At 34.8% G+C, this 72,089-nt stretch overlaps 2 protein-coding genes across 2 annotated transcripts; one reads left to right on the forward strand and one right to left on the reverse strand.

The window, feature by feature from the left end:
• Positions 1-27,167: 27,167 nt before the first annotated feature.
• Positions 27,168-38,510, forward strand: LOC144432678 (24-hydroxycholesterol 7-alpha-hydroxylase-like). The gene is made up of 10 exons (XM_078120943.1): positions 27,168-27,398; positions 29,742-29,877; positions 32,009-32,333; positions 32,890-32,983; positions 34,917-35,012; positions 35,951-36,172; positions 36,788-36,883; positions 37,189-37,277; positions 37,685-37,772; positions 38,439-38,510. Exons 1-10 carry the CDS (start codon positions 27,168-27,170, stop codon positions 38,508-38,510), a joined length of 1,449 nt encoding a protein of 482 aa, XP_077977069.1.
• A 4,529-nt stretch (positions 38,511-43,039) lies between these two features.
• Positions 43,040-52,389, reverse strand: LOC144454002 (uncharacterized). Its single transcript, XM_078145395.1, has 3 exons — positions 52,300-52,389; positions 48,849-49,721; positions 43,040-46,407 (listed from the first exon to the last, which is right to left on the reverse strand). The coding sequence occupies exons 1-3, from the start codon at positions 52,365-52,367 to the stop codon at positions 46,257-46,259; spliced, it is 1,092 nt and encodes a 363-aa protein (XP_078001521.1). The 5' UTR covers positions 52,368-52,389; the 3' UTR covers positions 43,040-46,256.
• Between the last annotated feature and the right edge of the window lie 19,700 nt (positions 52,390-72,089).

Genomic DNA, 72,089 nt, shown 5'->3' on the forward strand with positions numbered 1-72,089 from the left:
TTTGTCATCAAAAACATCAGGATACTTGTTGACAATATGACGTTTGTCATCAGTGTAAACTGAGTTGACTGCCTTGAAGTTTTCTGTGTTAATAGTGAGTAGCTTCATCTGCTGACTAGCTTGCATACCTAAGAGTGGAGTTAAGTTTTCATTCGCTATAATGAATTCGACTGAGTATTTCTTTCTTCTTCTTGGGTTGCGTATCATGATCAAACGGCATACTCCAGCTGGTTGTACCTTTGTGCCATTCCACATTACTAAACTGTTGTTACACGGTTTAATGTCTCTGTTGCCAATGTACTTAATGGGTAAAATATTGGCTGTTGCTCCGCAGTCTAACTGGAAACGGATCGGTTTGTTGTCGATAAGCATTTCTGAGTGAACTTCTTTGTCACTCACAGTGTGGACTTTCACAAGATTTATCCATTCTGGATCAGAGTCACTGGACTTGCTGTCTTGGTCATCTTGTACTGTATGTACGTTGCGAGTCTTCGTACATTTCTTAGCAAAGTGGTTTCTACCTTTGCATAATGTACATGATTTTCCCCATGCAGGACATTTCAGTTTGCCTGGTACATGGTTGTATCCACAGAACTTGCAATCTATACCCTTCTGTTTGGTACTTGGAACTTCTGGTTTGTGATTCTTGATATCACACTGCTTCTTTCTCCGGAAGTTGGATTTTGTCTTTACTCTATGCACTTCTTCTGTACCTCCCATTGTTCTCAATCGTGAGGTAGTAGCTTCAGCACCTCGGCACGTATCTATACAGTGGTTGAGAGTTAACTTGCGTTCTTGTAGTAGACGTTTTCTGACTGTGTTGTCTCTAACACCAACAACTATCTGGTCTCGGCATGAGAAAAATAGAAGATAGAGGCTGGCTACTCTGGTTTGGCCCAGACATTGCCAGCAGTCAACGTCTTTATAGCACTTGTGTGCTTATTATGGTTGATGTATTTACCAAAATGTTGTGTAATTTGAAGTTTGCATTCTATAGATATGGCTTAATATCTGAAAATCTTTATTTGTGCAAATTACTCATTAAAACTGCGCAAACAGGCTTATAGGACATATTTTCATTGTTTCTCATGAGAAATAGATGCAGAGGTTTGAGAGATATGGTGTCAACAGACTGACGGACACACTCATAGAGCCAGAGAGAGAAGCTGAATGCCTCTTGTAATACATTTTTTTCTTACACACGTTGTTGGAATGCAAAATTCTGAGCTATGGCTATCAAATATGATGCATCCATAAATTGGAGAATTAATTGAATAAAACTATATGAAATTTCAAGCTTGGATATTGAAGATACTGCCTAATTATAGAAATAATTGTTACTTATGCAAATGAACCATTCTGATTTTAGCCACATCAACAAGGTTTAAATGACACATGCACTTCTATGCAATCAATGCATCTACTAAATTATCTGGAATTTAAAGCTTGTATTCAAAAGATTTTGCCTGGTTATTTATTCAAATTACACATCACAATAACAAATTATATTAATGACTACATCAATCATGTGCGCTTTGTTATGGTTGATGTATATACCGAATTATATGAAATTTGAAGTTTGCATTGTAGACTCATTACCAAAAATCATTAATTACGCAAATATTTCATTAAAACTGCACTAGCTGCAACTGGAATTATTTTTTAAAACGTTTTATTAGGTACAATAACTTACTCGTAATATTGTACACTCTGCAGTATTGTAATACCTGTCGGTAAACGTATGTTCTCTTGCTGTATTCCGATAATTCACATCAAATTGAATAACATCGACCACTGATAAACATGTACAAATGTACAATGCCTAATTATTGGTATTTAAACAATTTTCAGAGAATATATTGTGGTTGCCTGATCATGAAACTGGTACACTTGCAACATTCACAACCGAGCTTTTGTTTAAGATTTAAACTTGCCACTACACTACCTACACATAATTAACCACAAACTCATGGATACAGTGTCTTTTTTTAATTTATGCAAATGATTCATTTAAAGGCCAAGGTTCAACCAGGCTATGTGCCCACGCTACGGAAGTAGGTTTGCGCATGTGCAACGGAATACGTTTGTTTAATATCTAGGAGGAGCATTTGGTAAATCCGACCCAGGTAGTTTATCAACATATTAGTGTCTGTTCACACATATTGGTTACATGTAGTTCTTGCCTAATCCGAAGAGTCCCTTGTTATATTTTTTTTCAAGTCTAGTGGCAGTGTTTCACAAACATGTGCTTCTCCGAGTTATCCCGATGTGTACGAGTACCACCTCAGCTATTTCAAAACTAACGCATAAATGCATACGTCGTGATGGGGTGAGTACGGACTCTTGTTTGGTCTCCGCTCTGTCTCGATGTCAGTCGATGTCATTTACATGACGAGGATTATTGCCAAAACATATGGAAACGATTTTTGAGAAATCTGGAAAGAATTTAATACGATTTCTCAACTTTCAAATTTGAATGAAACAAACATTTATGATGCCTCCATGATTGTACCTGTAGTCTTGTCAGTTCGCGTTACGTTCATCTCCACAACATGCACAGAGCTAGAGATCGTAGAGAACAGTCGACAGGTATGGAACTAGATTAGGCAGTGATGTGTGATCTATGTGTACAACATAGACAGTTGTCCTTGAAATTTGATGATCATTACAGAAATAAAAGAGTTGCCAACGTTAGATTTGTTTATGAATTATATCACTCGTTTATCAGTATCAAATGTCGCACTAAATGTTTCAAACACGTCTTGCTTCGTGTACCTCGCCTCCTGTACACGTACCGTACGTCTATCTTGTCTGTCAGTGCTACATTTTGCGGCTTCCTCTCTTCATTTTTCTCAGATGTTTTAAGAATTTGAAAATAGTCAGTGTCCGATCGACAAAAATTCTTTCCGCTGAAGTTTAGAAAACATTTAGTTCTACTCTACTCTACGTCGTGTTGTTGCATCATACATCATGAGACGTCACATTGACCTCACACTTCGCTTCGCGCTTCCTTCAACGCCCGGTCCCTATGAAACTAGTTCGAAGGCTTTCGCTAGCGATAGCGTGGCCAGTCTTGTTTTACCGCGTAATTCTCAAATGTTTTCCAAATAATTATGAATTTATTTCTTTTCTTTTTTTACACTTTGGGTATTTTACTTGCTATTAGTACTTCTGGGAAACTCATATTTAATTTTCCGACCTTAGAATTTTTTTCAATGGTCGTCAGGTTTTAGTACTTTCCTTAGCCGGTCCCACAACTAAACTGTTGTGGTTATACTTATAAGTTATAGCTGCTGGGCGTTGTGACCGGTAGGTAACCGGCTATTATCTACATCACTGCCTACTAGGTATAGGTACGTCAACGACGACACAACTACTTGACAGAAAACACTTGTCGCGCGCATAAAAAGTTGTATGAAATTGTGATTTTACTAAGGAGTATAGCAACCCAGAACGTACATCGATCAAACTGAGAAACATTTTGGTTTCATTTTATGTCATTATATTTCAGTAACAATGTATCATTTTCACGTACCGTTCGCACATGTGACTCGGCTTGATTTTAGGCAAAATATCGGGCTAACAGAGTGCACACAGACTCTTTTGTTCGCTTGTATTGTTTGCATTCGGTATTTGGCATTTCGCACGTTGTTTATTTGCACCATTCACAGTGTCTTATCATGCTTTGTGTAACTTGTAAGCCTAATTGACAACTGGCCAACGGTTTTTACTAGACAAATTTGAAACAAATTTTGCGTCAGTTTGACGGTAAACCTGCTATATTGGCTACCAAACTTAGTTAACGTCAGTTATTTCTACTCATGTTGCATTACTATATATTTACAAAGAGTATATATGAAATATGAGAACCATGTGAAACTTTTTCATTGCAAAATGGGATGAAGACATGAGGGTAAAGTCAGTGCTCCTTACAGCAGTTTGAATTTCCCGCATATGCATACATTACCCATAATCCTCTTTATATAGTTGACCTTGGCCTTTTAAAGTAAAAGCTATGTCAACAAACTCCATACGACATGTACCCATTGTTATGCTTGATATATGTACCAAATTGTATGAAATTAAAAGCTTGCATTCTACAGTGGCATGACCTTGTCTGAAGTGTGGTTTTTACCTCTCGTAACAATAATGAGAGATAATGTAATGGGGTTACAGAAATTTTGTGTGTGTATGTGTGTGTGTATGTATACAAAAAATCTTAATAACTACTCAAGTGATCGTGATGAAACTTAGCACATTTATTTATTATATTTATGACGAGAAGTGAATAGATTTTGGAGAAATCCATGGGCTGGTTATTAGCGAGAGTGAATTTTCCTATGCTGATTCATGATGAGTCAGCATTTTCACACTCAATACCTGGCTAGTGATGGTCCTTTGTTCTCGACCCTTTGTTGAACCTTACCTTACTTAACCTTACATCTTTTTCTGACCACAGGCTCTACAGCCTCTATGGTCAGCTCATCACTGTCATTATTGTTCTGTAATACTGTTCTCTGTAGTCCAGTAGAAATTGTTGTTTTGTAATTATACACTAGTTCTTGTGTTTTCCAAAGTTTATCAGGTTATTCCAAGTGTTGATGTCACGTAGCGAAAAAGAGTGCTTCCTTAGATTAAGTCTTGCATGTTGTTGAAACAGCTGTTTACCATGGCCTCTTAGTTCTTGACATAGCCTAGCCTGACTTCAATTTTAGAAATGATGAGATTTCTGGATCACACTTCCCATTAACAATTTTGTATACTTCTATCTACAGTCCCTCTATCATAGAGGGACTGTGTTCTATCATATCTCCTCGTATTCTCCTAAATGCAAGCATCGGTAATTTTAATTGCTTCAATCTCTGGATAAGACAACTCTTTAAAACCTGGTAATTTCTTTGTTGCCCTGCACTGCACATTCCATATACTTTCAATATGTTTCTGTTTATAAGGCCTAGGAGTCCAAACGGAACAAGCATAGTCTAAATGACTTCTGACTAGTGACTTGAACAGTGGCAATGTTCACCTTTTATGCTTGTCAAATTCCAGTTGTGGGTCAATGGTTACCTCTATGTGCACTTCTATGGTATATGCAAACCTATCTTTCTAATGATTTCCCAGAGTCATATATTTACATTTGTGTGTATGTATGTATGTATGTATGTATGTATGTATGTATGTATGTATGTATGTATGTATGTATGTATGTATGCCTGCCTGCCTGCCTGCCTGCCTTCCTGCATGCATATGCATGTATGCATGCATGTATGTATGTATGTATGTATGTATGTATGTATGTATGTATGTATGTACATGTATAATGTTGTGTATAACCCTAACTTATGTGGGCATTTTGTTTATACATTAATACATGATTACATTTAGCTAGATAATAGAGCTACTCATAAAACAAGAAATTTAGCAAAAATTACATGGAATACATACAGGCTAGTTTATTTACCCGTTTGGTTTGTTGTATCGCAACACAATGTTGTCTGAAATCCTTGCCATCAGAAAGTTTTGTCTCTAATTTTGACAAAGAAGTAAAACACATGTTGACCAGATAATGTATGTCAGACGAAATTGTCACTTTGCTTGCATCTTAAGGAATATGGTGTAATTGCAGGCACGGCGACTTGATTGGAAACTTTACTGCAGATACAATAACATGATTGCAGACAGATTCACATAGTTCGAATTGAGTAGCACTCAAAAAATCATCATTGACAGCAATGAAATTCACTAACTTCAGCCAATGAACAAGGTTCTGTTATTTTTGTTAAGTACTGTTCCAATGCTGAGAGAAGACGTTACACCATAGCCCCTCCACCATATACAGTCTTTTAGGAAGCAGTGCCACTGCATGCCAACGAGGTGGTGCACATCATACATGCGAACATCTGATGACGTGGAAGCTGGTGATTTGGTATTGACACTTGGATAGGTTGCCATAGATTTGACAGTTTTTTTTAATTCAGAAATAAATTGATGTTTTTTGAAATCATAAAAAAAACTGATAAGGGTGAATTGACGATTTTTCCGTACCGTTGTCTATTTATTCTGACATTGTACATATAATTTAAGCATTTACAGTATATCAACAATGGAGGCTAAAGATCATTTATTAACTGATAAGTGAAAATTCATTAAGTTTACAAGAGGCATTCAGTTTGCACCTGGTTGTTCTTGTCCATGTTTCTTTCCTGTTCTTTAATAATAATTCACCAGGAGTGACGCTCAAACATAACTACTAAATACACATATACATGTATAACCTACCGCACTAGTTACAGATCATGACATGTAAATACTCAGCTGTTTCACAAACAATGGCCAGTGTTTCACATATATCACACTTTGGGCAAAAGTTGAACATTCCGTAATGCCATGGTAATCTTCCTAGATAGTTTATAAAAGATGTTAATCTAAATTGTTCTACTCTTCAGTACGAAGGGATTAATACACATTGTATATATTTTATATTTTGGACACTACATGTTATTGACAGTACAAATCACCACATCTCATCAGATTCCAGTTTCTGTTATACATAGTTAGGTATGAGCACTTAAAGTTCTCAAACATACCAGTGACTTCACTATATCTGCAATAGTAATGCCACTTTATACTAATGTTACGAACACTACCTGGCCTATTCGTATACTCATTTAAAACCTACATTAACGTTAACTTTTCGAAGCTGTGAAATATTACCTTATAGGCTAAGAATATAGTAACAAGTGCCTTAATAGAGCAAAAAACCTCCAGATCTGCTAGGGGAAACCTGCTTGGACTACCTCACCCACGAGGTCACTCGTGCAGCCAAATGCACCAACCTTTCACTATGTCATTATGGTTTAACGCTGTGCATAAAGATTGATTGCTTCTTCAGATGATGCTGTCTTTTAAAGGTATGAAATTATTACCTGGATAGTCTTAACATTATTAAAAGACTTTTAAGGTAACTTCTCCTCTCCAAATGATACAATCAGATGTGCTGACCTTTACTATAATGATGTCAACCCTATGTTTAAAGAATAGTTTCAAATACTTGATGGTGCTGTCTTGTAAAGCTTGGAAGTTATATAGTAATTAATTAATTAAGGAGGAGGGCCGGAGATGGGGTCACGTTTTACAAAGGAGGGACATATTTTAGAAAATAGAATAAAGAAAGGGTCACATTTTACTTATATTCTCTATTTTACAGTTTTTTGGGAATTTTGGCATCCAACTACTGCCACATTGGTTAGGGTTAGGCTAAGGTTATGGTTAGGGTTAGGTACAGTAATATCAGACCATGTCAATCAAATTGCTGCTGACATTGTCAACCATGTAGCGAATTAATTGTCAGTTGTGTTGTGAGGGGAAAAGTCACAGTGGGTTTCAAAGAGTAAAATGGGAACATTTGGATAAGATATTGCGGATAATATTGTGGAGATGTTGACCTCGATCCCGACAATATCGGGAGTGTACCATCTCAGGTTTAAAGTGGGGCGCCCTCTATGAAACATAATTGAGAATCATGTATAACCATCATATAACGACGTGACAATATATCAGCTATTTCGATAAAATTTAAGAAAGGTCATCGCAAATTTGCAAAAAAATCATGTATGATTTTATTTACAAAAATATATCGCTCTCAACATATCTAAACTAAGTACTAAATTGAACCCTGACTGATTTGTGACAGAGGCACAAATAATTCAAATAGACTGCAATTATCATATGTTGGTTGCCGCCCAAAGCTGGAATAACCCGGATGTAGGAAATAAGTTGAATTCTGTGACTTTCACATTGTGACAGGCTAACATCGTGTATAGCTATAGGCAAAACCCAACGCCGACTATTCAGTAGAACATATAGGGACCATGACGTTTAAATTGCCAACGTTGATGTTGTTGATATTCTGGATTTTGACAAGTAATATCTTCAATCCGACAGAATCCTTGAGTTTTGACGAAGAGCCTGTAGTTCCCACTCTGTTGGATCGTATCTTTATTGAAAAGTCTGAACAAGATCTATCATTGGGATGTGCAGTAAGTGATATTCAACCAAGTGATCATGTGGTATCGTGGAAGAAAGATAACGTGGTAATCAGTCAGGATGCAAATATTTCAAGTGGGCATGGTGATTTAGTGGATTATGACAGGTATGACATAACAACTTCGACAATAATTGCTGGAAGGTATGGCCTAAAAATAAGCACAATTACCAAATATACAGCAGCATTTGACAATGGTGTGTATCAGTGCATTGTAACGGCCAGAGTGAATCAGACTATATTGATAAGATCACGAAATGCAACGATCATTTATTTTGTCCCTCCGAGCGAAGACCAGCCGCTATGTGAGGTAGTCGGTAAGCCGGTCGAAAGTAATCCTAACGTTGTGCAAGAAGGTGTGCAACTGGACTTAACATGTAAGTCTGAGGTAGGGACTCCAGAAGTCTCCATTGAATGGTCATATAGTGATCATGATATAACATTAAATGACAGCGTTGTATACTACCAGGTGACTGGTAGTCAGGTAGCTCTCATTTACCAATGGACGCCGACAAGATGTGACCCAAATATTCAGTTGACTTGTACGATAGACCATGACTTCTTTCATATAACAGGCGTAAGTCGAGATAAAACTACGTGTACATTTGATAATTTCAGTATTGTTCAATCAGACACTACGATATACCCGGAAATACAAGTAATGATGTCTGAAAATGACACGGCGATGTTTACCTGCAATGTAACTGGAAATCAAGACGTACAGATGTACGTGTTGTATAATGGAATACCTGTAGAAGATATCATTGGCAAAGAAAACGATGTATTTAATAGTGACAATGTAAGTGTTGTATTCAACAGTACATCAAAGACACTGATTATAACTGGACTTGGCGAGGCAGACAAAGGTATACATAATATTACATGTGTAGCTGAATATGCCGGATGTAACAACAGTGCCCATGGTACATTATACGTTATGGATGTTCCCACAACAACATCTAATATACAATCCTCAAAAGCTACTGTAACAATAACAACTACAGACATAAAAGATGATCTGACGACAGTATATGGTGTATCACCAACTACAGCTGGCATATCAGAAAATGATAACCTAATGTTCATTATTATAGCATCAGGTGCAGGCGGTGGATTACTTTTGTTTATACTTATTTTCATCATCCTTATTGTATGCTGTAGACGGAAACCTAAACCAAAACCAAAACCAAAACCAGAACCAAAACATGAACCTGACCCACCCAGTGACTACATTAAGAACATTGACACCATCCCACTTGACCCTATCGGAAATGAAGAAGGGCTTACAACATTCAATGGAAAGGGCTATCATATCAATCCCTATGATAGTGTCAATGACGTCATCATAAAAGATGAACGTACATTAGGTGATGGCCTAGAATCAACTCCAAAGGGTGGAAATCGGGATAAACGAGATGCCAGTACTAACAGTGGACATGACGCTAATCAGGATGAAGCGATCGGAAGTGGACCTGCTAAGGCAGAACTAAAAGAAATTCCAGTATATGCTACATCACAAAAGAATCCACATGACAGCTCAAAGAAGCCAGACAATGTTTCCGGACAGAGTGACCGCAAACCTGACAGTTCTAATAATTCATCATATGAAGTTGTGAATCTTAAAGGTAAGGACGCTGATACAACGGGAAATCCTCGCTTTGACAATGTGGAAGGACTTCACTATGCTGACCTTGACTTGACCCTCAGTAGAGGCAATGCAGTACCAAAACAAAGCGAGGACAATGCAGATACGATCGTATACGCAGAAGTGAGAAAGAAGACTAGTAAGAAATGATTGACCCCAATGATGAGGTGGATTGTGTTACGTTGCTTATACTATAAAAGTAAGTTTTAAATATCGTAAATCAAGAAAGAATACATGAGATAATGAATATGTATGAACAATGTTTCCTTTACAAAGATATTGACACTAATATTTTGCATTTGGCAGAAATACACTTTATTTATAGAGATAATTACATTTTGTATATCTTGGTCATTCATTAGCCCTTCAATTTTTTTGATATGCAGAAAGAATAGTAATGAATCCCCTCGATCAAAGAGAGAAGTTTCATTTGGTATTATGACATTCTAGCAACAATTTACACCTTCACGTGTACATTTAGAATCTTACGGAATTCTATGTCAGGAGTTTATCTTTCATGTTGAATTCAAATATGTATTGTGCGCTGTATTTACAACAAAGCACACATACACTGTGAACACCTTCTGATCTATTTTTGGTTTTTATTTTCTAAGCAAATCTAATTAATTTCATACTGTAACAATAATCTTCAAATTTGGTTTTTTCTTTCAAAACTTACACTTTGTCAGTGAAAATACTGCAAAACAAAAATTGTTATCCAAGGTTTTTTAAGTGTTGCACTTTTACCGGCAATATATAAAAAATGTAAGACAATAATAATAGATCAGGTGTTTGTGAACAAATCAGACAGACAGACAGACAGACAGACAGACAGACAGACAGACAGACAGACAGACAGACAAACAAACAAACAAACAAACAAAGTGTAAGTTTTGTGTAACAACTACTTCCACACCCTTTTCCCGAATAACACGTTTATGTATATACATAAGGATATTTAGTTCTGTTCTGTATCACATTTTTTTTTTTTTGTACGTGGGAATAAATTATTATTATTATATTATATAACAAACAGCCCGTGGTGATGTAGGGACATTGTTTTTGCTAAGTGTTGTAAAATCAATACTAATTTCAAAATCAACAAATCACAATATTGCTTCCTCAATCATGCAGCGATAAATTTAAGCAATGTATTGAAACTGCTCGAATTTCGTTCATAGCTCACGGTTTGAACACACTTTCTGTCTGTAGACAGATACATGTAATCTGCAAGCCGGAGAGGCTGGATATATATTATAAAGTGAGAATATTCAAAATCAATTTCATTGGGTTTTTTGTTTGTTTTTTCTTCACATGCTATTTAACACGTGTGTTTTACGTGGACACAATGTCATTTGTTATGTTAAACTACATCATATTTATAACAGGATTTAACATGCGACTCGTCTAGAATGATGTCCATATAGGACTGATTAATAAATATAATAATTAGTTGGGTAATATTAGATCAAATACCGTTGTGAATTCATGCCAGTAGTGTTACTCTATATAGTGTGACCTGCAAGCTGAAAACGTATGACCTAATATGGCCGACGTTCCTTTGTTTGATTGTTTTAGACTGTTCGTTCCGAATGGTTTGGTTCGATGTACTAGATGTACCTTGCACATACTCTTCATATGGATTAGAAGGAGAAACTCGGTATCTAGTTGGTTCTTTCTTGTAGGAATGCATGCTGTTCAATCTTAAAGTTTTCACGTTTTCCCCAGTTGATGACGTTTCACTACAACCACCACCGAATTATGAACATATATGAAATGTTGTAGTAAAAAATGAGAGAAAATAGTACTGAGGACATCATTTACAAGACATGCTGTTAACAAAATCAAATACAATAATATTGTTATACATAAATAAACATATATATATGCCGTATAATCGGAGTAAATTCAACAACTTTTCATTGACTTGACAGTAAACTGATACATCACGTAGATACATCAAGCGATTAAATGTATCATCAGTTTTGTTTACCATGCATCGGTATTTTTTATGTTTATTTGTAGGAAGAACTTTTAAACATAACCTTATTCAAACACTTGTAACGGTTGTATCGAGAGAAAAATATATTGTTTTCCAAATATGCATTTACTTATCAGTCAGAATTATACAGTATTATTTCAAATGGTCGCAATAAAAATCAAAGATTTGAATTCGTAATTCATGTGAATTCTGTATAGAATTTGGGAAACATCAAACATTTGTATTTTTCTGGAGTTGTGACCAAATATAGTCAGTCAGTGTCATGATTATTGTCATTTTTTATATTACATCAACCGGAGACTAACGTAGAAAGTTGTACGAGTGTAATAATAATATAATCGAGAATTCTCGGTTGGTGAAAGTTGAAACAAATATTTCCTCCCACCAAATATTTTACATGAGATAATCTGTTGTATTTGACTACAGCATTCACTTTAATTCGACTTTGAATTTCCCATTTCACCCACATTTATTTTAACCGGAGTTTCAATTGAAGTTCAGATATTTATTCGGTATGAACTGTATTTCTAATATGTTGAAACATTGTTTCTTTAATTACTGTTTTACTATCAATGTATAATCAACAGCATATCAGACACATTTTGATGATCTAAACCATACAAATAAAGCGCACAGAACCAGATCGTAAAACCTGTGGTTGCTTATTTTATAAAAATGCCAAATTGGTGTCACCTTGCTGACATGGCCAATAGTCCTTCACTGTGTCAGCCTAGATCAACAAAGTACTGCAGTGCATCATATGTATATCAAAATATAATAGTAAACATTTTTACACTTTGATAAACAAAAATAGCCAATGTTTTGATATGATACCCTGGATACACAACTATAGATAGCACACGTCTATGTTTTCATCATATTTGGATGAGACATTTCAATATATATGCCAATGTGCAACATAATAAAACAAAATGTAATCGTATCCCATTTAGAGCTAGTGTCTGTCATACAAGTGAGAGTGTTTTCGGTGCAGAACGAAGTATTTCCTTTTAGCCGAATATTCCTGGTTCAAAAGGCCAAAGCAGTCTCTGAACCCGGAACATTTGCGTGTGTTTTTTTTCTATAGAGCTAGAAGAGAAGTTGGTGTGTTAAAATATACACTGTTTCTTACTAACCATGAAAGACTGCTTTGTCACAGTTATGACTCCTTAAGGAGACTTTATTGAAAACTTGTGAGAAGTTCGTGTGATAAAACTACTTCCCCCTTCTTTTCAAATGCTATCTTTGTGCACTGTCGATTGTATTGTTGCATGGATTAACTAAAATCTTTATTCCTCCTTCAGTTGAAAAAAAAAACAAGAAAAAAAATCGATAAACGTGAAGTCGTGTTTATTGATGAATAGGAGCTGGCTTTAACAGTTTGTGAGAACAGATTATTCAATAGTGTATTTTACCAGGAATTCATAAATAATTGTTGTTAATAACAGTGTTAAAGATGCACTAGCTGTAACTGGAACAGTTTTGATATTGTTTAATTTTATACAATAACTCACTCACAATATCGTACACACTGAACAGTATTACATCACATGTGGATACACTTTGTATAGCTGTATACATCATATGGTAATCAAATAGATTTTTGGTCCGCACCCGAAAATCATCGCCCTCAACGGCGACCGTGATCTTAACCTGTTACTGTAGTACTTACGGATAGGACCAACCACTGATTAACATACACATTTGCTAATTATTTGAATTTTAACAATTTTCAGTGAATATATTGTCAAAAGATAAATACTTCTGTTACAAGTTGTGGAGTTTTAACATGGCGACAGATTCAAAACCCAACTTTCTCTCAAGATATAAACTTGCCACTACACTACCTACAGATAATATTGACCACTAATTAACATATACAATGTCTTTTTATAAATACCTAATGTAAAAATATCCCTGTTATATCTAGTGCAGGTTTAATCTCAATTATCTATTTTTATTTGTTCTGTACAATTTACTTCTCTGAATTTACTCTTCAAAACGGTCTCTCTTTATTTCAGAGCCATACTTTTAAATTGTTATGTCAGTAGTGAAATCTTGATAAATTGCTATCCCCTGCAGATCTTTTGTACCACACAGTCTATTTATAGTAGTGACGCATGTTACAAACATCTGTTTTAAATGGGTGTGGTGCACAATGAGAATTGTGAACTCAACAACTTGTTTTTCATTAGCGATTTATGCTTAATTAATGTTTCATTTTTGTAAATTTATTTACGATCACTCTGTTGTTGTTTGTATTCAAATATTAGTTGCCCATATGTTCTTACTAAATTGTATATTTTTTGTATTGTAAATACATTTTTACATTCTCTGTTAAATTTAAAAATTCAAAATTTAATTCACCACTCTAAAGATATTTACAAATTGACTGTAATATGTATTGGCTGAGGATTGTATTACTAAAAATTTCACTATTTCAAAGCTTTACATAGTATCTTCGTATGATATCCTCATAAAAAGTACATGCTGACTAAGCTATTGTCAGAGGTCAATTTGCAACAGACAACAATGTGATTGTTGTCAAACCTAGGCATTGCCAAACAATTTCCAGTTAGTATAAAAAAATAGAAATAGCGTATAGAAAAATTCCTATGTGGGTTTTGAACCCTTTAATGTTTATATAGAGTGTAATTACATAGAGGTACAGAAACCAAGAAAATGAGTTGTATGCAGAACTATCACTCCCAAATTGCATCTTTGTTTGTAGATCAACATTAAAATATTTGATACCATACTCATCCATATTTACTCAGATAATAGTGGAGCTAGGTTTATCTAGGTTGCATTACAAAGCAATTGCAAGGGAACCTGAATGTACTGTTCATAAGGAGGAACATGATTGAAAGCATAGCCTTAATATTTTTCATATGAATATGTCTACATTTTAGTACATGATTCCAAAGCAGTAATACAGTAACACACACAAATGCAATCATGTTTTTAACTACAATTCCTCAAAACATTACAATGTACCTTCAACAAAACTAGCTTCATTTTTATCATTACATGTATGTACTTAGTTTTTAAAAAATAATATATTTTCCTTAAAATTTCATTAATTGTTTGACAATTTAAACAGGAGCTAATTTATTCATGTACTGACTCTAAGTTATGGTTGCATTGGACATTTCAATATAAATAGTTTGCTTCCCCTTTTTAAAGTATAGCATTGTTTGATTTCAGAACTTCTTTATATATTTTGTGAACTATCTTTGTATATCATTGTATACAGAAATGTCAAGTTTTTTTATCACAGAATAAACAGAAGTGGGACTAACACAACTGATGGCTGGTGTCATTGTTTTGGTTTTGACTGTGTATGATGCGATGGTGATAATCATAAGACTACCTGCAATATTCTCATTTTATCTGTGGACATTTTACTGCAGTACACAGATGGTAGGGCTTGAATTAACAGCTTCTATTTAAAAGCATGTCAACATCGTATATTGTACAGTTACACCCATTCTATTCATCACTTATACTATACAGTGTGGTTTCATTGACTGGCTTGTCCTTTTGAACCAGGAACTACCCTTAAGCGGTCTAGGCAGTAAGGTACACAATACATCCAACAGTACGAAATTTGAATATGAATAGATCGCTATGAAACAGATCGTAAAAATACAGTCAGGTAGTTGTACACTAGTTGAGTGTTAACATACATATTATTCAGTGGAATATATTTGATAAAATAAAAATACAGAGTCGCCCTGAAGTGATAAGTAGTATTGGTTTTATTGTGATAAAAATGTTGAGAGGTTCAGGAGTTTGTAGGTGAGAATAGGAATAAAGACATAGAAAATCAGAATAGTTTGACTGTGAACAGAACACTAGACACAAGAATGTATAATAAAAATATCTTTAAAAATATCTTTAAAAATAACTCCACCCTAATCACTGAACCCCTTGCTGAAAGAGTTCCTAAATATACATATTGAGTTCTTTGCAACAGTTTTATTTTATAAACCTAGAAATAAGGTGTTGTGTTTATTTCAGTGAACTTCATTTGCATAACAGTTGTCTAGCTTTAACTGGGGTCTCCTGCAGCTGCTTCTCCCAATTCTTCTAAAATTTAAAGAAATACCAAATGTGTTTCCCAACCGATTTATACTGACATGTTGGTAAACTTTCTATCGAGATTATTGTACAGGTACATTATTCCTAAATAATTACTTCATGGTAGAGGATGGAATATAGTGACCTAGATTTCATATTATCTGTGTTGTATTTAATACATGTGTTAAAAGTAAGATGGTGGGGGTGGGCAAATGTCACTATCAGATATAATGTTATGGTGAAACCCAGCTTAATTCAAGCAATACATGTACAATTTTATCAATATTATTAATTTCATTTTTAGGAAATGTATATTAACATGAAAATACTTATTAAGTATGTCATAGTTCATAGTATCAATTCATTAGTCACTTTATTTATGTTCCCCCTTTCTATGTATTAGTGTCAATTTTATACAAGTGTGTTAATTAGTTATTAGTTATAGTAATTGCCTATTATATACAAGTAAAAACAAATCAATCATATACATGTCAGTCAGTTCTTCAAATAGAGGGATGTATATGACCATAAATGTACTCTGAAAATTGTACCATATGGCGAGGGGGTGAGTGTCAATGCCTTTTATTAAATGTCATATTATTTTCTATTTTCATTTTGTTCATATCCAACATTTTAGTAATAACCATAAACCAGTTCACGTATTGACCATAACTGATTCACAAGCGTTTAATCGCGACCAGTTATAATGTTGAGACCAACGACAGCAGTAGATTGTACATAGTAATCCATCATTATTCTGTTTAGTCTAATCTGTCTATAACTGTATTAATGTCCATACTAAATTAAACTAAATCTTTTCTTTGTTGAACATTTTGGTTCCTGGAATACCTGCCTCGATGGGAATTGTATGGTTAGGTTGTTGTTTGTTTGTTTGTTTGTTTGTGTTTGTTTTTCTACTTTTTGTTTGTTTACAAATTACCGAGAAATAACGATAAAAGAAGTCTTGTTCATATGTTCCAGGTGTGTTTGATACCGTTATGTATTCTAACATTGTTTTGGGGTCTAGGTAATATCACGTGATTGTATTGGGTAACTTTAATTAAGCCTATTATATCAATTACCCCAAAAAATGACAGATGTTGAAGCATATATCAAATACAGCGTAACTGTTTCGGCCTAAACAAAAAAAATGTGTGGTTCAAATTACGCTCAATTTTAGAATAGGTGGCGATGGGGTAGGTAGATTTTTTTTTCATATGTTAGTGTCTAATTCAGGGCCTTATGTTTTCCATTATTTTCCACTGTGTTATTGGTTTCTTCAGATCAGATGCACAGCCATTACAGATTGGAAGAATAGTTTTATATTGTCTTTTTAAGTTGATGTCAGTTTCCGCACCCACTATTTCTCGCGAGACTTCACAATTTTCGTGATTTTATTTTTTTTCTCGAATACATAAAAACAGTTTGGGGTAGGCAGTTAAAAACTATGTTGGGGTCTTACTAGAAGATAAAAAAACTAGCAAATAACTGTTATTCAACTTTGCACCCCCCCCCCCCCCACACACACACACACACACACACGTATATCCCAATGAAAGAAGTCCATAGCATGTGACATGAGCATCTGATACAAATATCTGTGGGCAAAGTTTTGCAAGAACTGGATCTCAAAGGGCAAAATCTGACTTTGTTTCACATAATTATTGTTAATATAAACGGTCTCATAACTCTTTTTTATTTCTCTTGAGGGAAATTTCACTCTGACTCAAACAGTGCCTAGACAATATAAAATATTTCGGTTGCCCAGCAACACTTCGACGTAAAAGTGAATTGAAAGCACAGGACAACATATGCTACGACTCATAAGGGGTCATTATTTATTAAGTGTATGTAGACTAGCCTATCTCAGGACAGAAGTATGTTAATAAAAGTTAGTCTTCTATTCATAATAATACAATCACTCTGACCGAAGCATTTCTGTAATCACCATCTCTTGAATTCTTGTCATTTTTTCCCTTTGCTCAATAGACTAACCTTTGACCTCGATTGAATGTTGTGAACACGACACAGAGCTTGTATCTCAATATGAATAGTGGGGTGACCTGGCCAGTGCCTTATAGTGGGGTGACCTGGCCAGTGCCTTATAGTGGGGTGACCTGGACTCGACAGCGCCTAATCATCAGAACTAATGGTTGAAACCGTCAAATGAATTATTTATAAGCCCACATTAATCTTCTAGGTGCAGAGTAATTGGAAAAATATTTGTATCAACATTTTGGAATTGAAAGAAAGTCAATGATATATTTCACTTGCTAACTTAGAACGCACTGATTTTACTTTATTTTAACAGTATCAATCAATCAATCAATCAATCAATCAATCAATCAATCAATCAATCAATCAATCAATTAATTAAATCATTTGTATAGCACCAATATTCATACGACATACTGTTTATCCATGGCATTGTACTGAACAAGAACAATATAGCTGACCGATGTAAAAGTTAGAAAGCTCTCTCAAATAGGTGTGTGTTGACGTCCTTGAATTTACCAACATTGTAGATGATGAAAGTAGTTCAAGCAATGCCGTAAACCACAGGCCTCTTTACGTCACTGCCCGAAAACACACAGCTTGTTGCTTCAGCAGAAATATGTGCTTTGGCGACTATGACAGTCACCTGGGCTACTCGCGAGACCACACTCTCACCGTTTGAGGAACAACGTTAACACAGTTTTCATAATCATCGATAGAAAGTCATCCCCCACCCTACCCCCAGCCCCCATTTTAATTCAGTGTGTAAAGATGAAATAGGAATATGTTAGCTTACAATGAGGGAGATTGATCACCATAATGATTTTAATTAGTCTGGGTTTTCCGATTGCGATCATGGTTCGTTGTCATGGTAGTTTTCTCTTCCTTATTTTGCCTTCTCTTAAAATACAAGTATAAACCGATAAGACACCTTTGTAGACTAGTTTCGATGCTCATAATAGAAGTCAAAACACGAATGTAGTGTCGCTGGAATTTGGAGAATCAGCATTTGGACATTTCGATTTCTAGGTTGTGAGTCATCAGGGATTTCATTTGTGTTTTCAATCGGACAATGCTTGTTTCTGAGTTGAAGTATTACAAGTGACATGGTCCGAATCTTTAATTACGTCGTAAACAAATACCTTTACCTTTACAGCACCACAGTCTATTGTATTTGCTCCTGAAGTGTGTACTGACCCTATGATCCCGGAAAATTACTCGAGAAAAATAACCAGTCTGTTTGTCTGAAAGTCAAACGAGCAAATCAAGTCAGTGAACCATCTTACTTGTGCCATACTTGTAAATTTTATGTTTAAATCTCAAAGTCAGCTCGGACTAGTCATCATTATATATTTCCGACATCCTTCCCCATAACAATATTCCCCCCTCCCCCTCCCTCTTCCTCCGTTCATCTTGCCTCATTAAATTTTTGAGATAAAAGATTAACGGGTATTCAAAAGGCGATAATGATTCTCGACTATTCTGATTTCATATAAAAATTGGGGGGCATTTCCATCACATATTTGAATATCCCCTTCACAACTGACCCCTATTGAATGACAAACTACAGAGGGCGCACTGTTAAAATCTTTTTGGCAGGGACCGTCACCTTTCGCACTTGTACATACTCCAAGCATAGTTTGAGTGATCGCCATACATTGCAAACAAGCTTGCAGCAAATGCCATCTCTTCAAATCATAAAGTGAGTAACTTGCAATGCCGTGTCTTACAAAATAACCCCATATAGATACATATTGGATGATGTGTGTACGTGTGCCAACGAATAAAACTAGTCTTACTATATCGGATTTCGGTCATATCACTTTTATATATTTTATTTGCTTATGAAATTTGACGGCAGAACGTTTTGTTTTGTCTCACAGCGACCGACATTTTATTTGAATCAGCGTACCATTAGGTTCTAGTCCCTGGGTTAATGTATTGCAAGTATGTCACGCATTCAGACTTAACATACATCTTCAACAAACACTTTTACCTTTACAGCACCATATAGTCTATTGTATTTGCTCCTCAAGCATACACTGACCCCTGTGATCCCGGAAAATTCGTCGAGAAAAATAACCACTCTATTGTACGACTTCAAATCAAAAGATCTCATACAGTCTGTATAGTACGTGTCTGAACGTGGATAGTGCAACTACGTTATTTTACACTACAAGGACAGCCCCATTCGTCGGCATACCCCCAATACACACACACACACACACACACACACACACACACACACACACACACACACACACACACCTCTGATAACGGTCAATTTGGCGTTTGCATATTAAAAATATATCATATCGTAGTAATATCTTTTGCAAACATGGACACATTCAAGTTAGTACCCTTTCCCATTATCTCTATGCATCATTATGACCCAGGCCAAATATGTTGAATACGTTGAAATTACGATACGATTCTCCTAATTATTCCCAGCAAATATCATACCTTATATCCCAAATCTATTATTCGGAGCCCCATGATACCTGTAACTACATCTCAGTTACGGTGATATATATATATATATATATATATATATATATATATATATATATATATATATATATATATATATATATATATATATATATATATATATATATATATATATATATATACACTAATTCAGTGTAAGAGGTAAGTCATAAACTGAAGGAAAAGCGCTCAATACTGAGAAGTAGAGCTGTATTACACAAAATACACAAGTTATGGTACGGAGCCGTTACTCAGAGTTTCACGCTTGAATGCGATCTTCGGACGACTAAATTTTAACGGAAATTCAAGTGATGGAATTCGAACTCGCAGAAGAACTGGTACCCGGATGTGATGCGCGTTGAGGTTTGACATGGTGGAATGAAATTATATATTATAAACTATTATATAATTATAAATTATAATTATAAATTATAATGAAATTATATATTATATATATATATATATATATAATATATATATATATATATATATATATATATATATATATATATATATATATATATATATATTATGTGTTATAGTTAAACAATAATGCCTTAGAGGGCGCACTGCTGATCAAACACCGTCTGAGCAAATGTTTGCGAGATCATCCCCGGAGATCAAGGGAAGAGGAGGTTTTAGAAATATCTTGCTTGCAATATAATACAGGTGTGATAGTTCAACAATATTGCTTTAGAGGGCGCACTGCTGATCAAACACCGTCCGAGCAAATGTTTGCGAGATCATCCCCGGCCCGGAGATTAGGGAAGAGGATGTTTTAGAAATATCTAGTTTGCAGTATACTGAAGCAAATAAGACAATTATAAAACAACAACTCACTAGATTAAAATATTACACAACCTCTGCATAATTACGTTATAAATACACTTACTACATTGTAATTTATCGTTCTTTGCAAGATATTACCTTTTGTTCATACTCATAAACCATTTCAATGTGTAGTTGAACCATGTGTTTTTAATGTTTTTAACTGTGCTTTCTGTTTAGGGAGCCTTCGGTAGTGACAACAGGGGTGGTGGGAAGAATTGGGGGTCATATCTTACTAATCGGTTCTCGCAGAAGTCTATGTTTTAGGAAAGGGGAATTAGGAGAGGGTCATTCTTATAGTATGTAAATTTCCATTCTTTTGTAATGATTTTGACATGCAACCACTGCCAACAGCTCCACATTCCACCACCGCAAAAACTTCACTGTGTTGGTATACAGTGGGTTGGCAACAATCAAGGTCTTTAGAAATCGTCAATTTGGTGGCAGTGGTGGGATCAAGTCCTTACCATTGATTCTGGCATCGAGTCCCTTTTCATGCCTGACAGCATTTTAACACTTTTTTGAAACATTTGAATGAGGAGGGCCATGAAATTGAGGGAGGACCTCTTTTTAGAAAACGGAAACGAGGAGGGTCACCGTATTTTGTGCAACAGACCGGGCCTGGGTTTCCAATGCCTCCCCCGTTATAATTACTGAAGGTCCCCTTAAGTTAATCTACTGTTTAGTTATTTGTCGACTGTAACGTTAATAATTATGTTATTTGTAATTGTATGTTTTGTTTCTTCTACAGACCCTTAACACACACTAACACAACTCTATACAGTGTACAGTGTAGTCAACTTTAATCACTAGGACTGTCATAAATGCATTACACTACAAAACCTTGACTCAAAGTATAATACATACTGAAAATATACAAACTGAGCAAATAAAGAACAATCACACATAAATAGGAATCTCACCCTAAAAAGCAGATGTTCTTGTTTTACAAAGAAATTTGTTCTGGAAAGCGATAGATTACATGGGAAGTCATTTTATTGGAAGAAATCACTATGGGGAAGATTAAATACAAACTCTCATTTAACTGGAACATACGCATTTTTCTTCAATTAAAAAACTCGGTGGTTATTTCTTTGGGCGTGGCAATGCGTAGACTGAACCAGTCCCAAAATATTACTGTCTATCACAGAAAACCATGCGATATATCATCATAGCGCCCTCACAATACAACAGAGTAGTAATTTCTCCCTATCATGCCTATACGATATAGCAAGAGATAGTACGTGTGCGGTTGTCTGACACTTTTCATTACCTCAGTCGTACTAACAGTTTCCTGTTATCTTTTTATTCCCCAATGTACAATGTATATATAGATAATGTCACTTATCTCAATTCTTCAAGCCATTCAGTCAGTAAGTCGGCGGCAGCAGCAGTGGTGGTGGTGGTGGTGGTGGTAGTGGTGGTGGTAGTGGTGGTGGTTTTGGTCACGGCAATGTATGTATGTGTCAAACATTAAGCATTGTATAATTGTGAAATTAAAGTAAGTTTTTGACTTATGTAAATGTTTGCACCACAGTTGTAATAGTCTCGATGAATCCAAAGAAATCAACTTTCGGTTGGTCTTTGTTGTGTGAATAGAGTGTGAATATGTTACTTCCCCTTCGGCAACAACAATTTACATATAGAAAATACAAAATGTGTATAATTATGTAGAAGTGCATGTCAAATGGAGAATGAGTACAACGCACAATGTAAGGTTGAGAAGTGAAAGAGAAGTCGTTTTATGAACTTCAAAGAACACAGGAAACCACTCCATACGACAACAGACCGCGGTATCTCCCAACTATGGGCTTCATACTCCTCACCGTCTGCTCCGTCTTAGTGAATAGTCATATCGCTGCCGGTAACTCGACAGTGGCTCCAGATCCCAGCTTTGCGTCAGAGCCACTACCTACAGTTGTAGAATTCTTTTGGCAAGACTCAACCGACAATTCAATATTTCTGAATTGTGAGGTAGAAGGACTTCAGGGACACCATTCAGTATTCTGGCTCAAAGAGGGCGTTGTCATCAGCCAAGACAAGGCTGTCAATATCACAGAGAACTTAACTGATGCACGATATACAATATCTCGCGTGGAATACATCAACCGCTATGGACTGACAATCAACAATATTGATGTTCACACAGCTGGGTTTGATAGCGGGCATTATCAGTGTGTCGTGCAAGATGTAGAAAGTGGAACTCGTCTTCTCAGCTCGCAGAACGCAACCGTTACTATTTACATCATGCCTCGGAGTGCACATCCTATGTGCTCGGTAACGCAGGGATACGGTGAAAATTCAATGGTTCCACTCTCTCTCATTGAAGGTGAAGATTACAATTTGACTTGTCAAAGTGATATTGGGTTCCCCAAAGTGTCTTTGGACTGGTCCAAGGGACAGAATGGTGAGATGCATCCACTTTCTACAAACTTGACATCTGAAGAGAATAAGGATGACATGACGACTGTAAATTATCAATGGTCTCCTAATAGAATGGACCAATATGAATACAAGTGCAACATGTATCATCAAGCATTTTCCGTCCCAAACTACGTGCCTCAAAAGACGTCTTGTACACCGGGACCATTTGATATCCTATTTGGTCCAGATGTGACGATTTCCCCCGAAGTCCGGTCTGTTGACTCTTGGAGTGACACCGTAACTTTCACGTGTAATGCAAGTGGAAACCCAGAGATCAGCTCGATGTATTGGTTTTACGATGGCTTTCCGTTAGATAGTACAAATTTAAGTCGACCAAATTCTATCGAGTTCGTTATAAATATGTCATCTATAATTATGACGGGTTTCTCCGAAGTTGACAAAGGTAATCATACAGTAGAATGTACTGCTGAAAATGACGTTGGAATGGGAACTGCTGATAGTTTAATAATCGTGTTGCCGAGAAGACCTACGACGACGGAAATCCCTTTAACACGAGGTGCCACTGTCACTGATATCCAACACCCTACCAATTCCACTCAACTTGCAAACAACGGTAAAGACTCTGTCATATTAATAGCCTGTGTGTCAGTTGCTTCATTGTTATTCTTAGTTTTTATAATTGTTGTAGGAACCCTGTGTTTTCTAAAGAAACGCAAGGGCGTAAACGCCAAAGTTAATTTGCCAGCGGACTCCTTGTGGGCAGAGGGCTGCAATGAACTAGAGACAGGAGACACACGATTGAGTCTTTTCACAAGTGCCACCGAAATGGTAACATTTGAACAAAGTAAAGGACAATATGCTGAGATTTCCGCGGTAAAATCGAGTTCAAACGATGAAGTTGAAGTAAAAAACACACTACAAGAAGATTCTAGTTCAAACACAGAGGGCGGTGAAAACATTCCGGTGATTTATGCTACCCCCGATGTTCAACATGACACAAGTTCGAAAGAGAGTGGTGATAGAAAATCCGTGGATAACCAGTGATTATATTAAAAAGCTGAAGAGGACAAGAAAGGCAAGGGAGATGAAATACACGCTAACAAATATTAAGAATGTAAGCTAGTCCATTTACTGATAAAGACAGTATCATGTACTTTTGTCGTTTCACTCATTTTACATGTTTCAAACTCTGTATGGTAGCTCTCTGTCAAAAAAGGGGACGATAAGGCAAAAAGTAAGATCTTTGATATGATTTGCAAACTCGTATTGCTTTATTGTTTGGAAGTGAAATAGTATCCTCTAAATGTATTATATACATAAAGTTTACAAGCTAGGCTTAGATTTCTACGATAAATCGTCGTAGAGGGCGGGTTTTGATTTCACTGTTCTCCATTATCTGATGAGATGAATAAGACATGCAGTGACTAGAAATCCCTTTAATAATTATTCATGATGCAGATAAAGATAACAAAGAGACTAAACAAAGACTACACAAAGAGATCTAAACAGATCCATTACTATAATTTATATAATTGAATTTCCCTTTTAAAAGGAATTTTATACAGGGAAGTGAAACTTGTGTATATTTATAAATCACGTGGGAGAGAATCTTTGGTGTAATTTGTTTTGATTTTATTGCCCCCATTGAAAAGAAACAGAGAAGTAACCTTATATCGAGGATTTTTTTATGATTTAAGATATAAATATATTCAAATAGGGAACACAATTACCGTAAATATTTTTTGCGTTTTTCTGCCGTATAAAATACATTTGAAAAAGTTAGTAAAGTCATACTCCAATTCTTGATAGAATTAGCCTCCATGGCTTACATGTAGAATAGTGTATGTTTTAACCGGTTTGATCTAGTTTTTACCTGTTTAGTTAGTTTAACAACTGGTTTCAGTGTGACTATAAGTATATAAGCTACGTGCGTCGTGTTGCGCACCCTCACCGGCTTGAATGGTTTGACCGATCGTGTAATGATCAGTATACTAGTAATGACTGATGTACATGTGTTACGTGCTAGTGGCTCGTGATATTACGACGATGCAAGCATTGAATTAAAATAATCAGGAATCTATTTTATGTTCTATAAATTTTTGTCTAAATTTATTAAGAGTTTATCCGTTTTTACCTCCCGTAAGGGTACGGGAGGTATTAAAAGGGGAATGTCTGTCTGTCTGTCTGTCTGTCTGTCTGTCTGTCTGTCTGTCTGTGTCATCATTTTCTAAAAATCGGCTGGCTCAATTATAATGAAATTTGGGATATATAATCTTTAGGGTAATAGCTAGACCTGATTAGGTTTTGAGCCAGATCTGTTAATGTTTCATTAGAGAAATTTGCATATTAATGAAATCAACTAACTACGCAATATCTTAAGACTGCATACTTCAATTTCAATATAATTTAGTATATTCGTTAAACATAACAACATACATTTGTCCTATAAAATTCGTTGATGTATCTTACAGCGTTAATGAATAATTTGCATAATCAATTATTTTTGGTAATTAGGCTATATCTTAAGAATACATACTTCAAATTCAACATAATTTAGTACATACGTTAACCATAAGAAAACACATATGTCCTATCAAGTTTGTTGATGCACCGTACAGTGTTAATGAATAATTTGCATAATTAATGATTTTCGGTAATTAGGCTATATCTTAAGAATACATGCTTCAATTCCAATATAATTCAGTACACACGTTAACCATTACAATCGCAAATGTCCTGTAAAGCTTGTTGGTGTACCTTTCAGTGTTAATGAATAATTTGCATAATTAATTATTCTTGGTAATTAGGCTATATCTTATGACTGCATGCTTCAATTTCAATACAATTCAGTACATACATTAACCATAACAAATTGTGTATGTCCTATAAAGTTAGTTGATGTACCTAACAGTGTTAATGAATAATTTGCCTAATTAATGATTCCCTTACGGGAGGCATTCAGTTTAAATCTGGTTCTTGTCGTTTCACTCATTTTACATGTTTCAAACTCTATGTGGCAGCTTTCTGTCAAAAAAAAGAAAAGAAAAGAAAAAAGGAGACGATATAGTCAAGTCAAAAACTATGGTAAAAAGTACTATCTGCCGTATGTCTTTGATGTGATTTGTGAATTCAATCTCAGTATATTGCTTTATTGTTGAAAGTAAAATATTATCTTTACTATTTGAAGTACTTTGATAAAGTTGGCGTAATAAAGTGTTTATTGAATTTATGTATCCTCTATGTATGTGTGTATGTATGTATGTCTGTCTGTCTGTCTGTCTCTGTCTGTCTGTCTGTCTGTCTGTCTGTCTGTCTCTCTCTCTCTCTCTCTCTCTCTCTCTCTCTCTCTCTCTCTCTCTCTCTCTCTCTCTCTCTCTCTCTCTCTCTCTCTCTCTCTCTCTCTCTCTCTCTCTCTCTCTCTCTCTCTCTCTCTCTCTCTCTCTCTCTCTCTCTCCTTGTGTATATTCAAAGAGTGTTAAGATTTATATGCCAGAAAAATAATGACCCGGGCTTAATTTTACTTGTAACTAGGCAGTCATTGCAACGAAAAACAACAACATTAACTTGGCATGGTTAAAAATTCGCCATTCTTTAAAGACGTTGATTTCTAATCAGGTTAATTGGTCGTTTGGATCTCTTGTCTCATGTGTCTTGTTCTCGTGGGTGCGTTCGATTATCTTCCCGGGGAGCCGCAGATGGCGCTCTTCAATATCATGGCGACTGTAGCAGAACACCTTACACGTCTTGTGTCTCATTTTCCCAGTTCTGTGGTAATATTAATCCTTACAGTAGTGTTGACATGGTTTATACTTAAAAGGAAGAATACTGGGTTACCCCCTGCAGTAGCGGGCTGGATTCCATGGCTGGGATGTGCAATCGAGTTCGGTAAAGCTCCGTTGGATTTCATCGCGAGGTGCAAGGAGAAGGTGGGTGACTCGTTGACAGTGATATGACACACACAACCTCACCTAGCACCTGTCAGCTTTTCTGGCTAGCATTTTACAGTTCTCATACGTTACCCCCCCCCCCCGGTAATATTGCCCTATCTTTCCATTTCTACAGTTCTTACCGTAAGTGCAAACTGAAATGATCAGTTTGGAACAAAAATACGGTCATTTTGATGCTGAAATTTGGAGAGCATTTCTTTATCTGATTGTTAGCTACAACAATACATTTATACGTGTGCATGGCAGACGATTAACTTTGGACTCGAGTAATGATTAACCGCTTACGTCACTTCTACTATAGCTTATTATCGCACGTAGATCCCGGGACGGTAGACCACAGGGGCTTGAAATTGGCCATATGTGTTTACAAATAGTTGATTTTTTTTTTTGCTTATTGTTTACTCTCTTTGCAAAAATTAGTTTTTTGTTTGTTTACTTTTTATTTGCTGTTTAAAAATATTTTTCCCTACAAGATGCCATGTAATAAAGTGATGATTTGAAAATCTCATTTGTTTTTTTCTAAATCAATTTTAACCAATGGTCATTTGATGGTTTTTATAAACCAGCTTTACGATACTATTGATTATTTATGAGCTAGTTCTACTGAGCACACAGAGAAAAGTCTACTAATTACATAGTGAATTTTATTATTTAATTTTACATTTTATTATTCATTGCCCACAACATGAAAATGAGAGAGAGGTTTTATTTTCTTCGATATCTTTGAAATGTGCTTATTTTAACACTTTAAACAGTCAAGAGAATTTTTTGTATATTCTAGGTTCAGAGATCCCCTCAGCAGACAAGTAATGTGTATTGTATTTTTGTCTTGTATTGTACTGTATTGTATTGTGTTTACTATACCATGCTTTCCACAGCATGTTGTTAAGTAATAAAGTTAAAGTGAATGGGACATAGAGGGGTCAACAGTTGAGGGCGCTCAGTAGAACTAACTCATCACTTTATTACATGGCACCTTGTAGGGAAAAGATATTTTAGAGAAAAAAAAGGTAAACAAACAAAAACTAATTTTGCAAAGAAAGAGAAAGAAAGAGTAAACAAAAAACAAAAAACAACTCTTTGTAAACAAATATGGCCAATTTCAAGCCCCTGTGCGTAGACTGTGTACTTTGACTATCTGCTGAAAATAAAGTGGCCAGTGACATATAACTAATTATCTGTAATCCCTAACTCCCTCTAAAATTAGTATATGCCTAATTTTCTTTAGAATGTCAACAACAAAACTGAATTTAACCTGACTACTGTATTATAAAATTATAGCACTACCAAAATGTGTGTAGTGTGTAACATGCACCCTATCAACTACTACCTCATGAAAGAGAAGGCTGACTACTACTGAGTGACATCATGTAGACTTACAGTCTAACATATATATCATGTATGTACAGTCTAACATCACGTATGTACAGTCTAACATATATATCATGTATGTACAGTCTAACATATATATCATGTATGTACAGTCTAACATCACGTATGTACAGTCTAACATATATATCATGTATGTACAGTCTAACATCACGTATGTACAGTCTAACATATATATCATGTATGTACAGTCTAACATATATATCATGTATGTACAGTCTAACATCACGTATGTACAGTCTAACATATATATCATGTATGTACAGTCTAACATCACGTATGTACAGTCTAACATATATATCATGTATGTACAGTCTAACATATATATCATGTATGTACAGTCTAACATCACGTATGTACAGTCTAACATATATATCATGTATGTACAGTCTAACATATATATCATGTATGTACAGTCTAACATCACGTATGTACAGTCTAACATATATATCATGTATGTAAAGTCTAACATATATATCATGTATGTACAGTCTAACATATATATCATGTATGTACAGTCTAACATATATATCATGTATGTACAGTCTAACATATATATCATGTATGTACAGTCTAACATCACGTATGTACAGTCTAACATATATATCATGTATGTACAGTCTAACATATATATCATCTATGTACAGTCTAACATATATATAATGTACGTCTAGAAGAAAAGAAATTCTCCATATTGTTGCATTTCATGTACATGTTTTGCAGAATTGTTCACTGGAATGTCTAAAGTCCGACTAGACCAAAATACAAATGAATGACAGGATTTCTTTGCATTCTGAATACTAGTATTACCCTGAATGTGTCTCTGCTACTCGTATTAATTTCTGAAAATGTTGAGAACAGTTTTAAATTAATAGTTGTGATGACATAAAATTATATCATTTAAATTAGTTTCATATTGTGTCTAAATTTCAGTGTGGTTCAGTGTTCACTATAGTAGCTACAGGTCAAAGGTTAACCTTTGTAACAGAGCCAGAAGATTACCATCTCTTCTTTCAGTCTAATGATGTAGACTTCCAGCAAGCTGTACAGGATCCAGTCAGACATACTTGTAAGTATACACAGCTATAAGAGTATTTTATAAACTTATTACCTGGCTATGAGGGCACTAGTAAATGTCTATTACCCCGAGGACTGAAAGTATGAAACAACTATTTCCTGAAAGTGAAATAGTTGCTACATGACAACACAAGGTGCAGGTAATGTGACGTCTACTAGTGCCCAAATAAAGCCAGGCAGTGTGTTTTTATAACACATCAGGTTCTTTCCATAGTCAAATAAGACTTCCATGCTACATGAATAGTGCCCTATGGAAAATAGAATGCAACTAGTGCCCATATATGCAAATTGTTGTTAATATGGGTCCATACCACATGATCATGATCCAAGCCAATCACCAAAGTCTACATATGAAAATGATGTGTTATTAAACTGTAGTTATGGCAATCTGAGGCTCAGTAAGCTTTGTTTTCATGTCTACTGTACTTGTCCATTCTCTTTGACTGTCACCCGATTTATAAACAAAAGAAAATGTAAAGGCCATCAAGTAGAGTAGACGTGAAATAGGGTAAGTAGGTAAATAATCCTAATCAAATTTCTCCTTGATCACATTTTAATCAGATTGCTAGTTATGGTGTTTTTTGTTATAAGTTAATATTGTACAATTTGTACCCACTAATAGTCACAACATTTATTTCTTAAAATTATATGAATTATTTTATATGAATGTAAGTGTCTCACTGGAGAAAAGAGTGCAATATTAGTAGCAGAGCATTATAGACTTAATTTTCAAAAGAATAAGGATGTTATAACCTATATTATATTATTACATCCTTATTCTTTTAAATTAAGTCTATGAATTATTTTATGTATCTTTACACTAAGGGCAGTTATAGAACCATGAACACAGTTTTTTTTTAGTATCTTTGATTTTGATGTGATATCCAAAATTAAGACCAAATATTTGTTGATATGTGTAATTTATATGATGTGTACGTTTGTATGTAAAGTGTATTCATGGTTTTGTGTGACCTTTATCAAGGAATAGACGTTTTTTTATTCAAACTTGTTTAGTTTTGATGAAAACTGATGAGTACAGCAATTAAAGAGTAAATGGAAATATGATTAGTTTTGTTCATCATTCATTTCTGTAAATGGAAATCAAATTGTAGATTTTGTTGATGGGACATAGTTCAGAATTTGTTTTGATGTGTTTTTGTTTAATTGGAAAATCTGCTGACTTTATTGTAGATACTAAAACATTTTGTAAACACCACAGAACCAGTGATGTAAACATGAGTTGTCATGACATAGAAAGCCAGGGTATATAATCTATATTTTTTGTTCAAATATAATAACTTGGCTTGTACATGAATAAGATGACATATCCAATCATGAATGATATTATATTTGGTGTGAAGAGATAATAACAAAGGGTCTAAGAATAATGAACAAATATTTTATATTGGTCCATACTAATAAGTGAAAGAGTATGATCCATCATACTTTAAATATTCCACAGATCCTATGCATGTTATATCAGATTCTACAAACTTAAATCTAAATCTCTGTAAACATGTTGTATATGTTTCATTCATTTTCTTCTCATGAAACTGTTGACAATTAGATGTTAATCCCCAATATTTTTCTTCATTCCGCCAATGAAAATATGAGTGACCTTTATCACCACGAGTCGCTAGATGAGCATTTTCTGGCTGAATTAAGAAAAATATTGGAGAATAACATACATTTGTTATTTTACCAGTGGCAGTAATATAAAAGAAAAATTAGTGAAAATAATGTTAATTTTTGAACATTTTGACTCATATTTTGAACACAGCAGAACCAGTGATGTAGACACACATCGCCGTGACATAGACGTGCATTGCCATGACGTAGAATGACCAGAGTATATATTCCATATTTTTTGTTCTAAATGGCTTGTGCATGGTATAATGAGAATCATGCATTTAGTAAATTGTTTATTTTCCAAATTGGCAATATATACATCAAAATATTTAAGTTTGATACTTTTTTCACATTCTTTACTAGTAGGGATCATTTGTAGGTGTTTTTCTACAGTCAGTTATTAGTACTAAATAAGTTTCTTATTACAAATCACAATAGGTATGAAATTATGACGTATTAATATTATTCTGACTTGACTTCTCTTTTTTACACAGCTAATATAAGTCCAAAGCATTTCTTTAAAAGTCATACAGCCATCCATGATATGATGAAAGGACGACTAGCACCATCCAATCTACATCTCTTCTGTGCACAACTTTGTCAGAATTTTAACAAACAAATAAACAAGATGCCAGCAGCTGGAAAGGAAGACTTAATGCATGTAGTTAGAAGGATTATGTTTGCTGCAGTTGTCAATAATTTATTTGGTGACGAGATTTTACCAACGTCTGATGACAAGATACAAGAATTAGAAGACACTTTTACCAAGTATGATGAAGATTTTGAGTATGGATCTCAACTACCAGAAGCTTTCTTGAAGTATGTTGAATTTTATATTTCTTACAAAAATGATGAAATAAAATTATTTGTTTATTCTTTGTTTTGTTGCTGTTGTTTTGTTGTTGTTGCTGTCATTGTTGTTGTTGTTGTTTTTGTTTTTGTTGTTTGTCTTTCCCTTTCTTTCATTTTCGTTGCTAGTGCTGCAAAACAAATGTCAGTTCCAGATAATTGATGTCAGAATTCTCAGGCAAATTCACAATGTATCCAATATCTGATTTTATAAACATATGTAACAGAATATATTGTACACATCTTGTCCTTTCTTTGAGGCAGTCCCATTTGTCATTTGATAAAACATTGATATATAAAGAAATCTAAGACTAGTTCATAAACCAATCAAGACAGAACAGTCATTGTAAAACAGAAACTTAAAATGTTGTTGAAATATGATATATTTGTATTTCTGTAACTAAATTAAAACAACAAAAAACTTTACAACTTCCTTTCGATACATACATTTGTACAAAACATGATATTTTCCTTATATACATAAATATGTAGTACCCAGGCATATATACGATTCATATACTTACAGACCATGGGCAAGGTGTAAGAATTGGCTGTTATCACTTTTTGATGGAGTAGTTAAAAAGATGGATACTCTTGAAAAGAAAGATGACAAAGGAAAGGTATGTATGTATGTATGGATGTATGTATGTATGTATGTATGTATGTATGTATGTATGTATGCATGTATGTATGCATGCATGCATGTATGTATGTATGTATGTATGTATGTATGTATGTGTGTATGTATGTATGTATGTATGTATGTATTGTATGTATGTATGTATGTGTGTATGTGTGTATGTATGTATGTATGTATGTATGTATGTATGTATGTATGTATGCGTGTGTGTGTATGTATGTGTGTGTGTGTGTATGTATGTATGTATGTATGTATGTATGTATGTATGTATGTATGTATGTATGTATGTGATTCCTTTCTAGGTGTAAACAGATTAATTTTTAGTTTCATGAGTGAGGAGTATAATACTAGTTGATAATATTTGAAGAGTAAAGTCACTGGTAGTTTGTCATTTGTTCAGGTTTCTTGTTCTCATGAAATGTTAAAATTAATAAAGATTGTCCAAGAACTATGTACAGTATGACTTTGATATAAATTTGTATCCAGTGAACAGTCCATAACTGGTGTATATTCTAGTCATAAAAACTCATTACTATTACTAATAAATTTGAATACCAGGAAATGTCATTGACTGTGATCTGAAAAGTCTGTGGGTGGTGAAAGCCAGTTTGGTTTGAGTTACCAAGTTACAGCAGAAATATTGAACAAGCAGACACTGTATGTGTACACATACAGTACGTCCACACACGTCACCACAATGAACCATGACTAGCTAATACTTGCCAAAGGCTGTAAAAGACATCAATAGGTATATAGAAATATGCATATCAAAATGATAATGTTAAGTAGTATAAGTCATTAGATAGGTGTTGCTATGGAAACAAAGTTGGGTTCCGCTTCATCACTTTGACAGAAAATACCCTTTCATAGCATATTCCAGGAGTTGTTATTAGTCCCTGCGGACGAAGTCCAGAACGGGGACTTATGGATTGGGTTCCGTCTGTCCGTCCGTCAGTCCGTCCGTCCGTCCGTCCGTCCGTGCGTCCGTAAGTCCGTCCGTCCGTCCGCAGCTGTTTCTTGGAGATGCCTGGACCGATTTTTTTTCAAACTTGGTACAGGGGCAACATACTATGGCATACATATGCACGTCAATTTGTTTTATGATACAATCCAATATGGCCGCCTAGCAACCATTTTGTTTGCGAATTTTTCCTGTCTAAAGCCATAACTCAGACATGCTTTAACAGATCTCATTCAAAGTTGGTATTAGGACAGTGTTCTATGACATACATGTGCATATTCATTGTTGTCATGATACGATCCAATATGGCCGCCTAGAAGCCATTTTGTTTGTGAATTTTCATGTCCAAAGCCATAACTCAGACATGCTTGAACAGATCTCATTCAAAGTTGGTATTAGGACAGTGTTCTATGACATACATGTGTATATCCATTTTCGTCATGATACGATCCAATATGGCTGCCTGCCAGCCATTTTGTTTGTGAATTTTCCATGTCCAAAGCCATAACTCAGACATGCTTAAACAGATCTCATTTTAAAGTTGGTATTAGGACAGTGTTCTATGACATACATGTGCATATCCATTTTCGTCGTGATACAATCCAATATGGCTGCCTGGCAGCCATTTTGTTTGTGAATTTTCCATGTCCAAAGCCATAACTCAGACTCCATTTTCATCATGATATGATCCCCCATACCCAACCAATCCTTTATTGTTGGAGGCATATTCCATGTCCAACAAGCACACACAACATATCTAAGTCTGTTTGTTTAAGGTTCACAAATGTTGTTGCGTGATCAGAGTAGTGATAATTCCTTAAAACCCAATTATAGCGGGGACTATGTCATTCTCAATGACTTGTTAAGGGTATGAAATAGGATATATATAAATTTTAAATTTTAAATTTTGTAATTTCAAATAAATGTTTGTCTACATTTTATTCTATTACAGACATTACTAGAATCATTGATGGCAATTGTTGACAGAGAAGTGGCTGCTAATTTCTCACTATTGCTACTGTGGGCATCACAGGCTAATGCTATACCAGTAAGTATTTATTACACACTTTTCTGACAATGTTGTTACCATGGTAGTCATCTATTTTCTACACTTTCTGACAGTAGTGTTACCATGGTAGTTGTCTATTTTCTACACTTTCTGACAATGTTGTTACCATGATAGCTGTCTATTTTCTACACTTTCTGACAATGTTGTTACCACGGTAGTTGTCTATTTTCTACACAATACAAAAGCCCATGTCTCTGACATTTGAAAGTAGACTTCATCATATATAAAGTTGAATATCAGACAAATGAACACTTCCAATCAACATTATAAAAATAAAAAATGTGTAAGTTAGGAAGAGGAATTTACCAGTATGCAGTAGTATGGTCTCTCTTTGTCAGGATACGTACTACACCAAGTACTTATACTGTATATATAACAAAACTACATGTTAGCAGCCAGCATGATGGAACCAATACCTTAGCCATTTAAAAAAAATATATGTTAATCTATTGTAATACTTGTTTTATTGATTTGATAGTAGTAAGCAAAGGTATGTTTTTATTGTGGCTCATTTCATATCAAATTGCCGCTATGTAGCAGAATAAAAATGCTGTGTACATGTACATGCACTTGAAGACAAATGTACTACAAAATAAGAGCATAAATTAATTACTAAATTAATCTAGTTCCCTTGTAATTTATAATGATTGGTACAAATATAAGATGAAATTATGTTTGGTGGGGGTGGGGGTGGGGGAGGGGAGCAGTGGAATGAGACAGGCCTCTGCCAAAACACATGATGGTAGCCCATTGTAGTACACACCTGACTGCAAAACAGGTGTCACCACACATTTGAAGTACTCTCAATAATTTTCTGACCAGGTAACAGTAATTTATTGATAACTAAAAAGCAGTTTTGTAAAATTGTAATTACATGTCTAAAATCTGTATAAGTAACATTACATTGTACCTTTCAGATAACGTACTGGACTTTGGCACTTGTGTTGTCAGACAAGAAGGTTTTACAATCCTTACGTGATGAGATTAAAAGTGTGATTGGTGACAGGAAAGGAGACTTAAATATAACTGAAGAGGATTTAAAGAAGATGCCAGGAATAAAAAGGGCAGTCTTAGAAGCTATTAGACTTAGATCACCAGGTGTTATTACAAGGAAAGTTATCAAACCATTCAAAATCAAGGTAGAGTCTTTTTTTTTTATAGTTTTTATATCCATAATATTTTATTTACTGTATGTGATATTTACACAGTTGTGTTTCTTCATACAGTTGGTTGTGTCTCAAATGTGAATATTGGTTGAAGTAGCAAATAAGGCCAGAACTAATAACAGATGTATCATCTTTTGAAGTAGTGATAATTGAAAATTACTCCCTGTGAAATACAGGTAGTTATGTAGACTCAAAAGTTCAAAGGGTTGTCGGTGGCCGAGTGGTTAAACCACTTGCCTCTTACCACTGCGGTCGGGGTCGAACTCCATTCAGGGTTCGATTAAATTTACCACGCTGTAAGTAAGAAGAGTGTCGTTCATTTAGACTCTACCGGACAATGCAGGTAATCATACACTTAGCAAATGTGTAACTATGTTTTACAGTGTACATGTATGCTGTGCAAAATGCAAAATTCCAAGAAACAGAAAAATACTACCAAAAACACATTCCATATTAGACTGTTTTCAGTACAGTACAGAACACATGCATTATTTAGTAAAATTGTTATAAAATTATGTTACCTTGGTAACAAGTGTATCCTTAAACAATGTCATTATCATCAAATCAATTATTGTGGTTTTTTTCTAGAACTATACAGTACCAGCAGGTGATCTGTTGATGTTGTCGCCATACTGGGCTCACAGGAATACAACTCACTTCCCAGATCCAGAGAAATTTAATCCAGTGAGTATTACCATTAAATACAACAAAGTCTATAATATTTAGGGCTATTTATTTATTCATACTTGTTGAACTTGACTGTGTACTCATGCATGTAAATTTAGCTCACTTGACAATGTATAGTAATTTTGAGTTTAAATGTTTGGAACAAAGAATACTTATTAGATGTCTAAATATCCCACACAGTCTAGCTTACATTTTACACATTCAAAAATACAAGTGAAAGACATGAAGATGTTGAACAAAGGTAACTCCCTCTTTATTGATCAGGCTAAGAATTCATACAATATTTACTGTACTCATTTCAGGATCGTTGGTTGAAGGCAGATCTGGAGAAGAATGTATTCCTAGATGGGTTTGTAGCATTTGGTGGTGGGAGGTACCAATGTCCTGGCAGGTTAGTGTACTAAAGTGTGTAAAGTCATGATAATAGAATGGCCCAGCTTGGATGCTATAAGTTGTCATTAAAGCCTCACTGCCCCTTTTTTTCTGAATAACTAAAGTCCTTGGGTAAAATTTCAATCAACATTGTGTCCCAGTCAACCCAGCTGTATAATTGGGGACCTGGTAGGATAGATGTTGTAATGTGAATGCTTAAAATCCTATGTACAGAGACTGCAATGGATTGTATGCTCCATTGGAAGTTGAGGAAGTATAAAGTCCATTGCATCGCTATAGGGCCAATGCCAGAGGTAATAATTGGAAAGTGCTTTGATCAGTCAAAAATAACTTACTATTTATCAAAAACATTTCATTAACTATTTAATAAATTATGCAAATTATCCTTTTGGTTTTTAATCATAGATGGTTTGCCCTGATGGAGATTCACATGTTAGTTGTCATGGTGTTACATACCTTTGATATGAAACTAGTAGATCCAGTACCACTCAGGGTAAGTGACTGTACCTTTGTCGTAGAATACAGTTAGTGTAGTTCTCGGAACTTACCATAATTCACAATTGGTAACTTCAAGAACTAACTACACATCATTTAGCTTGAAATTTAACATCAAATCACACTTTTCTTTTTTCATTTTTCTGTACTGATTTTGATATAATGTACATAATAGATGTCTACAGATTATGTTAACTGTATGCAGTGAAACTCCCTTTACTCACAGTTCTCACTCGATTGTTTTTTACTTCGTTGTTTCTTTAAGGTGTTTTTGTATTATTTTGTGCTTCATTCATTTCTTTGTAATGCAGTAGATCAGTTCCCTATCTCCACTGCACAATGGTAGTTTATATTTTATATAGTGTGGGGACTCTGGGGAGGTCAAGTGTCATCTGTTAGAGAAGTTGTTGGTGACATCATAGAAATCTACTTTATAGTGGCTACATCACTTTCATCCAAAGCATCAAGATGGTATTAGACTAGTGTAAATAGGGGAGGTGGGCCTTTAAAAAGATGTCTACTGACAAGTATAAATATAACCACTAAATCATTTTTCCTGTGACATATTTAGTCAGTGGTCATTAGTATATTTTGTATTTGTCTGTATTTTAGACTCATGTCATTCTTTCTTAACATTCATGTCTTACAATTCTATTTATTTCAGAGTCCTCTTCATCTTGTTGGAACACAGCAGCCATCAACACAGTGTCAGATTGCATTCAGTAAAATCAACTGACGATGGAGGGAATGTCAGGAGAAATGTAAAGGTTTAGCTCATCAATGCAATAAAAGATAAAACTTCATTTTAACTTCTGCAATCAATTTTTAGATAATGCCAAAGGTTTGCAAGATGAATATTTTTAATATTTCCCTCAGGTATGGAATTTTTATAATAATGATTGATAAATATAATATATGAATACCTTTTAGCTATATATTAAAATGTGTATGGTAAATCAAAAAGTTATAAATTTGCCAGAACTAATGTCACAGGGCAATATCAATGTCAGACATGAATTTAGAGTTAAAATCAAGGTCATGCTTCACGCACAGCTTTGTTTTACAGGAGATATCATCTTAGCTTAATTGCTACAAATGCTCTCAAGTGTTATATTAAGATCAGTGAGACCAATCATAAGGTTTCATGTTGAGATAGACACTATAAAGATAACACATAAATATCACTTACACAGTGTGGGCTCTGTATTTAGTTAATGAAAACAAAAAGAAATAACGGTACAAATGTAACAAAATACAGAGCAGACACTGAAAGGGATGTGTTATCTATATTGTGTTTATCTCAACAAGAAACATTGTGATCAGTCTCACTGATCTTAATACATTGTTTAATAGTACTTGCAAGCTAAGATGAAATCTCTCGTAAAGTGGTTCATATTGTAATGTAGCTGTTTAAGTGTGTTGTACTGTTGAAAAGTTGTAGATTGTCATTCTTCAAAGAAAACTTGGTGTGTGTAAGTTTACAAAAGGTAATGTTTGTAACCAGTTTAAAAGAACCCCCATGTTGTTAAAATACCAGTATACTCAGGGTATTTGTATGTGTACTTGCATACATACTGTCTGCAACCAGTCTCTTTCACTTATTACAATTGTTACTCCCCAGAGTACCAACACACACTCACAAATCACAGGATATTTTACATGTTTGCATTTTGTAGCTGAAATAACAAATTTTGTAAAGGTTAGTGACGTGGTTTTACATAATTTTGAGTTTATCATGAAACACTTGTAAAGGTAATATACAATAATGTTTTCAGTATTTCACTTTTATGCAAACAGCAATAGTATATGCACACCAATGCAAGTAATCACCGGTACTTATGTATAAGTGATTTTCTGTAATTTCAAGATGTGCGATTAATATTTGTTATAAAATTTACACTACTCAAATTACCTTAAATATTTATGTACATGTTAAATACGTACTCCAATAGCAAACAGTAATAAACAGTGGTGATAACATTGCATATAACTAGTAATATGCATTATTGAAATATTTCCATCATTCTCTTCAGTTTTGTATATGACCTTTGACCCTCAAAGAGCCCGCAATAAAGTTAAAGAGGAGTAATGAAATTATTTAGAGATTAAAATAGAAAGATAAAAACATAATTTTAAAGTGTAATAGTTTGTGCAATGTTGGACAAGAGCTTTATATAATTATCTTCATATAAAATGAAATTGTGAACTAAATACATATGATAGAGTGTAAGTATTCTCATTGGAATGCAGGATTATTATACCCCATTAAAAAATACCACACAAGTATAAATATTTTTATTGTGCAATCAGTTTATATGTCAAATACCATCAGGTTTTAAGTCTATCATAGAAAGAGGGAGATCCAATTTGTACTTATTTTTGGACCTATTTTTAAAAATCTATTTGAAAAGAATATTGGCAATACAATGGTAAGCAATGCAGTACATTCAGTCTGTGGACTATGTGCTGTTTTATAGTACACAGAATGTCATAGAGTTTGAAGTCTATTGGAAGTATATTTTATTTAATCTATTAAATGTCTGTAAAATTATGTTTAATTTGTTTAATTTCATACACCTTGATAACGTGTTTTTTTTAAAAATAGTATCATATAGATATTTTTATTGTCTGTTATTTGTGGAATCACAGTTTATGCAATAATATTACAAATTGTAAACAGTTCTTGCAGTATGATACAAGAATCAATTAGTGTTATATTTTTACTGACCTGATGAATGCATTTAAAGAAAGTTTTATACATATTTACAATTCCAGGCGGGTTCATAAATATCACTTGATAATGAGGTTCTTCACAACTTTTACAGTGCTTTCAATCAAAGTATAAACTATGAACTATTCCAATATAGTGATACATTACCAAAGGAGGTCTGTGTCTTAAATTTTGTACAGAATTTAGTAGTGTCAAATCAAAGAGGAGCTGCAATTGTTTGTGTCATTACTGATAACCTCAGTCATAACAAATACCACATGTAGCGCATCTTAGTTACCAGTTTGAAAGTTTGTTGTTCTCAGACATCACTGCATACATCTACAGTACCTGTGTTTGTCATTCAATAGACAGAATTTATTTGCAACAATGCATAATTGTGAGCCCATTCAGTGGTGTTATCAAAGTAAACTGTTATTCAACTTTGCTGCTGAGTAGGCAATGTTGTGACTACTATAGCTAAATCTATATCAATGCATCAGAACAAGTTCAGTAATGTATCAATATGTTGTGGTACTTCATTGTTTTTACTTTGGTTGGAAGCACTGTAAGTTGCTGATTTTATGGGAATTAGAGATATTGACAAAAACCTGTCTATCATAGAATAGAGCAATGAAATGGAGCGTATAGCAGAAAACTGTTAGGTAAGTGTATAGAAGTATTGTATAGCACCATTGGAAATGTTATGTTAATACCATTTGAATGTCTATCATTACTATGCTGTACATATATGGTATCAGTGTTACTATGCTGTACATATATGGTATCAGTGTTACTATGCTGTACATATATGGTATCAATATTACTATGCTGTGCATATATGGTATCAATGTTACTATGCTGTACATATATGGTATCAATGTTACTATGCTGTACATATATGGTATCAATGTTACTATGCTGTACATATATGGTATCAGTGTTACTATGCTGTACATATATGGTATCAATATTACTATGCTGTACATATATGGTATCAATATTACTATGCTGTACATATATGGTATCAATATTACTATGCTGTACATATATGGTATCAATATTACTATGCTGTACATATATGGTATCAATATTACTATGCTGTACATATATGGTATCAATATTACTATGCTGTACATATATGGTATCAATGTTACTATGCTGTACATATATGGTATCAGTGTTACTATGCTGTACATATATGGTATCAGTGTTACTATGCTGTACATATATGGTATCAATGTTACTATGCTGTACATATATGGTATCAATATTACTATGCTGTACATATATGGTATCAATATTACTATGCTGTACATATATGGTATCAATGTTACTATGCTGTACATATATGGTATCAATGTTACTATGCTGTACATATATGGTATCAATGTTACTATGCTGTACATATATGGTATCAATGTTTCTATGCTGTACATATATGGTATCAATATTACTATGCTGTACATGTACATATGGTATCAATATTCTTTCTATGCAATGTGAGGGCACCCATACTTAATTGTATATTTCTTAATGGTGAGTTGGTTAGTCGGTGGACACTTTAAAAATGTGTATGTGTACATGTTTCATTTTATAATGACTTGAATATGACAAAGTCAGAAGGAAACTTTGAACTGTTTGTTTTATCAATGGTCTCTAAATTCAGCAATGAACATTAACTTTAGCTCAGATACACATTTGTTTTGTTGCCATTGTACAATTAGATGTTATTCCCCAATAGACGAGTAGTGACTACCCTTAGGTCCTGAGTATTTTCCGACTGAATGAAGGAAAATATTACAGAATAACATAATTATACCAGAGCCAGTATTATCAAAGAGACTCATGAAAGTAAGGGAATTTTGAGCATTTTGACTCACAAATCGCTCACAGCAGAACCAGTGATGTAGATACACATTGTCGCAACAGAGACGTGCGTTGCTGTGACATAGAGCAACCAGAGTATATATTCCATATTTCTAAATGTCTTGTGTATGGTACATTGTATAATCAATGATGATGTGATATTTTTCAAACGCTGCATAGTTAATTTTTTTAAAACACTTTGCCAGATTTAAGAAATGCTGCATAATTAATTTTTTTAAAACACTTTGCCAGATTTAAGAAATGCTGCATAGTTAATTTTTTTTAAATATTTTGTCAGATTTAAGAAATATAGTGTTATGAGATCTGATCGAGACACAGAGAATTAAGTACTAAATGGAAATAAATCTTGTCATTGCTCTCTGTACATGCAAGATTTGTTATTAGTGTAACAGTTCCTGTCAATCATTCACTACTTTGTAACAAGTGAATGCAATGATGAATAATTCAGTCTAAGTATAGGTGTTCTATCCTCAGAATATAATAACTTGAAGTGTATGAATCTTGTCTGTAACTGTGTAAGTTCATATACCTTATAATGATTAGGTAGTGAACTAAGACTATTAAACAAAGGAAACCCTGTAGAGTAACTTACTATAAAGCACTGAAAGAGTTCAATACAATCTGCTTGATAATACAATGTACATTTTATTACATATTTACATTTGGCAATTTAATAAAGATGAAAATTACAAATAAAAAGTACTCTATATAATTTAATTTCTAAAACTTGTACTTAAAAAACCTGATACTCAGGGGATCATGTTACATGTACAATGCTTTTGAACTGTTACAACTTACTCGCTTCCAAACATACAATAGTTAATATTTTTAGTTACCTCACCTTGAGTGGGGAAATACTAACCTGGCAGTGGCAGTCCCTGGATAGGTGGGTACCCATGCGTGTCAGCAAAATTTCAAATGTACCCCTTTTCCCTCAATATTTCAATGAAAAACACCCCCTTTTTGGTTTTACCTTCAAGGAAACCTAATCCATACTCTGCACGTACACTGTTTGCCCTAATGTTTGAATATAGAGGTGGGCATACAGTAATGTAACATGCTGATCTTACATTGACAATGTATGGTCCTGGATTACAGGACCTTTCGTACCCGGCCCTTCGTCGGGAAGTTTCTTCCGAGAGAGAGAGAGAGAGAGAGAGAGTAGAAAAAGGGCATCCTACCCCTATTCTTGGCGGGTGATCTGAAAAAGTACCCCTTTTTTATGATTCCACGGACTTGCATCTGGGACTGCTTCATCTGGGACTGCCACCACTGGGAATGCTAATTAAAACTGCATTAAAGTGATTTAAATTTAAGAATGGCGACTGTCACTGGACTATCACTATTTCTGATTGGATAAAAATGATTTCTTACTTTCATTTTCATCAATTCTAATACTATTATGTATTTCACAGAAATCCTAGTATAGAATTGTTGAAAATCATCTATGGTAGAAGATTAACTAAAAATACTCTTAGCAAGAGTTACTACCATGTGAATGTACTGTTAACCTCTTTGTGCAACCACCTTTATTCCAATCACATACACATTCTCACAGACCCTGGGGATGGCAGAAATCAGAGGAGTCTGGGTAACCAATACTACTCATCATTGGTCTTGCACTGAATTGAAAAGTTTACTACATTTTGAAGAGCTAGACATTCTAAAATTTGTGATCATTGACACAAAATATTATGTATTGAATTGTTAACAATGTTGTAACGTGTATTATAATCAGTGGATCAAGAAACTAAAATCTAACGACAAAATAAAGTCTTCAACACAACTTATATACACCTCGTTATCTGCTTTATTTGTTTGTTTGTTTCTATGGTAATATATAATGTATTGTATGATTCCTTAGTGTCATTTTTTTGTGTAATATACACTTTTATTTCAAACTTGTGTCCAACATTAATACAATTTTCCTAAATCTGGGTTGAAATTTTCTATAAATCACAGCAGTAACAAATACGATGATTTGGCAAATTAATCTGATAATAAATATATCATGAAAAGTTTTCCTCTAAAATAAAATAAAATGTAATACTGTCTTTTAATCTGTATTAACACACAGTTGTTATCTAAAAATCTATCTAAAACTGTAAGATATGTCTCATAACGTTTGTGGAAAGCGATAAGTCTTAAAGACTTTTAAATGTATCCAAAAACATTGATCCTCTCTTTCTAATTTTAAAGCTTCAAGGGTCAACTAAAAATGACACTACAATCAGTGACAGACAAGCATTGATGAGTGAAACATGTTACAAACAGGGCAAATAAATACATGACTTGGATTAATAACACTTGGCACAGAAGGTTGGAACAGCAGTCAGAGACTTGTGTCCTGTTTCATGGTTTGATAAGAACAGTTTTATGTCCTCTTTTCATGTACATGAAATGCCAAGTGAACATGAATTATGATGTCAAGTGGCCATAAAACTGTTTTTATCAAATGATGGCATGTAACACATGTCTCCGTAGTTCCAACATGCTGTGCCAAGTGTTATTTATTCTCCCTGTTTATAACAAAGTTCCACTCATCAATGCTCGTCTGTCACTGGTTGTATAAGATGTACAAAAGTTAACATATACTATAAAATGAAAAAACAAAAATGAAAAAACAATCAAACACATAAACATAACATTAATGTAACTAAGAGTTGAAGGCACTGTATCACAAAAGAATATGGAATTTAGTTCAGCCTACGTAATTATTCTCAGTAGTTTGATTTTAAAGGAAATTGTTGATGTTTGTATATATACATATTTTTTTAGATATTAATACTTTTATTACATTCAATACCTTGGGTAGACCTATTATACAACTTGATCAGATTTATTGCAAAGTGTTCAAATTCATTTTCAATTTAGTGGAAATGGAAGGGATGTAAAAACTAATATTTCAGAACTTTTGAGTTTTGGGATTTCTCCGCAAGGATTTGATAAATGAAAATACATTGACATTCCCATATTTTTCATGGTGAACAGATTTCCAATCAGTTTTTATAGTACACACACATTTGAAATATTTACCAGTAAGTTTTTATGCTTAGAATGACCCAATCAAATTAATTGTAAGACCAAAAATCTTTAGATTGTATTTGATTAAACTAAAAATGATAGTACACAAATAATATGTTGCAAAATTTAGAATACAAATGTAAGTACTTATTTTACAAATGGTGATTGTACAAAAATAAGGACTATGTATTCTATATATTTTGAGATACAAAATTTGTAGCAACTTCAGCACTGACAGTATAAGTACATATAGTCATACACTCTTTTACAGATAACCATTACATTGTAATACACATTAGTTAAAGTTTATGGCTGTAGAGAAAGCACGAACTCAAAACTTACTAACAGGGCCAGGGTTTTGTGTGCCTTCATTTTTCCCCAAGATTTCAATGTACAAAGATAAACCGTAGCACTCTAATAATACAAAACTTGACAGACTGTTAGCATATAATTATTCAACAGTAATCTAGGAGATTTCTGAAGAAAGCCTTTGCTTGAAAACTGACTCAAAAGTCTAGAATTATTGTTTTGTGTTATTTGGTTTTGGAAATCACACTGGTCTGGAACGGCTTTAGCAGCTGGATTAGCTGCTATCTGTGTCAGCCCCTCACCCTCCTAAAGCTGGATTAACTGCTAATCTGTTTCAGCCCAACACCCTGCCAAAGCTGGTTTAGCTACTAATCTTCCAGTTTCCGCCTTCCCAATGTCAGTTTAGCTGCTAATCTGTTCCTGCCTCCCTCCCATCCCAAAGCTGCACTAGCTTCTAATCAGTTTCAACCCCTCCTCCCCAAAAAGCTGGACTAGCTGCGAATGACCATCCATGGATTGGATCTAAACAGTAAGTTACCATGACAACCAGCATCATTGAAGACTATCAAGTTTAGCAAATTCTCTGGAGGATGCCAGTAACTCCTTTCTGTAATCAAATAAATTTTGCCATTCCTCTTTCTTCTTCAGTAATAGATTGTTTTTCTTGGCTTCATAATGGAACTGTGGTCCTTTTATTTCATACCTGGAACAACAAAACAAAACCAATTTTCAAGACTACCTGTACATGTAAATGTCAGCCAGGGTATGATTGTTTGTTATTTATACACTCAAAGTATTTGAACTTTATCAAATACACTAGTTTACTGTGTACAGCTACCACACTCAAAGAATCTGACCATATATGATGATTAACATCAGACATTAACATACATATAATATAGTTAAAACTTATCAAACAAATACAACATACAACATGTACATGATTTATGATTACTTATGTTGGCCAATTTCATTACATATATTTATTTATGAACAGGAGAGCTGGTTTGTTGTCAAGAATGATTAAGTATTTGTTGCACATTTAGTAAAAGAATACAACCTACATGCATACATAAATCTACAAACTAGAATCAATCCAACTATGGAGTACATCGTATAGTAGCACAACACTATCTAACTGTTGATGGACCAGAACTTGAGGCAAAAATTTACAACATTTAAGAAAAGCCTTGGTAATTCTAAGTCTATGTAGTTAGATGTTGGAGAGAGATCTTTCTCCAGCGTCTCTGGTTTATGAGAATAGACTGTAAATTGTTATCAGATTTTTGTATTGTTGTGTATCATATAGAGTACACAGAGACTGCATGGAATCTGTTTATACACAGGTACAGGTATGATCCAACTTAGTAGAGCCATTATGTTAATTCAGACATCACGAGTAACATCACAATCAACACAAACTATGAAGTGCCTGTAACTTTTGTTGAGTGACAGTTCAATAAAAAAAAAAATGCCTTCATTTGCCATAAGCTTAATGAATTCAATTATTGAAAGTCACTGTAAGTATTAATTACTTTGTACCAGCCCACTGAAGTTTGAACCATGACAGTTAACTTCATGACAAATGTAGTAGTCTCTCTTTATCTAGTATAGACTCTCTCACAGTGCTTGAAGCTTTGCATAAATAGCTAAAACTTGGGTTGTTTTGTATGTATCTACTGCATAATTGTACTCGTATACTAGTATCCCAGTATCCCTGTATTGTGTGCCCTCATCGATCACATAGGACTAACACATCAACAAAATGTTAGCCCTATGCAGGGATCACTCTGGGCCGCGATCACGCGCTATTTGCGCTGTCAAAACAAAAATATCGCGTCCAGAAAACACTGTGATAGATACGCGACATCATATCTAAGCTTTTGTTTACTACTAATGTACAAGGCCTAACAGTGCATACTACGCATGTCTTTTGCTGCCCTCAGGCGGCAAGGTATATCTACATCATGCCCCTTTCAAACAGTGTCTATGATTGGTTGCCGACATGAAGGCAGGCGCTCATCGACAAATCAACGGAGTTGATACAGTAAATGTTCATTACTGATTAGTCACACGTACATGTGTACGTAATGGCGTTTTCAAAGATGTCGGGTGCCAGTACGAGTGCAATCTGATTAAAATCTGATGTTAGATAGGCTGGTTTTCCTGTATTTACCTTTATTCCATCGTTATTGCGTCTTTTTCGTGAGTTTTTTTTCCCCCCCTGGCGAATGCCTTTCTTAGAAAAAAAACTCACATAAAAGACGCAATAACGATGGAATAAAGGTAAATACAGGAAAACCAGCCTATCTAACATCAGATTTTAATCAGATTGGTACGAGTGGGACCAAGAAACGCAAATGCTCTATCTTGGACTATTTACAAAAGTTACTCCTTCGCTGGGAACTAATCTGGATTCGACTACATCCGCTAGTGAGGACGAAGAATCGGTATGTCCTGGTGTAGGTCGCAAGACAAACCGGAAATTTCAAAATAATTGGCTGGCTATGTATGGGTCGTTTTGCGTCACGATAAGGACAAGGGAGAAATGTTCTGCTCCCTTTGCAGAAATCTACAGTTAAGGACATATGATGTACAATGCAAGACAAGTACAGGAGTTATAGACCGTTGACATGGTATTTTATTGTGAAATAAATGTTTCATGAAGTTAATACTAGTAATGTTGATGTGTATGTACAGTGTTTATTTGTACAGTAGCAAATTCTAGTATGAAAGTTGATATGAAATCCATAGGCTTATGATTACAATTATATATATGTGTGTGTGTGTGTGTGTGTTACAGTGTATACCAGTATAATATACACATGACGCACATACAGTTGCCATATTTTTACTTCCGTCCCACACAGTTTTCAAATTGTCTCACTCATTTTCTCCAAATGGGACATTGGCTCATGCAGCTCTGGAGCCAGGGTGATCCCTGCCTATGTGATCGATGAGGGCACACAATACAGGGCTAGGGATACTGGGATACTAGTATATGAGTACAATTATGCAGTAGATACATACAAAACAACCCAAGTTTTAGCTATTTATGCGAAGCTTCGAGGACTGTGAGAGAGTCTATATCTCGTACAACAACATTAAATTGCTGTACAGGCGTATATAAAAAAGTATACTTACCATTTTGGAGTGGGCCCTCTAATTCTTTCAAGTTCTACTTGACGTTTTAATTCCAACAGTTTCTCCTCCTCTAGCCTCAACTTCTGCATTCTCAGCTTAGCTAATTCATATTCATAAGGTGAAGCAATGACATCAGATCTCATTAGACTAGGTTCAGCTGCCTTCAGACAGTAGTAGTCTGCAGATGCTCGTACTTTAGGGTCAGTCGCTGACATAGCACTCCTTGGTCTTTGCCTTGACCTTGATGATGTCGGTGGTGACTGTGAACGTGTAGGTTTCAGTGAAGGAGGGGGACTGAATGTACGATATAAATCATGTGATGCATCGCCCAATGTGATTGGATAAGTTTTCTTTGCCTCTTCATCCAGGAAGTTTTCAGAAATTATTTTCCTTGCAGCCATATTTGTTCCAAGAGTTCCAGTATCTCTGTCTGATTTTCTGCAATCTCGGACATCTAGACCAGCACTTTCTAGTGCTGGATATTCTGTACTTTTACTCAGATGTACAGGTTGGGTGAACCAGGTACGTTTTCTAGGATTTGGTGGCATTCCGATCAAAATATCCTCATCTTCCTGTTTTCTTTCCCTGTCTCCTCCTTCCATTAGCCTCTCTAATTCTGGCTCCAGGTCATCAGGGAAAGAGTCTCTTGTGCCATTTTCATACTTACTGGCATCAAAACTTACACTTTTCTGAGGACGGAAATTTCCACTGCTTGTCAAGTCGGTGTAATCAGGGATTTGTTCTCTAGCTGTTGAGTGTTTGCTGATAGAGCCTTCTAATGATGAATACCTTTCTGGTCTGTATGTTGTCTGTGATAAACTTCTTGTTGTCAGTGTTCGTTGAGAGTTAGTCAAATAGTCAGAATCTTTCACCCTGGTAAAGATCAAAATATAACAGTTACTGACTGAGTGTATGCACAATTATGTACATGTACCACCAAGTTTGTCATTTTGAGACCATATACATATACATGTATAGACACAAACTACAATGTATATAAACAATATGTCACACACATACTCCAGAGTCTATGGATGCAAGTACAATATTGTTTATTAATAATGTCATAATTTTGTGGCGTGCCAATCAAAATAACAGAATATCTGTTTGAAAATTTTTCTCTCACTTGACTTTTGGAACTATAAATATAACATAAAGCCTATTCAGAAAGAAGCTTAATGACATTTCCTTTTTGTAACTCAATCCAGTCATTGCACGTTTTGTCTCTTTGAGTCTGATGTAGCTTTGGAAATATACAATACAGGGTTTTGACATGTCTTCTCCCCTCCGCTATGGTTCCTCCCTACATGTATCTCTAACAATGAGAATGCGAACAGATTTCATTCGCACAGATTTTTGAAATAAAAACTACAATGTACCCATGCCCATGCTAATGACTCTATAAAATACAGAAATGAACTTCTTGTCTATTCTGTCAATTCTTGTCTTACGTTCACTCGCTTTGATACAAATTTGTGTCTGTGGTACAGTAAATCATGGTAGTAGCACCATGTGGTACAGTAAATCATGGCAGTAGCACCATGTGGTACTTCCATGCTAGTAGCGAGAGGATCAAGTTTATTGATGGTCCTTACAATAATGTTACAGGAATGGGGTAGTCCTGCTTGCAGGTTGAGTAAGTCGGCACTTGATTCTGACATTGTCCCCTCATCCTTACTAGGGGGGGGGGGGGGGGGGGAGGAATAGGGGGTGGGTCACATTTTACAAACCTGTTCTTGGGGGAGGGTCATATTTTGCATTACAATATTTGGGGGAGGGTCACATTTTACAATCTGTAGTTTTGTGACCAAATTGAAGATTCTATTTAATATTGTCAATTTGGTTTGTGTATTTTGAGATGTAAAAGTGAGATGAGCACTCAACATTTATTTTTACGAGTACTTTACATGCCAAAATACAAAAATAAAAATAAAAATATTGTAAGAAAATTGTTTAATAAAACGATGCATTTTGTTGAGTGTACCATCTCACCTTATCACTCACACTGTCTGTGAATGTTGTTGTTAAAATATGATGGTGATGGTAGCAGTGATGATGATGATGATGATGATGATGATAATGATGATGATGATGATGATGATGATGTAGTTTTGAATGTCATAGAGAACACGGACAGTGATACATGTACTGACTCAAGTAGTACCAGTGAGTCAGATTAGAGTGACACTGATAATGGCAATACTGAAGGTGAAGGTGATGATGATGGTAATGATATCAGGGTACTTTTACAAGTGACCAGATCAGACAGAGTATGCACAACATGGAAAGCACATTTTAGATACTAACAGATTGTGTATGATTATAATAGAAAGGTAACTAGCCAGGTTTTTTTTAACTGTTTGTCACTTTATATGTACAAATGTTGCTTTCTTAATAGAGTCAAAATCATTTAATTTGTATGTATACATATGATGGGAGTACTGATTAACGTTCAGTATATGCAATTGTCATGGGGAGGGTCATGTTTTACAAAATGGAACAAAGGGGAGGGTCACTTTTTACAAATAGAGGATGGGGAGGGTCATGTTTCTCTTAACAGACCATGTGTGATTTCCTCAGGCCCTCCTGCCCGTGTAAATACTGAAGGCTCCCTTAGGAGTGGTCAAAGGAGACTCTGAGTTCGGAGTTGGTCGGTAAGACTCCGTAGAATCATGGATGTATTAGGGATGGGAGAACGGAGTCATACCATTGAAGTACCATGGTGGTACACGGACCAAATGACTCTGTACTCAAGTCAGAGCCTCCTCGGACTACCTCAGGACATGGATGTATTAATTCACTAATACATCCATGCTCAGGAGTAGTCATGTGGGCTTGCATACGGAGTAAGTCGTCCCTTCCTTGTGTTTACGGTCGGGTCAGACCCGTGCACCGTCTGCAAGCGTGCAAGCAGAAGTAGAAGTATTGTCAGAATCGAGTCCAGCTGACTTCTACAACAACTTGCAAGCAGGACAAGGTTATTTTTCATTTATATATTATTGATCCATGGAAGTATAACCACGTTATACTTCCATGATTGATCTTAGTCCCGTGTCCTGCTTGTACACGGAGCGGAGTAAGTTTGAACTCGATTCTGATATTGTTGAGTATCGAGTCCCGTACACCGTCTGCAAGCAAGACTATATTGATCTTAACAACCATCAACCAAACTGTGTTGCATATAACAGATAATATCATGTATACACGTGATCATAACTGACATTGTTAATTTCAATAAAACATGAATTTTACAAATTTAAATAGGTTTTTCCTGTACCCTGTCATGAACCGGAAGTTGAGTCATTCACCTGTGTCTTGGCCCATAACAACGATGTAAACAAACGAAATATTCTTGATATTTAGTGTCAAAATGTCAATTAATATATGAAATATATTAGTTATTGTGTTTCTATATGCATGTCTATCTACATTCCTATCATACAATTCTTACCTTATAGGGGCATAAGTCCCATGGAGGACGAAATCATCGTCGGGGTTTTTCAGCGACCAAGCGTACATTTTGCCTATCTCCAGCACAGCTCTTCGCGCCCTCTACGGTGGAAAAGGCTTTCCACTTTTCTTTTATAGAGAGAGCACGTAGAGGGCTCCCATTACCATCAACCACTGCAACACTCGATCCGGTGATCGGCGCATGCCACTGCTCAAAATATGAGGCTTCTGGAAAATTCGTCTGACTGGTTCGCTGATAAGACTTTCAAAGTAGTTTTCGAGTTGTTTTTCAACTTTACACGAGACATTCTTTAAGGGAGCCGTCATTATTTATGGCCTGGGGGGGTCGGAGGAATTTAGGGGGGGGGTCACTTAAAAATTGGAGATGGCCAGGGGGGGGGGGGGGGGGGGGGGGCTACTCAAAAATGAGAGAAAGGTAGGGGGGGGGGGCTACTCAAAAATTTGTTCACAAAACTTCTGTACACGAAAATGGTGAGTAAACTGTAACACCAAATACAATTTTATTGTCAAAATTTCTGATAAATGAAAAATATGGTATAGAAAATACACAAATTGTCAAAATTTCTGATTATTGAAAATTATATTCCAGTGAATTTTGTGACGTCATCCCTCAACATTATTTCTGATAATGTACACTATTATTGCAGATGACATACATCGGCACCAAAACCCTGTGTAAATTTAATTCAATTTTACTTTTCACCATCTGCAAATTCACTGGTATTGGCAAAACTGTAAAATAATAACAATAATGCACGCCCTGCCAATCCATAATGGACTCAAGCAAACTTTGCACTCCATAATGTACTTGGCTGTCGCCTCGCACAATTATGTCATGCAAAGGTTGCTTTTGCCCAGTATCGGCTGGCAGGGTGTGCATTATTGTCTAAATATATAGAAAATGCAATCCCTGAATCACAGTTTTGTAGGATGTCATCTGGCCTGATAGAATTGTTGCAGTACATGTACTGGCATAAGATCTCACAGAAATGAGAAAACACTGCTATTGCGGATTCCCTTTCTGTACTGGAGAAGAATATGAAACAATACGGATAATCGATTTGTAAATGTAGTAATACTACATCATCAGGAAGTAATATTTCTCAATCTAAAATCAAGTTGATATATGGAAAAAAACTTGCAGACTAACAATAAATTTTGCCTTAAAAAAATGGCGGGAGAGTTTTTAGTACTGAAAGGGTTAATAGCCGACAGATTAAATTAAGTACCAAGTGATAGACAACTTTGTTTGCTGTGTATAAGAGTCTAGTTGCTAATATTAGTATTATGACAAGACCATGGTAACTGTGGTATACATGTACAGGGTACATGGTTTCAAATTGTTATAAGGCTAAAAAACAAAGCACAAGACAGTGTCAGTGTTTTACAAGGAGTAAAATAAAAGGAGACATGTCTGAAACTCGTGTGTAAGATACAATAATGAGAAATGGCATGAAACAGCTATAGGAAATTTAACCATATGTTTATAGCTGTTACCATACTGGGAAGCAGTTGATATTGAATCAGTTTCTGAAAGATTTGCCTTTTTAAATACCTTGAAAAAATGGATGAGGCAATACAGCACACTTATGCCAAACAAGTGTTTGTCTACACTGTTTAGGTGAAACTAGTTAACTGCATCAAAACATATGCAGTTGACTGAATTGGAGTACCAAGATTGCCAGCTCAAATACTATAGTGTATCTAAAATGTTAATCCCTGTCTGTTTTTGAAATCTCCTGAGTGTACTGTAAAAACAATACATCCCAGCTTTCCATTTTTTTAAATCATTCACTTTAAACTTCTGTAAATACCTCTTTACCATATTTTTTTTTATATATGAACACAACATCTGAATATAAATTATGAGAAATACATAAATGTAACTTTTATAAATAACAAGTGATAAATATATGAAACATTTTAAACATATATTTCCCTGAATGGAAAACTTTCACAACTGAGAGTCAAATAGTTAGAAAAATATTTAGACCATCATCATCTAATTAAAAAAGGAAAGAAAGATGATAAAATCAAAGCAATCATGGCAGACTGTCTCAAGAAATCAAATGTGGATACCTCAATGTTAAAAAAAGCTACTTTATCAACTGAAAGTGAAACAGATGACAATAGTGATGATGATGATGTTGTGATCCATGAACTTGATGGTACATGTAGTGACAGTGAACATGAACAAAGTAACATTATGAGTCAGTCAAATCTCAACAGAGTCAGTGGTTGTAACAGGAGGTGGTAGGAGGGCTGGTTCCTGGTTGAATGCTTTCAATAAGTACACATGACACTTTAAAATTAATGGCCACCATGTCACCATTTTGTAAGTAACTCAGTATCTCAATACATTTTTGCAGTAACTAACCAAGTGCACATCTCCTCAATATCTTGTTATCGCCACATGTATAGTACAAGTGATGAATGCCTGTAGTTCATATACCACACATGTATACAATATGATTACCTTCATGGGGTGATTTAGTGTCATTTGAATTTGACTTACTTTTAACATATGTATGAATCTTGACCTTGATCTCTCTTTTTTATTTTTTATCAGTTCATCAGTTCAGATCACTAAAATTTAGAACCTTTGATAAATTCACATTTTCTGGTAATGGTATGCAATGATATACAAGTGTATATATACTTCATGTGTAAATGATATGGGGACATGGGGGGGGGTCATCCAAATTTCTGATGTCAGGGAGGGGGGGTCATTGATTTTTTTGAGGAAGATTGGGGGGGGGGCTCTCGAATTTCCATATTTTACAGAACAATTCCTCCGACCCCCCCCCCCAGGCCATAAATAATGACGGCTCCCTAAGTGCTGGTCGAGTTAAACGATGCGTGTATGCCCTGCTGCCTAACAAACGATGTGAAACTTATCGACATTTTCTACAACAGCTCAACAATATCCGTCCTAATCTAAACCCACGTAGTGTGCTCATTGACTATGAACAGTCCGCTAGCAGTGCCATCAAGGATATCTTTCCAGAAACCACCGTTACAGGATTTTTTTACCACCTCTCCCAGAACATATATCGGAAAGTTCAATCAGAAGGATTGCAACAATTATACCAGTCTGATGCTGACTTTGCACTGATTGTTCGCATGCAGCTCTTGCATTCGGGCCACTGAGAAGATGACGTCCTGGACTCATTTGAAACATTACAGTAGGAGATGCCGACAGAAGCAGTCTCCATCGTTGATTATTTTGAAGATACTTATGTTGCAATCTGATTAAAATCCGATGTAGATGTCGGCTAGTCGTTCATTGCTATTTTACCTTCGTTATTTTGCCTGAATTGACCTTCTTGGTACATGTTTACATTTTTTAGCCTGATCGCCTCCTCTACGCGATCAGGCTAAAAAATGTAAACATGTACCAAGAAGGTCAATTCAGGCAAAATAACGAAGGTAAAATAGCAATGAACGATTAGCCGACATCTACATCGGATTTTAATCAGATTGCTTATGTTGGTAAATCGAGGACGTCGACATGGCAGACGACCGCCCTGCTTTCCCATGACGATGTGGAACATGCATGACCGATTGATCGACGATCTTCCCCGGACCAATAATTCCATACAAGGATGGCACAACCATAATATGCAGGCTAATATAACATCACATCACCCTAACATCTGGACATTTCTCAAAGTGCTGAAGCGGGAGCAGGCTCTGAACACCGTTATCGTTAATCAGATCATCGCAGGTAAACCAGCACCACCATGACGAAAAAGATACAAGGAGTCCGAGGCCAGGATCAGAGAAATTGTTGCCGATTTCGAGAATCGTCATGTGCTTGACTTTTAGCGGGGAATAACCCACAACCTCCAGTTTTGAATATAGTACTGTTTAGTATTTATGTTATCAGATTCCAGTGTTCTACACAAAAGTACAAATTGTTGCCGATTTCGAGAATCGTCATGTGCAGGACTTTTTGCGGGAAATAGCCAACAACCTCCAGTTTTGAATATTATAGTAAGGCGTAAAAAGAATTGTGTGGTTCCGATTACATTCAATTTTAAAATAGGGGGGGGGGGGGGGTAGGTCGATTCTTTATTTTATTTTTTAAATTTTTTTTTTCATATGTGTCTAGTTCAGGTAGTTATGCTTTTCCGTTGTTTTCCATATGGTCTCTGTGTTATTGGCTTCTACTCATCAGATGTACAGCCATTACCGATTGGAAGAACAGTTTTATATTGGCTTTTTCAGATGATGTCAGTTTCCGCATCCACTATTTCTTGCGAGACTTCACAATTTTCGTAATTTTCTTATTTGTTTTCTCGAATATGTAAAAAAAAGTTTAGGTGGGGTCGGGTAACCAGAACCAAACAACTTTTTTTATTTGGCCTAATGTTTAGTATTTATGCAATCAGATTCAAGTATTCTCCACAACTAGTTGCCGATTTCGAGAATCGTTATGTGCTGGAATGTTTGCATGGAATAGCCTACAACCTCCAGTTTTGAATATTATAGTATTGTTTGGTATTTATGCAATCAGAAAAGCTATATATCATATATGCTGACAAATCTAGTTTATTAAATAAACGTTCCGAATTAATATCAAAGTGCCTGGAGATACTCCTATAGTAAAGTGAAAAAACCTTGTATAATACTAATTACACAAATTAATTCACGCAAATTACGCTCAAACCTTTATTATTATGTAGTGCTTCATTTCAGAGAAGCTAAACGAAATAGTATCTACAGCTAAGGTGATATAATAAACTGCATTATGTAAATGTGGTTAGTCAAATGTTATTTTTAAGTACGGGAAATCTCCATCATCCAACCACTATCATTGTACAACACAAACACATTTCCATCAGGAGATGCAAGGAAATAGACTCACGGACAAGTCTACGTAGAAAGCACAGACCCCCCCCCCCCATATGTAGTTTACTTGCACGAAATTATCTGATTTTATTTGTTACGTGACCCTGGTGGTCTAGGTTAAGGTCAAAGGCCAATGTTTTAATCAAAAGCTCACATCTAATTTTGTAGGGGTAGGCAGTTGAATGAAGTCTCAGCGTCAAAATGCATTAACTTCTTGCATATCACATGCAATCAGTAGCATTCATTTGTATTCAATTTCTTATAACTGATGTTTACAAATAATACAGACAGGGAGATACTTGATCAATTGGTACTGAATGGGGGCCATTTTGTTGCTAAATATCTATAAGCTTATTTATTGCATAACTCAAAACTATATTACAAGTGAACGTGAAGGTCAAGGTCGAAAGTCAAGGTAGCAAAAGATAGCTTGTATCTGATAATATAGGGGTAGACAGTTGAATAAAGTCTCTATGTATTATAGATTTCTATTTATATAGAAATTATTGATTTGCAAATCCAAATAATGCCGCCATTGTCAAATTTGCATATTTTGCAAAACAAAGTGACTTGCATATGTACCACATGATATGTCACGTGTGTGCCAGGTATAAATGAAATTGCATCTTTCATGTCTCAGAAATGATGTATTACAGACGGACAAATGCACAGACACACAAATGGATGGATGGGTGGATGGACGGACGGGCCCACTGTAGTAGCTGCCCTCCCCCTTCGAGTGGGCTAAAAAGGTGCAGCAACCTTTATACCTCCTCCCTCTGTAGTATCACTGGGGCTCGAAAAAGTTCATTTTTGTTTACTTTTAACTTTTCTTTTCTTTTTTTTTACAAATATTTTTCCCTGCAAGTTGTGTAATGAAGTAAAGCTGGTGTTGTGCCCAAACCAATTTGACTGCTTTTGGTTGTACTATGGCTACCTCCTTATTAATTACTAATTAGTTACTTCAACCAATCAAGGGCACTCGAGCGGCGACCTTTAGAGAATGTTGGCAAAACCTGTAACTAGTGGAAAGAGACACCTCTGTCTCTTTCCACTGGTTACACGGCAGTTACAGTAAACAAAAATATTTGTAAACAAATAATACAGAGAACTTTTTCGAGCCCCTGTGGTAGTACCCGCCAACATAACTGATTCATGGACGAAGGGCTCAAAGAAGTACTAGTTTTAACAAAACGTTATCTATTTGTTACACTAGTATTTGCTAGAGTAAAATGGCGATCATCTTATTTAAAAAATCAAATCAAAGCCATGCTCATGATAGATAGGCTATATAAAATGACCAATGTCTATCTCTTCGTTCACAACGTACCCTATCAGTGACACCCACAACTCAATTTCAATCAAACTTGACACAAAAGTCTGGCAATATGAAGTACTTATGCATGGTATGCCTGTACTGTGATCAGCGTTGAGTACAGGGTTGTATACAGCCTATAAGCTCTATGCATGTGTTCAGGATCAGCCATTCGTTGGTAAAGGATGGTAGTGGATGGAGTAAAATAAAGACACAAAGTTTGAATTTGACTTTAATAGATTCCCAGAAATGACTGTACCTAAACTTATGGCAAACCTTGTGTCATGACCAAATGGGAGAAAATCTAGAGACTGAGTCATCACGGCTAAAATCACTTAAGATTATAACAAAACAACAATGAAGCCAGACATTGAAATTTGTGTTACTTTATTTGATTAAAGGTTAAATGTAACCTGAAGACACAACAAATATAATTTCAAGAGACTGAAGAAAGCATATCTGTTTTAGAAATGCAAATATAAAGGGTCAACCTAAATATATATAATTCCAACATAACAGAGAGAAAAGATATCATCCTGCTTCATTATTCTCATACATTATCACAAAACACTAACCTACTAGTAAACACAAAATTGACATGAAGGTAAGAGACTTGACGTATAGAGCCGGCTGTAATCTTTGTTTGTTGTTGTATCAATCAAATTCTTCCCAAAATATGACAGCATACTATAGAATGGTAGGTCCTTTTCTATTAGGGTTATATGTAGAGTTATTTATAGAAGTTGAGATACAGTCGTTAACTATATCGAATTATATATTTACCATATCGTTGCTTGGTTACCAGACCATCACATGTTTACGATGAATGCGAGGTACTATATCTTCTGTACAAAGTAATACCAGGTTTACTTCTTGCAGATAAAAGTAGACAGGGTGTTACAAGCATGATCATTCCATGTTTTCCCTGGTTGAAAATAAGTTGATATCAATAAAGATATTACACAGCTAAAACAAATCATAGCGTGAGATGGGCGGACATGTCTCAAAAACGTATCATTGCAGGGCATATATCCAATGAACACATGTACCAAGTTTAAAAAACTATCATGAAAGTCAATAGTTTATTTCCATAAATAACTTAATACAATTTGTTTTCAGAACAACTACAGTAATGAGTATAGAGTACTGTGTGTGTGTGTGTGTGTGTGTGTGTGTGTGTGTGTGTGTGTGTGTGTGTGTGTGACATAGAGTAAACATTACTGAGTTGATGGGTACGTTACTTTGGTTCCAGGTTGTGGAATGTGATCGGATTTTATTGACTTTCAAATGATGTCGAGATGAACAGTTGTTGAAAGGTAAGATAATTGTTTAGTTGCAAATTGGCATGTGTGTAAACGAATTTATGATAGTTTGATAGCTTCTTGGCACCTTCAGTTTAATTATCCATCACTGAAAAAACGGCATTTTGATTACAGGCAGGCATCAATATGTAAAAAATTGCACCCAGCAATTCTGCATAAGCTATAATATAACTAATAACAACCTTTTGCCCCATAAAACTTTGTGTTTCTGAAGATTATAGGTAAGTAGTATAGAAGTTAGCGGTATAGGACCACTTTTCGACAAATTTTGAGTAAACTCAAAAACTAGACCAGTGAAATGACAACCCCCCTTTTCCACCATTTTAACGTTTTAAGAAATGGTCTAACCTATATTAAATTTTGAGTAAACTCGGGTTTCTGAACCAGTGAAACGATATACAGTGTAACGATCAATAATTGGCAATCTATTAATACACCCATCCTTTGTCTAAAGGAACGCACTGGCGGGTTCAAAAGGTCAAAACATGTAATCAATCAAGCTGTCTATAACGTCATCCTTCACCTCTATGACCTTTGAGGCATTTATTTAAACAATTGTATTTTTAATATTATATACTGTACAATAACAATGAGGGAGAACTGTAGCAATAATTTCAGCTGAAACAAAAAAACCTGAAAAAAATTAAGATCGATGGAGTTAAAAGAACCGATAGAGACAAAGGAGTTGATAGAACCAATGGAACCAGTAAAGGCGACTGAGTTTTCCTCACAGTCAGACAGATCACAATTTAATAATACTATGATTTTATTGACTCTTGGTTCACTAGTAATTGGGGTAGCTGGTTCATATTAGAAAAGAGAGTGGTTTTTACAATCAGGTATAAATGATAAAGAAACTAAACAATTAGTGGCACCACAACCAGTTGCTCTGTTTGATATGGAATAATTATTTTATATATATATATATATATATATATATATATATATATATATATATATATATATATATATATATATATATATATATATATATATATACAATGACAGACTATGGTAAACTAACCGTGAATGGTCTTTATGATGGTGCAGTTTTATCTGCTTTAACAATAGCTTATAGTTTAATACTTGATAAAACTATGAAAATGGCTCCAGACAGTCCTAAATCAAGTGTTTCATTCAAGAAGTTTGCTTATCTTGCAATAGCAATAAGTGCAGCAGTATTGAGAAAGATATGTTAGAACAATAAAAATATGTTCCCAGTTGATCCTTATAAAGGATAAATAAAAAGAATAATTTATATATGTCTAAATATATACATAATGGGCATGGCAATTGCGACGATGGTTGGTGGTGCAGTTCTAAATGCAACTGCCTTTCTTGGAGCTGGTTATTTAGGTAAGACACTTTCAGTGAAATTATATCAATATATTTATTTAGCTGGTGGTGGAATATTATTAGTTTATTAAACAAAAAAATATATTTAAATATATAATAAAATGGAAATATGTAAATTATGTAAATGGGAAGATGCACCCCGTGATTGTACTAACATTTGCGGTACACTCTTTGGCTTTGGAAAATCCTATTGTTCTGTTTGTTGTGATTCGATGACAAAAATAAACTGGTATGATATCATACATTGTAATATATGTAGAAAATTCAATATACCTCGTGACGATATTTGTAAAAACATTTGTGGTAACATCTATGGAAGGTTTCACTGTTTTGACTGCTGTACTTTGTTTAATAAACCTCTAGATGAAAGCATTCATGAGCAGGGGAAAAATAAATATATTTATAATCCGAAAAACCATATTAAAAAAGTTTTCAAGAGGTATAATCTAAATTATTATCTTTTATCAACTGTTATGAGAATATTTTTATCAATCAATAAAATTCATGCAGAGCCAACACGATATCGATCACTCAACTTTAGTGTGATCATAAGAGCAATTCTATTATACTTAGGAAAATATCAGGAAGCTGCTCAAATACCAGAGTTGAAAACGAAAGCATTTTCACAGAACCAAATTCTTAAACGATTTTGGGATATATGGAATATAAAATATCCAGAGATAAGATTTAGTTGGTGGCGTTTACGTTGGCGTCAAACATTTTTAAAAATAAAACAATCATTGTAAGTATTTCTTAACTTACAACTTTTCTTTTTATGTATATACAACGTAAAATAACTACCTAATTCTGAACCACAATCACACATATATCTCTTAGGTTCTTTAACGCAAGGTGTACTTCTGTTAAAATGTATCTTTAAATGACACTCATATTTATATGCAACCCACATTTATCACATGTAAATTCAGTAAAAATACGATCACATGTTGGACATGCATCAGGATATTCAAATTTACTATTCTCGCAAGAATCTTTTTATTTGTGTGTTTTTGTCTTTGATAAAATTATGTGTATGTTTAAAAAGTTTATTGCATTTTTCACATTTGAATTCAGGCGCTGACCTACCACAAGTAGTACAGTTCTCCCTCATTGTTAATGTATATAATATTAAAAATACAATTGTTTAAATAAACGCCTCAAAGGTCATAGCGGTGAAGGATGACGTTATAGACAGCTTGATTGATTACATGTTTTGACCTTTTGAACCCGCCAGTGCGTTCATTTAGACAAAGGATGGGTGTATTAATAGATTGCTGATTGTCGATCATTACACTGTATGTCGTTTCACTGGTTCAGAAACCCGAGTTTACTCAAAATTTAATATAGGTTTACACCATTTCTTAAATCGTTAAAATGGTGAAAAGGGGGGGGGGGGTTGTCATTTCACTGGTCTAGTTTTTGAGTTTACTCAAAATTTAATATAGATTAAACTGTTTTAACTTTAAAAAAACGGTGAAAAATGGGGGTTGTCGAAAAGTGGACATATACCGCTAACTTCTATACTACTTAGGTATAACGAGGTGGGCGCCCTCTCTGTTGAAATATAAAAATAACAACAGCATTGGTTCCAAATTAAGAGTTGAAGTCCCCATTTCAGACTATTCGATTTTTGATGGCCCTCTGACTTCTCACTCAGCCCCTTTCCCATTGACATAAATTGTTACCATTCCTTTAGTGTAAGTTGGATATGATATATCAATTCACTCTTGTATGCATTATCACAGCAAGGTAGAACATTGTATGTTATATAATTTGGAATTGACTCAAGCGTATATGAACACATGTATTGTTCAGAAAATATAAAGAAAACCCCTTTAAATAATGATAACAAAGTGTGCATAGTAGTCCAACAGCCATTTTGAACAGCCGTTGTGAAGCCGCATCAGGATATACTGTCCATTACTCAAAAAATATAATAAAATAAAGTAAACAAGTAAATTAAAATGCCAAAAAATATTGGTAGGTCTCGATCTGTCCGCTGAACAGCTGTTTTTATTTTCCCTGGCCTCAGCTTACTTTAACACTTTAGACAGCCATTAGGTTTTTTCAGATGTTATTATTTTGTGAAAATTTACTTGCAATACCTTGCACTTCACCAAGACGTATTTCAATACAAAATTCATAACCATTAGCATTATTTGGCTCTCCAGGCATCCAATTGTAATAGTCCAATGGCGACCTATCACTCCATGTAAACTGTCCTTCCTGTAAAACAAGTACAACGAAAATCATGAAACATGAAACAAAACATTGCCTGGCTGAACAAAAATCTTACCAACATTATTATTGCTATATCTATCGTCTGACACGACAACAAATCTGCTCATTTTTCGCTGTTACAAAATCTGCTAAAAATATAAAAAGACTTCTATCAACGTGGCCAGAACAAACTGAAATAGACTTCCCTTAATGTCAATTAACTCCAAATATCAAACCAAGCCCACTGTCGGATTTGAAAAAAATAAAAAATAGCATTTTTGACCAAAATATTATATAAATCTACTCAAAATAACAAAAAAATGACATATGGATTCCACCCATTGGTCATGCACGCTATCAGACAATCTGACAATCAGCTCACAATAACTATGCTCTCTGCAAAGTCAGTCACAAGGGTGGAATTCGTTAAAAGAACATGTAATTAAAAATAAAGCAGGCTGAAACTGTTAAACACTTCAAAAGACAATTGCAGAGACATTTCATCTGCCTAGCACTTAAAAAAGCTTATTTTTATTTGGAGGTATAATGTCACAATGTGTTTTTTTTATATCCTAATGTATTTTAGAATTCTATAAGTGGACTTTTGCGTGATTAGCGATTTTATGTATAAGGGCCTGAATGGAAAGAAGCCGACCCTTCAATGCTTTGCACTGTTTGTAATGCTTATTGAGTTTTACTCTGAATAAAGATATTGTATTTAAATTATTATTATTATTATTATTATAAGTGAGTGGGTTTAGATATCATATAATAATAAAGCATTGTGTGAGAGACAATTTAGAGGAATGGTGCCTTTTGGTCCTATGTTCATAAAATGTATCCGTTTGATGAGCATATATTTGCTATACCGGCTCATATTTGCTATGCTGACTCATGTTTGAGGGCGCCCTTTCACAACTTTATCTGTGAGTTTGTTCGAATATAAATTATTTATTTCTATATGCCAGTGTAACTGTCTGTGACTTCACATGTTTCGGACTAGTTTGACTTGTACCTATATTATTTTTATTGGCGGAACCAGTAGCCATCTCTGATAGGGGTGTGTCGTCAGTGCAGGAAACCCTAGGCCCAATTTTAGACCCACTTTGACCAAAAATCAATATCTTATTAATTTACTAATTTAGCATAAAATTTAGACAAGATACATTTTCCTTAGTTGGCAATATTGAGGGTCAATTAATGGCAATTACGATTTGGCAAAGGACAAAGGACCTCATTTTACACCAAGTAAAAATCAAATATAATGCAAAGTGGACCCGTTTTAGACTCTTGAGTTTCGAAAAAAAACCTGACCCCATTTTAGACCAAATGGCTAGAAAATGAACCCCAAATAAGGGAGTCACCCCCCCCCCCCCCGATATTTGTCTGAACAACTCGCATCACAACTGAGCAAGCTTAACAGGTCAAATGCATTGTTCTGTAATGATTTATAAAGTTGTTGATGGCATTCCCTGAAAAACAATATTTGCATTGCGCCTTACTATATTTGTAATATTATTCCGAAATCGCCGCTGTTTTCAAATCATCCTAGATAAGACTTTCACAACATACTGTAACAAATATCCCCCGCCGGCCGTTCAGCAAATTCATGTAACATAATGTAATACACTGTACAGTCCAAAGTAAACATATCATTCAACGAAGTGTTTAGTAGTTATGTAGTACTTGTACTATACGGCAGTACATTGACAGGTACAATTATTTTGATTATACAGTGTTGCAAAGTTTACTGAAGACATAACATGATTGTGTTCCTTCCCATCAGAAAATTTAACTGAAAGTATTATAAAAGGGAATTTATGATCGTAACATATTCAGCCATAAATTTATCAGGTTTCTGGCAATTTCCATGACTTGTTTAGAAAGATTGCAGTTCAATAATATTTGGAAGCAACAGCATAAAGCGCTAAATATTACGTAATCACAATCAATCCCAGTCATCCAGATGCACATGGTGGTATGCTTGTGCCTCATGTATATGGTACGGACGGACTAGCCTGTCTGTCAGTGTCACATTTTGCTTCTTATCTTCAAGATGTTTTAAGAAAATGAAAATAGTCATTGTCTGATCAACAGAATTTCTCTTCCACTGAAGTTTAGACAACATTTAGTTGTATTCTCATGTAAACGTTGTTGATCATGCATGATATGTCACACTGTCCTCGTTTCCTTCGACGTCTTTATGAAACTAGGTCAAGGGTTAAATTCACCGAGAACGAACACTTTCGCTACATTGCTAGTCTTGTTTTGCCGCGTAATCATCAAATATTTTCCAGATAATTATGAATAAATTTCTTATTTTACACTTTGGGCTTTTTAGTTTTGAGAATCCAATATGACCGCCAAAATACTATCTCAAAGGTAAGTTGGGTTGGCTGATATGATAGTGAGTGCACAAATAATTATAAAAGACATGCAACGTGGTAAAATGCTAGTCGCGTTGACATCAACCTGTACCATCAAACAGATCAACAAAAATAATCTGAATGTAGTAGCGACCATATATATTGGATTTATTGTCAGATCATTTTCCATAGGAAAATTATAAAACATTTTCGGTTTCCTTGAAAACAGGAAGGTACGTGATCTCACTTATTGAGTTTATTATTTCAATTTGACCGGGAACAACGTTCACATGGCCAGGTTTCGCATTGTCCCTAAACAAAAAAATTGGAGTTTCGAGGGTGTTTTTCTCAACAACTTCAAGCCAAATTGAACATAGATGCGTATTCTGCCTGAATCGGAAAATACATGAAATTGATATCGGAACACAGAAATTTACGTCGAATCTAGAACGTCGTGTACCATATCCGTCAACTGCAGTTTTACTAAGAAATACTGTTACAGTACGAGTATCCTTCTAAAAGTAAATTTGCGAAATTCATAGTAAATTGTTGTTAACGAATACCTTAAAAAGTTTAGACTTTACAAATTGAAGACATAAACCGTGTCACAATTCGCAAATTACTAACAATATCACAGCCACAGTAGCATTTACCTGCTCTAACAATTTTTAACTTCTCATTTCTTACCTGTTTCATGTCCAACCTCTGTCAAATATGATGACTTTCTTTCCAGAATATATTCAGTCGAAGAAACCCGAACGTCTTCACTTGTGGATTCCAGTAACTGTACGTCGACAGTGTCTGTTGTATCTGTAGATCAAAGGGAACAGGACGAATAGTTAATTTTTGTTCTCGCAATTTTCCGTATTTCTAATATTATTTTCTTATTTTCACTATATTTGAAATAAAAGTTTTAAATGTTGCCATCATAACTATTGTTTCTTCGCACTGTTTGTTTCCTATTTCCTACCGTTAGCAGTCTTATCAGAGTTTATCAACTTTGCATTAATTAGGAGATTGCTAATCATAGAACAAACACATGGGTTATTTGCCCAATTAAGACATTGCGCAGTGAGTGTATGTAACATCTACTGATCCTATTAATGGAAGAACACAGAAGTTCCTTATCGAGTGAGTTTGTTCTAGGTTTAACAATCTCCTAATTAATGCAAAGTTGATAAACTCTGATAAAACTGCTAACAGTAGGAAATTGGGAAAACAGTTAGACGAAACAATAGTTATGATGGCAATATTTAAAACGTGATTTGAAATATAGTGAAAATGAGATAATAATTTTAGAAATCTGGAAAATTGCGAGAACAAAATTAACTATTCGTCCTGTTCCCTGTCAGTAGATTCGATCTTATCAGTGTCAAACTCACCAGTTGATCCTGCCACTTCCGCTGAGTCAGTATCCTGTGGTCTTCGAGTGAAAAACATGTTGGTAGACATTTCTCTTCCAGTAATACGAGTCCGCTCCTCTACATTCACAAAGCGGGAGGTCTGCATATTGACTTTAGGTATTCGAGAAGATAATCCTGACCTGTCATTGGTCATTGCCGTCGACATCTCTACATTGAACCTTATTTTTGCTTTCAGTTCAGCTATCATGTTTACCCTCTCACAACAGCAATTTTTACCTGATATATATCGAACAAAAACATATTTATTACTAGTCGAAGGGACGGTCTAACATTAAATAATTTAGAATATACCTAGGGATTACATTCGAATACTCATATTTAGTTTGGGTTTTGGTATTCTTAGCTAGAATGTTTGCATTACTATGCAAATGATTGTTAATAAATGTTGTGTTTAACTGAAAAAAATAAGCAGGGTAAATGTTAAAAATAACACATTCTCAACAAAATCTTCCTCGAGACTAACCTTGTCCCAACCCTATTTAAAACCCAATCAAAGGTATATACATGGGTGGGTGGGTATCGATGGCTTGATCATTTGTGACAACTAACTTCCACTACACGTCATTAAGAGTTTAGACACAGTGCCTCACTTATAAGCTGGAATTATCGTAGAAAGATACATAACTTTGTTTATGTATGTGTGTTCTTGTGCACACATAGAAGTAACACGCGAATCGTTATGTTAGTAAATATGATTAAATAAAGTAAAAAAAGCAATAATAATCTTTTATATGTAAATCCATAATTACCAAAATATGACGTACCTTGTCCGATGTGGCTAAAATATAGAACAGGTGTAATGACAATACATGCCCAAACGATAGATGTAAACATCAGCACCGGTATCACAATGAAACTAGAGACAGTAGTCATTCTTTAGTTTTCACTATGGTAATATCTGTATGCAGGATACATATAACACTTTCTGGACTAATGTCAATACCAATTAGTTCAGTTGATTGCAGAAAACACACTGACGTATACGTACTAACATTTTATGGATTTATACACCGACATGTATATATTAAATGTGGCATTACTTGATTGGATAATACAAATTTAATTTATGTCAAGATGTATAAGCAATACATACCTGTATCTAATTACTAACTGTACAACATATGGTAGCATTTTATTTGTATTTCCTGTCTTACAGTGTAATAAAGGAAATATGTATTAAAAAATAATACATTACGGTTCACAGAACGAATATTGAGTACTAGAAGTACCTGTACAACTACAGATCTTAGAATTGGATGAAACGGCTGTTGAATGGTAATTAAGCTGTAAGAAGATATGGACATAAAATTGCAATGACGTCTGTCATGTGATGATGAGAACCGCCGATGAATTTTACCAGTCTGGCATGTGTCACCAACCATCTGTCATTAGATCGCCAGTCGGCCTGAAGAAGCATCCAGGATAGGACGTGAAACTGTTGCCATTCAAAACAAGAGCAAGTCGAATAGGATATATTGCAATAATACTTTGCTAGATATGAAAGTTAATAACTATCTGTAATCTTGATAACCACAAACTGAGTATGTTTCAAGATACAACTGACAGTTGGGATGTTTGCAGTTCCGGCAATATCCACTATACAGAACACCCCCAGGTTCTCGGTAACCAAGATATATGTATGACGAAAGCTCATTGACATCGGTGCAAACGTTCAGTCTAAGTTCATGAATTTAACTTCGTTTTGCACCAACAGTTTTAATTTTAGCTCACCAAAGCTTTCGCCCGATATCCACCATGTCGTGGCAGTGTTTTCTGAAGTCACGACGCATGCGTGATTTCAGACAATTGTCTCAAATTCTTGGCAGACTGCAAAAAACATTGACTCGTGACTCTAACGGCTCTATGGGCGATACCTGACGAAAACTTTGGTGAGCTACTTGAATCTTTTGGTGCAAAACGAAGTTAAATTCATGAAAATATATGTACCTATTTTTGCATTACCTAAATCGCATACATTCTGTTGCATTCCAACTATGTATTGTGTGTAGGAACGAAACTCTAATGACTTTATTTGCCCTTACGCTAGGCATTCAGTTTAAATCTGGTTAGTAATTAGGTTATATCTTAAGAATGCATGCTTCGAATTCAATATGATTTGGGAGCATAACGCATATGACGTATATAGTTTGTTGACGTAGCGTACATTTTTATGAATAATTGGCATTAGGCTATATCTTATAGAATGCACTCTTCAAATTCTACAACTCTTACATTTCTTACACACATCAACCATAACAAAGAACACATGTTGGGGCTGGTGTGAACATATCCATTGTTGCTCTTGAACTAGACATTTCGGTGGAGGGATCATTACTCTGTTGGCCAGTGTTGCAGGATACTATCAGTGCAATGCAAATACGCATACGTACTGACACTGTATGTACTGTACCGTTGTGGTACGATTCACTAAGTTCTAGCATGGATGTTTTAATCTCTCCTAATATATCCATGGTTCTACAAAGTATGATAGGTGTGTGTTGATAATACATGTACATGATATAACTGTATGGCTCTGCATACTTGTTTCAAGATGACTTGGTCGTTTTCTATTCAGATTTCAATATTTATACATTTATTGCTGTGAGAAAGCTCGACTTCAATGAGAAATCATTACACATTCACATCTGATGGACCATTTCACACTTGACTCCCGGGCTCCGTATGGTTAATTGCGGATGTGCATGGATTGACCTTCAGCCAATATTTAATACCGAAATAGTCTTCAAATACAAACTATAATGTTAAGGATCGTAATACTACACTTTTCACTCAAATGTTAAACTTGAAATGCTATCTATCTGAGCTTCGTAATTTGTCAGTTATCCCACTTATTCTGTACATTGTACTGGATACTCCTCAACTATCACGCCAACCCCCAACCCCAGCGTCGTGGTCAAAACCAACATTGTAATGCGATCTGAGCAACTGTCCTATACATAGACCTTCAACACAGGTGGAGGGTCTGTGATTAATTATGCAATGACATAACGGTACTATGTGACTGTGCGAATGTGACGGAGCGGAATAGTTTGAGTGGCCGATGAACATATCATTGAAATGAAAATGTCAAGATCACTGCGCAAAAAAAGAAAACTAATGAAATAATCATAAAGTTATGAAGAAAACTGACAAAAACCCATCAACTAATGATTAAATAAATAAATAAATAAATAAATAAATAAAACTATAAATAAATAATAAATGATAAATAATAAATAATACAATTATAAATTAACAACAGAATAGTAATAATCAACAATAATAATGAAACAATACTTAATGGTGATGAAATATATTATCAATAATAATAAAATAATTGATAAATAATAAAGAAATCATAACGAAATGATAAAAAATAGTGATAGTATGCAATCAAATAAATATAAAATAAATAGGAAATAATGCTAAAACGGTCAATTATCAAATAATGATATCATCAAATAATGATAAAATATTGATTAAATAACTACAAAATAAGAATAAAACCGTCAAACAATGATAAAATAATTAACGGAAATAATAAAAGTTTCTGTAAATTATGAAATAATAAAAGTCTTTAATGATAAAATTATAAATTAATGCTGTTATGAATTACTGATGAAAAAACTAATATATAATGGTGATAATGTATAATAATGGTGAAAATGATGTAATAGGGATTACAAGATACAATATAACAAAGTCATATATAAAGGAATTCTGATTTGGCGGTGATCTCACCTCATACAGCATGGGGTAGATATTAGGCTTGGCATGTTCAGTTGATTGAAAGTATATAAAGTTTGTGGCCAGTACAAATCATTGAAGTGTACATTACGTTGATGTATATACATAGTGCTGTCAAAATATTACTTTAGTGTTCCAATAATGCACCAGTGTTACATAGAACATGTATACTTTTAGCTATAATTAGTTTTTGATTGTGTTGACTTGAATATACCGTATCGTGTGTGTGTGTGTGTGTGTGTGTGTGTGTGTGTGTGTGTGTGTGTGTAAATTGTGTATACATATAAGTTTATAGCAAGTTTTTTTCTCACTCTATAATCATATTGCATTGCATGATCAGTATAATTGAGCTTTTAAAAAAGAATACTGCGTCGCTGCATCACGCTCTAATATTCCCTTGACAAGAAACCAAATAAAAACTTTTAAATAAAAATTCATAAAACGTACGTACCAGCGTATCAAATCGATCCCTACACATGGGGAATACCCTATACATATGATTTGAAGTGGCAACCTTATGTATACGGTGGTTTTAGTACGAAAACAGTGACGTGGAAAGGACAAAGGTCACGAATTGTCCGGTTATTTTGTCAACAATTTGACAAATTGTCTATATCTGTTTAGCTCGGTGCACGTATCCAATTGACGTACAGAGGGCGGACTTCCCTAGACTATCCCGGGGGCTACCACCTATCTGGGTAGGACTCAGCTACACCATTATGCAGTTAGGGTGTATCCCTTCCCAGTATCTGCCAAGGGCAGCTTCACTTCACATTGAAGTTACACCAGAGTACATTTAGATACGCTGGTGGGGACCGTGTGTGTGTACAAGCTTAGGATGTCGATGTTACCATCAGTACACATTCTCTTACTTGTTGCATTCATTATCCATACAAAGGTACGTTGATAATATTATTATATGGTTGTGTAAGTTTCTTTCCGAAGCATTTCGATGAGTTGTTGTGGATATCCAATTATTCGTAGTACTTTTATGTTATTACAGCAAAATTCAACACGTTAATTACAGGGATTAAATATTACAGTATCGAGAAGTCACAGACTGGAGTACTTTCCTGTCAGTATGCACGCATTGGCGTATTTCGTACATTCAATCAATCCCTCAGATCACTCCAAAATAACGAATTTTGTCAGTTTTCAATCGTTGG

Source organism: Glandiceps talaboti, chromosome 3 (assembly GCF_964340395.1).
Source record: "Glandiceps talaboti chromosome 3, keGlaTala1.1, whole genome shotgun sequence".
Taxonomy (NCBI): domain Eukaryota; kingdom Metazoa; phylum Hemichordata; class Enteropneusta; family Spengelidae; genus Glandiceps; species Glandiceps talaboti.

Excerpts from the sequence above, each read along its gene's own strand:
- LOC144432678 (XM_078120943.1), top strand. The coding sequence starts at position 27,168 with ATGGCGCTCTTCAATATCATGGCGACTGTAGCAGAACACCTTACACGT. Across the intron at positions 37,278-37,684 it reads AGGTACCAATGTCCTGGCAG|ATGGTTTGCCCTGATGGAGA; the intron begins GTTAGTGTACTA and ends TTTTAATCATAG. Across the intron at positions 37,773-38,438 it reads TAGATCCAGTACCACTCAGG|AGTCCTCTTCATCTTGTTGG; the intron begins GTAAGTGACTGT and ends TATTTATTTCAG.
- LOC144454002 (XM_078145395.1), bottom strand. The coding sequence starts at position 52,367 with ATGTACGCTTGGTCGCTGAAAAACCCCGACGATGATTTCGTCCTCCAT. Across the intron at positions 49,722-52,299 it reads GGGACTTATGCCCCTATAAG|GGTGAAAGATTCTGACTATT; the intron begins GTAAGAATTGTA and ends GATCTTTACCAG. Across the intron at positions 46,408-48,848 it reads AGAGGGCCCACTCCAAAATG|GTATGAAATAAAAGGACCAC; the intron begins GTAAGTATACTT and ends TTGTTGTTCCAG.